This window comes from Strongylocentrotus purpuratus, unplaced genomic scaffold (assembly GCF_000002235.5).
Source record: "Strongylocentrotus purpuratus isolate Spur 01 unplaced genomic scaffold, Spur_5.0 spur5_scaffold_21, whole genome shotgun sequence".
Classification (NCBI taxonomy): domain Eukaryota; kingdom Metazoa; phylum Echinodermata; class Echinoidea; order Camarodonta; family Strongylocentrotidae; genus Strongylocentrotus; species Strongylocentrotus purpuratus.
Genome location: NW_022145607.1, coordinates 12,223,855 through 12,284,802, shown reverse-complemented (window position 1 = coordinate 12,284,802; position 60,948 = coordinate 12,223,855). Strand labels below are relative to the sequence as shown.

At 38.4% G+C, this 60,948-nt stretch overlaps 2 protein-coding genes and 1 pseudogene across 2 annotated transcripts; 2 read left to right on the top strand and 1 right to left on the bottom strand.

Moving 5' to 3' along the window:
• Nucleotides 1-1,212: 1,212 nt before the first annotated feature.
• Nucleotides 1,213-2,725, bottom strand: LOC585188 (annotated as a pseudogene).
• Nucleotides 2,726-7,114: 4,389 nt separating this feature from the next.
• Nucleotides 7,115-10,611, top strand: LOC100892262. The gene is made up of 2 exons (XM_003728780.3): nucleotides 7,115-8,479; nucleotides 10,293-10,611. Exons 1-2 carry the CDS (start codon nucleotides 7,860-7,862, stop codon nucleotides 10,453-10,455), a joined length of 783 nt encoding a protein of 260 aa, XP_003728828.1. The 5' UTR covers nucleotides 7,115-7,859; the 3' UTR covers nucleotides 10,456-10,611.
• A 17,705-nt stretch (nucleotides 10,612-28,316) lies between these two features.
• Nucleotides 28,317-37,467, top strand: LOC100892107. Its single transcript, XM_003728779.3, has 2 exons — nucleotides 28,317-28,630; nucleotides 35,582-37,467. The coding sequence occupies exon 2, from the start codon at nucleotides 35,614-35,616 to the stop codon at nucleotides 37,309-37,311; it is 1,698 nt and encodes a 565-aa protein (XP_003728827.2). The 5' UTR covers nucleotides 28,317-28,630; nucleotides 35,582-35,613; the 3' UTR covers nucleotides 37,312-37,467.
• Nucleotides 37,468-60,948: the final 23,481 nt, after the last annotated feature.

Below are 60,948 nucleotides of genomic sequence, written 5' to 3'. Positions count from 1 at the left end.
TCTGTATTAAGCTTAAGCTGTATCAGTAAATGAGTTCCCTTCATGATTAAATCACTCAATTATTCTAGAATTTGCATTCAAAAGAAATTTTACAAACTAGCATCTTCATTGCTCATCAAATAAATAATTGTATTTTTCTGCATCAGTAAATAATTTTCCCTTCATTGATTAATCACTCAATTGCACAAGAATTGAAAAAAAAAGTATATAAAACATAAATTTAGATTTCCCTACAAATCTATAATTGGCAAGACGATGTTTAAAAGACTACTTTGGTAACAACGTCAACAAGAAAATTTACAATGTCCTTCAAGAATTTTATTACTAGACCTATTTGTACTAGTACCCCGCACATGTACATGTACAATGCCAATTTGTGTGTGTGTGTGTACCAGCAATACATACATGTAGGGCGACAACAAAATATGCTTTCTCCAAAAGAAATGAAGAGCTGTAATCGATAGATTCTTTACCTAAAAGCATATTCATGTATGTTTAAACAGTACTGTAGGCCTACATGTACTTAGGTCTTTATTACCGGTAGTCTTTATGCATTACATGTGCAGCATACACAAATACTTAGAAAAATCAATAATTTGACTTCCCAGCAGCAAATTGATTGGTACAGATTTAATACAAGTGCGCTGCAGAACATTCTTTGTTCATTCATTCTGTCAAACTTTCAGTTTCAGCTATATTAAAATATGTTTTTTTTATGGAGAGAATACCAAGCCATACTTAACAGCAGAGAGATTGATCATGGGAGGGAGGGGGAAGGGGGAGGGGAGGGGAGGGGGAAGGGGGAGGGGGAAGGGGGGGGGGGGCGTGCCCAATGGCCCCATCTGTTGTATCCTACGTATGTATAATGATAGGAAGTAATACAAGCTTTTAATCAATGAATGTCAATCTCTCACAACATCTAAACTCCCATTAAGAAAAGATAAACGTCTCAGTTTTAAAGTATACATCTTCAGGGTAATCTCTGAAATTTTTCTTTTCCCCGAAACTTCATCCATTATGAAGTGGACATTTAATCTAACCCTCTTTGCAACTCTACTTTTTATGGCCCCTACAAAAGAATATCACAAGTTTACAAGGAACTTTCAGTACACTATCCAGCTACAAATATCTGATGGATGTATCATTTTCATTTAACAAACAAGTGAAACAACAGAAGTTTAAAAAAATATCCTTTGATCCACATGATTTTGATCAATCTTGGACATTTAATGACAATTTAATTCCCTCTAAGACAACCAAGAGTCCAATCCACAAACATGGCCTACATAAAATACATTTGCACATAGGCACACACATGGCCGACAGTATGAATGATCTGTATTTGCCCATTACAGTTTTACAGTTGATCTATATACATTCCCTTCCCTCTCCTGGACATAAACTGAAAACTATTCTTTACGTTTCTTTGCTCCAATGGGCTTGACGTAGGCCTCATAAAAGAATTTCATGAAGAAATACAAGAAGCTAAGATAGAGTACTACGGACCAGGCTATATTTGTCCCATGTGTATCACACTGGTTCCCATTAACAAGCTGTATGATGGTGTGTACTGTCACAGCTATCGAGATGAAAAACTGAGATAGCTGAATAAGGGTGATGCCGACCTTCAATTTCTGTGGTATTTTTGTGACTTTAGCGGCACTCAGGGCATAGTAGGCGTACATGGCGGCATGGACGCCAAAGTTGAGGGTCGCAAAGAAGCGTCCTGTGGAGATGTAGTCACGATGGGAGTACCAAGAGTAGATTAGAGTGAAAATGTGGTGATACCAATGAATGAAGATCAGCTTGCGCTTGCGGAGCACGATGAAGAAGGTGTCCCCCAGTTCAACGACCTTGCTCATCGGAAACAGCCACGCCCACATCCCTATCCTCCCATTGTAGAAGCTGGCTTTGCAGATTACATCGTGCCATCCATTCTTCTCGAATAACAAGCTGTGCAACAGACCTGGCGCGGTATTCACCAACCCGAAGAAGCTGAACAGGGCGAATGCAGCTGACCACATCATCAAGGGACGGCGAAGGTCATAAGCGGGGCGGTTCTCCATCCATCGTTGACCCCCAAAGACGAGGACAAGGTAGACAGCAGAGATGGGCAGGGACACCCACCAGTTCTCGCGGAGCCATCGGCCGTGGAAATCTGTGTCAAACGAGGCTCCACTCTCGTGGTACAAACTCAGTGCATTTTTTATATCCATCTTGGATCAGTGACTGAATCTTTGGAAACGGAATGAATTTGAGCTGAAAAGGGAATAAGCTACCTGAGCTTGGTTTAATAATCAGAAATTAATTCCAGACTACAGAGCATGGTGAATCCACCTTGGAAGTAGAACTAGAAAGTTAATGCCAGATGTAACAATGAGAAATGCAGACCAAAGCCACGCCTATCGCGTGGGGCGTGGAATGCGATCGAGAGCGATCACCGAGAGATGAGAGCTTGCAATGTCCTCACCAACCCGTTGTCTGATCCAGTGCAGTAAAAAATAAAATTCCACGGCAAGAAATGCTCATCCACTGAAGACGAACCCAGACAAAATATCACTGCTAACGGAGTCCCAAAATTACAAATCAGGTCCAGTCGTGGCTAAGACGACAAGGGCATCATCCCTCGTCCTTCTAAGATAAAAGCCCAAAATCTTGACATTTATTTTACTCAAGCTAGCTGATTAGCCTCGATAATGTACGTTGGTCCAGCATGCATGCACTGAACGCGTACGTAGTACGTGAAGCCATATAGTACCGGTATATATGTGCTCGTTCCGTAGTTGCACGTGCTGTGCAGTCTGATGATAGTCTATTTTTTCAAAACCAAATTAAATAAAATCTAGCTTTCGATTATTTTTGCGAAAGAAAACAAATTCTGAATTCAAAATTCAAATTAGAAAAAATATTATAGATGCCATAAACTACTTTCTAATCCTAAAAAAGTGGTAAGATATCCACACAAAAAAAAATTCTACGTTTTATTTTCAGATTACAGATCAGATGATAGACTAGCGACATCGCCTCATATTTTTGTATTCAGGGTCATCATGACAGCAAGGTGGGTCATCGATTTCAGGATTTTTAACAAATAAATAATGGTTCGAGCGGGCTTTATCAATATATATATAGCATGCAGTACTATTGCGGGCATATTACATAGCAGGTCCACGAACGGTCCTTGAAATATGTTAGGGTTGGTTACTACACAGACTGTCTCTGCGTTTCTCTGCTAGTATTTTAAAACACCTCCCTGCTAGTATGCACTTGTAGGCTACTAGCTAGAGCTACATCCGCAAAGGGAGGGGGGGGGGGGGGGGGGGGGTGGGGGTCCTGTAAAAACGGTCATTTTTTTGCATGTTTAGGTTTAGGGTTAGGTTTAGGGTTAAGGTTAGAGTTAGGGTTAGAGTTAGGGTAAAATGACAAAAAATGACAATTTTTTTGCAGCTGGGCCGAGTTGTCCCCTGGTCCGAGTAAGCCCGGATCCGACCAGAAGTAGCTGCCTAGAAATAAAAAAAATAGTACAGTGTACTCTGGTTTTTAAGGTGATTTATAAGTAATCTGAGCTAACTATATACCGTACTCCTTGCGGCGTAGCGTCAACCAATATAGGCCTATACGAGGAGGCACCAACTAAAATACCATTTTCGTAATGTAGTCAAAGTTAAAAAATGATGCATCAATCTTTCTTCACCCTGTTACAAATAATTGTATCTCAATGCGAATTGCATACATTAAGGGTATATAATACAAAGTTTTGATAAAATGGTAGGAAACATACAATTTTGAGTGCACAAGCGCGGTTTCAGCCGGCGGCAGGGGAGGCCCAATTCATGAGAAACTAATTTTTGTTTTGACCTCGAAAATTTGAAAATCGTACCCCCCTCTCCCTTGAGCACCAGAGGAGGGGGCCCGTTTCCAAATAAAGGTAACGTGTTTTTACCTGTTTTTTCCCAGGGGAGGGGGCCCCCTGGATCCGCCACTGTGATTACAAACATTATGGCTCGTCCAACCATTATGGTCCAACCTAGCAACAGTGAATGAAATAATAGTGCATTACATTTACATATAATTACATGATGAAAATGGTATATTTTGATAGCACGATTCGTGGACAGGTGGACAGAGGGGGTTCCAAGCATTTTCAAATTAGGGCATCTTTTTATGTCCCTTTTGTCCCCTCCTTTCTCTTTTTTTTTTCTCTCTCTCTCTCTCTCTCTCTCTCTCTCTCTCTCTCTCTAGTTTTTACCTTTCTTTTCTTTTCCTTCTTTAAGACGGGGCACTGTCTCAGATACGTCATGTAGGCCTATTATAGGCCTACCTAAAATATTCCGATGTAGGTAGGCCTTCACTATTGCCTATTATAAAGTTGGAATATTTTTTTCTTTTTGATCTCTTTTCATTAAAATGATTGTGACAATGATTTATTCTTGATAGATAAAGTTTCATGAATCATGTTCTCCGAAATGTAGTGATCAATCTTAAGAGCCATAGAGATCGATCAATGAAGTTCTGTCTTCTGAGAAAATTAATGTTATCCTTTATCTATCAATAATTAATCATATTGTCACAATAATTTTATGAATAGATCAGCATGATCAGGGTTCATAATACTAATAAAACTTTACTTAGCCTAGTTGTCAACTAGTAACTATATAGTTAGGCGACCATTCAGGGGCGGCGGGGCGTCTTCCAAAGTGTGGGGTGGCACCATCAAAAAGGGGCAATTTCTGGAAAATAAATGGGCACCTTCAAAGGAAAATCTCAAAGTAGACAAACACCATTTTTAGACGTTAGTATAAAACCCCTACATCGTCATGACTGTGATTACACTACCAATTAAGGAAGACATCAATATTTGTTTCTCTCCTTTCGTGGTCCAAGATACTGCTTAAGCAACATACTTTGCAGTTGGGTGTGATGGTCTGAATATTAATTTTTCGAGCGAACAAAAAATTAGGTTTTGTGAGGTCGCAGTGCGAAAATTTATCGTATCTCATAAAGAGGTTTAACAAAACAAACCCTGATGAGTTTTAAACACAATCTAATGCAGAAAGACTGAAAAGTACTTTTATAAGTGACATAATTATAACAACTATAAATGCGAGCGAGCTCTAGGGAAAATTAAAGAAAAAGGGGCTTTAAGTCCTCGGAGAGGACTTCAAGCCGTCGGTTATAACATTTATGAAAAAATTATGAAAAATTGTGAAGAACAAACTTCAATTTTATTTGGCGACAAAGAATTTATTTATGTTCATCAAGCCAAAGTCCTCGGAATAATTTTACAATCAAACCTAAAGTGGAAAAGGAAAAATAGGCACTAATTATATCAGAAGGGAAAATGAACACGTGTCAAAGTAAAAAGGGCAATTATCAGAGGTGAAATGGGGCACTTCTTGCACCTGCTAAAGGACACTCAACAGAGATTTAAAAAAATAAAAAAAGAAGGCATTTGCGAGAATGGAAATGGGGCATAGGCTGTTGAAGGAAAATTGCACCTATCAGATTTTAATAGGGGCATTTATCAGATGTGAAAACGGGCATTTTAAAAAGGGGAAGGGGCTCATATTAAAAAAAAGGTAAAGGTGCACTCATCCGAAGGAAACATGGTACTTATTAGAAAGGAAAAGGGGCACATATCGGAGGTGAAAAGTGGCTCTTATTAAGAGAAAGAGAAGGGGTTCTTATTACAAAGGGAAAATGGCACTTATCAGAGGGAAAAAGTGCACTTATCAAAAAGGAAAAGGGGCACTATTTTTTTTCCCAATTCGTGAGAAAATATTTAGCGGCGGATCAGCCAGCCGGTGAATAAGCGGGAACACCCCCAAGCACCCCCCCCCCCCTTCGATACGCCAATGATTAGGGAATATAAAATGCAATGAGAAACCGAAACTGTGATGTCCATTATGCAACTAATATCAGTGTACTGACTGTAGTGGGCGGCAGACGACTAGGCCATGAAGAGCCAAGAGAGTTAGTTTGGCCAAAGATAAGCTCCTTGGTTGGTTTCAGTAGTTGGTCAAAATGGCGTATATTATTTGTTTTGGTGCTTGCCCAACAAAGCAGTAATTGCCATATTGTGCTCAACCCGAACCGAGTTGGCCAAACTCTTCTATGGCTCTGATAGTAAACGGGCAATCTCAATCGTAATTTGTATACATTAATTTCATCATGATGAGAAATAGGTAGAGAATAAACATTATAGGCATGCATGGTAAAAAGCATAACACGTCAAAAGAAAAGGAGAACGTTTGGTAATAATATTGTTAGGTCACATTTTGTTATTGTTAGATGAGAGAGAGAGAGAGAGAGAGAGAGAGAGAGAGAGAGAGAGAGAGAGAGAGAGAGAGAGAAAGAGAGAAAATAAATAGTACAAAATATGTAAGGAAATGAAGCAGATTAATATTCATTATTATAGATTTCGTGGTCGTCATTAATTCCAGGGTCTCTATTTCGTCTTTTATAATTATATACCTATTCTTGTCAAGTCTGTATTTTGCCATCTCGCGCTGTGTATCAAAAAACCTTCCTACGTAGGAAATCAGTCTGAGATAGTAATCCTCTCCATTTCCTCAAAATCATTTTACACAAATCTGCTTTTTGTTACGTAGCATGTTAGAAAAAGCATATTTCATTATGTTTTTTTTTGTTTAAACTTGATAATTATTTTGCCAAGATTTTACATGTCATAAACTAGAAAAGAGCATAACCCCATCGACTGAATCTGGAGGGGGTGGCACAATATAAATATATTAATTTATCAACCTGCTAATCGGCTTATATCGGTAAAGGGAGAAAGATAGTATAGCCACGGCGCAGTTATTGTCATCGAACCCTAGTCTGTTGATGATGTCTAATACATTGACCTCGCCAAAAAAAAAGAGAAAGAAATATAAAACTCATAGACAAAACGAAATCAAAACATGAAACTAGCACAAGCAATGTACAAGGCTACTGCGAGTTTTGTTAATAATTTTTTAAGGAAGTATATGTAACCAAACCTTGAGAAGAGAAATTTAGAGATTGAGAAATATCCGTTGTATTCCTGTTTTTCTCTATTCGTTGTCATTTAGTTTTAAAGGGGACTTCCTCTCTGATACGATCACAATCGTCTGAGGCAGCTAGTAAACATCATGTTGACTTGCTAACTGGCAACATCAGACCCATTTATTATTGAACGCGGAAATTAATTATTCGGGATACATGAAGCAAATATTACATTGTATAGATGCTCCCTCAGCCGTGGCCGGGTAACAATGTAACGTCAAACGTGCAGATTCTCGCAATAATACACCGCAATATCGTTATGATGGTATTTCCGAATAATTCACGGGTGGTATTACTGAGAAGAAAGCGGTGTACGGTTTCTCGTCGACAGTGACTGTAAAGAAAACATAAAATGCTCGTATGTATAATAGAGAGGTGACGACTCTCAAGGCCGCACTTATTTTTGTTGTGTCGACCGGGCAGATTGACTTGACATTGGATTCCTGTAATATCTCTCGTTTTCTCATGGACCAGGACTATATATATTCCCACCTTTCTCTTCACTATAGTCTGTCTGTGTTTTGATAATTATGTGAAGAACCCTGGTACGTTTACTTTACTCTGTCATAGTTTTATAGATATTGGATATACTGCAAGGGCATGGTTGGATTGCGTGGGATGCGAACTCTCGCCAAAGTAATCATCACCATAGCTGCCTTTATTGTTTCACCACAAAAAACAGACGACATTAGCACTGGTGCGGCTTTCCCGCCATGTTGTCCTGAGCCCATGCTATCGCTTTGTACTGAATCAGTGGTATAGAATGGATAATCCTTCAGCGAAATCTTGAAGTTTGTTATACAGGCAAAACAATGTACGCCCCATGTGTCCTCGACGATGAAACTGTCATTGGCATCATCCTTGGCCATGCTGATACAGAAGCATACTTGAATCGACCAAAGCCTGAGAGCCATAGGCCCGCACCAATCACTCCCAAAGAGCCACAGAAGAAGTGCTGTTTGCCTTCACTTCCGTCGATCCTGCCCGAAGTTTCCAAGATGAAGTGCGAAACGCTTCGAGAGCCTTGTCTCAAGAGCTGTGTCATCCTATCTGTCGTTTTCAGTATCGCCGGCATCGCCCTGGTGGTCGTTGGCACGGTCATGCTCACCAGACAGTCGGCGTCGTCATCGTCGTCGGGCGGTAACCACCAGTGGATGCTGATCCTAGGGCTGCTGATTGTCTTCGTCGCCATTACTTCCTACCTGTGCCTTCGGAACTACTGCGCCTATCATCTAGGGGAAGCTCCTGTTAAGGTGCTGTCCATTGAAGGGGAAGAACTGAAGGATTGTCAGTACCAGCTGATGAAGACACCTGATGGTTCCATCGAGAAGGGGTCCACTGTATCTGAGACAGAGCTTCATCTGAAGGCGGATGTCTCAGAGCTAGAATTAGCAGTCACGGATGGAGAGAAGAGTGAAATCTTAGCTTCGAGGTAAGACTATCAATGGTCAAGACAGTGTGACGTCATCAAAAACTATTTTGTAATGTTATGAACAAGAGCAAAATAACAGTGATTTCCTATTGAACTCTATTTATTCGGATGGTCAAATCTCAGCCAATACCTAATTACATATTCAGTTGGTTGTTGACATTTGGACATTATTTGTTATGCTCTTGCGGAAAATGAAGTTCAAATTCTAAAAGTAGATTTTTATGAAGACACAGCTTCGGTACTCTTACGGGACGCATATTGTTCAAGCGATTGTGTGTGTGTTGGAGGCGGGAGGGGGCACGCGCGTAGCCAGGGAGGGGGTGGGGGCGGTCGCCCCCAAAAATACGCCGGCCCAAAAGAGAGAGAGAGAGAGAAAGAAGAAAGGAAGAGGACGTAGGAAGAAAATGGATTAAGAGTCGAGAACGGTACAACGAATTGTCTTCTTTCTCTAATAATTTAATGAAACGTCAAGGCTTCCGCGCTTCGCGCGGGAGGGGCGGGGGAAAACTGCATTCAGATTTGGATTAAGAATCGATAACGGTACAACGAATCGTCTTCTAATAATTTAAAGAAATATATGCTACTAAGGTAAATTCGGGAAATACTAAAGCAGGAGAAAGAAAGTTAAATGTTGCAGATACTATGTCCCTTTTGCAGCCAACATCATTCTGTAGAACTTTGCAGGAATTATGAATATGTCATGTATGTCCTATCTGTGAAATTTAAACGTTAGCGGTGTCCTAATATTCAAATTATGCAAGAAAACCTGTTTACTTGCTAGACTTCACTGTCAGACACTATTGAGTAACCGACTGGCTTTTTTTCTTCTTTGGTAATAACATACATAAAATGAGCTGTAAAGGCTACATGAGCATTTGTCTACATCAAAAACCCACTTCTTGTAATGGCCAAAACTAAACTGATTGAATCTTTGCGCAGCATAAAATGTATTGACCATTCAGTACAATAGTCTCAAAAAAATCAGACTATTACTTACTGGCTCTATAGCTCTTAAGTCGATTTGAGAACTAATAGTCGTTATTTTCCCACTTAAAGACATTTTCAAGCCCCCCTTTTATAGGGAAGTTCTAAAATAGTATTATCTTTCAAATGCCGTTGGAATTTAACTTTTTTATTTTTTGGCCTGCAAATGGGACATAGTACCTTTAAATAGATCCATGCATTTTAAAACAAATAATTGTATCTTGTATTCATTTTAAATTACATTTAAATTACGGTTGAAGCTGTTAATTTTCTCTCTTATACTTTGCCGAGCATATTTGTAGTCGTTTGGAGTGAACAGAAACAGAACCAAGCTGATCATGTTGCTATTAATAAATTGTAGTGAGGAACTAGAATTAACAGTTCATTAAATTTACATCAGAGATGCGGGTGCTTTTAATGCACCTTTTACATGGAAAACTGTAATGGAATACTTTCCTACTTGGAAATAATTACTAGCATTATTGTCGATGTGCTTTGTTTGTTAATTTCTTTGACAAGCGGACGAGTGCTTTAGTTTTCATGAACTAAAAACATGAGCACTGTTTGTTTTTGAATGAAAGTTCAAATTAAATTAGGGGAAATAAATTGACTATATTCCCTACTAGACATGACAATAATAACATTTTGCTGTGCCAGTTTTGTTAATTTCTTTTGGCGAGCGGACAATAATATGCCGTAATTTTCACGAACGAAATGAGTACTGTTTAAATTATTTTCCTGAAATGAAAGTTAACTTTCAGCATGGAAGTTGATGAATTACTCGTCTAACTCGGTAATTTTATTTTTTATTTATTTTTCTTTTGGCAAGTGAGGACCAGCCGACCGACAACGTCACATTCGAAGACGAGCATGGGAGGGAACCCACATCTCAGCACATGCCCTCTGACACCGAATCCGATCTCGACTGTCAACCCGACGTTGAGTTCCGAAGACAGCTACGAAGGATGTCGAAGGCCTTGTCGGAAGTTTAGGGATCAAGTTCCAGTCACACCTGTCATGAGGATGTTGTAATAGCGAACCGCAGTACATTGCTTTGGTGGAGGATCCGGACTTCTCTTGCAGGGGGAGTATTTTTTCTTCTTCCAGGTTCATTTTGTCCACTTTTTGCTGGGGAGGGATACGAGGGGGGGGGGGGGGGGGAGGCAACAAGTTTGTAAACGTCCATTTTGGGTATGTGTGGTATGCCGACGGGGACCGGGCGGGCGGCGGGGGGGGGGGGGGGGGGAGGGGGGTGCACGTACCCCATGGCCTCGGATCTGTCATTATGTTCTGTAATATTGGCATCTTGTTTACTATATTGGAGCTGTATACTATAATCACAACTATCTGGCTTATGATAATTATGTGTGACTCTATTCACGGATTTGCAAAGACAAAGACAAATACGGTCTGCATGCACGATTGGAAATCAGTGGCGTAGCCTGAAACGCTGGGGGGGGGGGGCACCGGTTTCACTCAGAAAATGAAATGCGGATTCCCACTGCTACTGAGAAGGGCGTGCCCAGGCGTCTAATTTCTCTTTCTTTGCCCCTTCTCCCTTTCATTTATCTCCTTTGTCGCTTTTTCATTCACTATTTCTAAAATTATCATCAACCGATATAGGGGCACGTGCCCTTTGTGCTGCCTTGTAGATATGTTGGATAGGAAAGTTGAGAATGTAGGGACGAAAATTAATCGAACGCTTTGCAACTTCATGAGCAAATTTCCTCCATCTTTGTGAGCAAGGAAGCTCCTTGGTCACGAAGGGGGAGCAGGGTGAACAGAACGTGAAAGAGTCAGAAAGATCTTATTTCACCCTCTTCTCTTTCTGACTTCACATCGGATTTTGCAATACATCTTTATGCAATTTTTGTAGGTGTGTGTATACGTTATAAGCTGCAAAGACTGTCGTATTTTGGAAACTATTACAGGGCAAGTCCTAGCTATCGGGGCTATTTTGTCCGAAACGTCGCACATCACATCTGAGATTTTCATTGTCATAACCATGCAAGAACTTTTATCAGACGAAATGTTTTGTGAAAAGACACATTTTGATGTCATTTTTTGTTCGAAACTCCACAATACTAGGACACAAACACAGTAGACTTGCCCAAGCATCAAAATATACATCGATCATGGATAAGGAGTACACCAGTACAACGTCATTGCAGCTCAACATTAAGATAATGTGTTATAGAAATTACCGTTCTTGTGCATAATCTGTACATAGCTAACAAAGATATTTTTAAAGACATATGTATATCACTTGTACATATGATTCGGTTATAGTTTTTTTCTAATACCAAATGAATGTGTTACATTAATTACCGTTCTCCTGAATACTATGTATACATAGCTATATAACAAAGGTATTCTATAAGACAATTGTATATCACGTGTACATAAGATTCGATTATAATTATTTTTAATACCAAAGGATAGTCTGAATGCAATGATCGTGAATGATAGCTTTGGAGTAAACAATACGACGTTGCCTCTATTTGTTTTTAAGATTCTGTTTATTTCTTCCATTTTCAGATAACATATAGTCATGATAAGATGAGATAACATGTAATGTATTGTATTTAGTTAACTTCACTGATGTACATCAATAATATGTTTATAAAGTTTAAATCATATAATCAAATTACAATGCAATGTAACAAATCAATATTCGGTTTGTAAACATAATCATTGTAAATCAATTAACAATGCAGTGTAGGAAAACAGAAGGGAAATTATATACAGCAGAAGAAACAAAAAATTCTTCTTGTAATAACATGACACATAATGTGTAAAGTAAATAATATAATGTACCATAATACATCCGAAGATTTAGATATATAAAACCTAATATTAAAGCAATTTTCTAAATAAATTATAACTGATGCATGCTATACAAAATAGGTATAAAAAGAGGTACATGGAATGCAATAACAATCATAATCATATTATATGCGAACTTCAATAGAAGTTTATACATAACGAATTGAAAAAAGGAGGAAAACCCCTCCCTCATATACCATTGTTATAATATATTCTTACACATGTCAGATTAAATTATTAACGTGTGGGCCGTGGTGGGGCACTACATAGACCTAATTTAGAGAAAGAAAATTGATCCACAAGTTCCAAAGAGCATTGCGAGAATAACAGTTACTGTATACTCCTATAATGTCCATAGTTATAATTTTAGCCGATCAGGAATTCGCCTCTGCGTTTCCCGCACTAGGCGGGAATGCTTCAGACGTTAATTTTGTGCCGGATTCGATTCACATTTACAACAGTGGGGTAAAACGGGGGCAAGTTTTGTAGACATTGTATTTTGTTTTATTGTTTCCCTCCATTCCTAGGCAAGTACTCACATTGTATTGTTGGATGTCACGCCATTGATGTTGTGTTGTTATGATGTTATGTTATTATTATGTTTTATAATCTGTGTAAGTATGTACATTGTTTGTAACACCTGTACCAGTGATCAACGAATTTTCATTTTGTATGGACAATAAATCAATTCAATTTAATTCAATTCAATCACTCAACTACTAGTCATGCGCTACGTCTATGAGCAGACACAGCAGATATACATCACTGTCACTAAGATAAAGAAGTGAGATACAAATTTGAGTTTCGGTTTCTTAAATCACTGACGACAGCGTACCGTGTGAAAACTAATTTTTTTTAACAAAAGGTCCTGAAGTAGGAACTACTTGTAGTAATATCCCAGCTTCGTTTGAAATATCCCATCAAAAGAGCAAACATGTTCGGGGAGATCCTGTTAGTGTGTGAATAACTAGTGGGGCCGGTCCTTATGTTGGCACCAGGCGTGTACGGGGGGGGGGGGGGGGGTTAACCCCCCTTTTTTTCTTTATGTGTGTATTTTGGAGGAACCCCCTCCCCCTTTTTTTTAATAACAAAAAATTTAAAAAATGATGCTAATGGGTGACCTAACAAAGGTGACCTTACCCCCCACCCAAACGGAACGAAATGTCGATTTTCTCGAAAATTTTCAAATTTTAGGACCCCCCTCCCCCCCCCCAAAAAAAATATGTCCTCTTCCCCCCCCCCCCCTCCCCCTCCCGTGCTTATTCAGCGGATGGTTGAGTCGTTGCGAAAATTTCGGCCCGATTTAAAAATGTTAACCCCCCCCCCCCCCCCCCCCCCCCCCCCCCCTTGAAACAATCCTGCGTACTATAGTGGTTGGCACTCACTGACTTCCCACGATGTCCCATGCCATATACAGGTACACAACACGAGTTACAAAGGTCTCCATGTACTTAATCATGCATGCCTTACTGTTGGTTACGTCAATTTTAATTATTCTAGAATGTTGTACATATACTGCTATGCAAGTGCTAACGAAGATTTGTAAACCAGGAAACCGTGAGAGGTTTCCTTTTGACATGTTGGAAATTGATTGTATTCAAGTCGAATAAATCTAAACTTTTCAATGCAGGAATATTCGCATGGTTTTTATTTTAAATACTTGTGCGACTGAAAGGAGGGGAGATGACGGTGAGCGAAAATAAAGTGACGCAGAAGTAAAGAGAGAGAGAGAGGGAGAGAGGGAGAAAGAGAAAAGAAGAAGAAAAAGGAAGAGAGATATGTTAGATCGATAGAGAGAGAGAGAGAGAGAGAGAGAGACCCAGAAAGATACAAGCGAAGGGGATCCAATACACTCCATAAATCAAATTAAGTCAAGTATAATGAGATACTCATTCCATTATTTTGTGTAAATGTTAAATCCTGTTTTCTAGTTTTACCAAAACCACTTTTGTTCTGAAAACTATGGCATCAAAGTATTGTACAAAGGATTCCCGGAGTGTCCTGTATATACGTACAACGTGGCTACAATATCCGTTGACTCTATGATGACATGTTGGGCAAAGAAAATACATTGCAAAGAATGTTTAAAACTGCCCCAACTCACAAATCCCGCACTTGAGGATTTCAGCAAAATCATTCCATTTGGCTCAATAGCAGATCAAAGCATACAAAACAATAACATGCAAGTGTTAGATGCAAGTCATAACTCATTTCAACGATCAGAACAAGCATGAAGATATAATGGAACCTTGCTATTTTGTTTATGGATGATATACATAAATATTATAGCACACATCACTTAATAAGAAAAGTGATATTAAATGGTAGTATTGACTAATAATTTTTTTACTTTTATTGAATTAGCCAATATAGTAGCATAGTTTTGAGTAAACTAGGGCAAACTTTGAACCTGTTAATTTAGGTTATCACAACATTATACCTCAGTCACATCAACAGGAACTGAGTAACACTAGACAACAGGTGGCAATATAATAGATCATACTAAACATATTATATGAAACCTGAATGGCGGCCAAACCTGAATAGCCAAGATAATTGAATCGGTTTCGCAGTCGGCGTGTAACACCATGCATGTCTATTGTCCAGCATGCATGTACTAAGGGAGGGGGTTTCCCCTTTATACAACACTATGAATCTGTAGTATTTTCCTCATTTGATCTTCATTTCTCAATTTCATTTGTTATTTTTGCAAAGTTGATTTAGGATAGGAGGACATAATTGCTCTTTGATATATACCAAGCACTACGTACCACTCTTGTGCTATTTATTAACAAGAGTCAACTTAATGGCGGTAATGGCCCTGAATACTTCTTTCTCATTATCATTCTCATCCTCACTTCTCACTTCAGAAGCACACTTCTCAAAGTGTTCTCGTCAAGTCAACATGTTTATTTGAGAATGTCATATTTACACTTCTGAATTTGTTTCCAATATTCACTGGGAGCAAATTTCTTCTATCTTCATTCCAACCTCCTGCATCTCACGTGGAACATTAAATTTCTCTGCAATTCACTCAGAGAACATCAAAAATAATATCGCTTGTGCTCGCCAAGTACAGTTTTGTGAAAATTATCTGTCGTTACTTTATGTAATACAAATTGAGGATAGTGCAATATTTGGAACATTTATATATATTTGGAGGATTCATGCCTGGGTAGCTATGTGCGCATAAAAACTGGTAAGTGGATATTTCAGCTTCACATCTAATGTAACGGGTATAAAGGCCTTTAATCTTGCCATTCCAATACAGGTCACATAATATGGTAGCATCAATATATTTTTGGTGATAAGATATGGGCAGGATAAATCTAGATCAATTCAGATCATTTTGGATTATTATTATTTTTTAATTCAAGCGTTTTATAAAAGATACCATACAAATATTACTTCACCTTTCAACAATTATTATCATTAAAAAACAATCTAAGTTCTTAAATTCTAAATATATTTCAAAAAACAAGTAGGCCTACTAGTTTTGTAAAATTGTAGCAGTTCATAATCCACGGGTTGAGGGTCCGAAATCCAGCCGGTCATGCAGCAATAAATAAATTGCAGAAACAAAGTCATGTAGGCCTACAAGTTTTGTAAAATAAGCTTTGTAGCAGTTCATTCACTGGACTCTCAATCCAAGGGTAGAGGGGCCGAAATCCAGCCGGTCAAGTAGCACTAAAGCTTGGGTACCTGGTAGGATACGAAAGTCATTGAAGTTTGCCCAGCATTGCGAGCAACTTTAAAATGGCACCTTTCTAGAATGATCCAAAGGGAGTGGAGAATGTGCATACATTGTGTGCGGGCAAGCCTAAATTAAACAACCAGAATATAAATTTAAGTAAAAAGTGCTTATATAGGGACATTGTCAGGTATTAAGCGCCGTATAACCCAATAATATTGTCATTATCATCATCATTACCATTATCCTGTGGAGGGGAAAATATGGACAAAATAAATCATTGCCATTATCATCATTATCCTTTTTATTTAAAATATAGTATATGGACGCTCCTGGATGGATGCTCTCTCCTGTAAGACAAGGACCTATAGTGCTTTATTTACATTATCCGATTTAAATTATGCATGGTCTCAAGAAGCGGCTGGTTCATATTATAGAATATTGTAAACAAAATACAGACTGTGACCTAGTATGAACTTGAGGTCAATGGGGTCAAGTCTGGCACCTAATGGCATCTCAGATACAGGGACCACATACTTGTTTATGCTGTCAATCTATTATAAACAATTTTTCTAACTTAGAGCCCGAGAGTGATTCTTTCTTTTATATAAATATTCAAATCACAATATTAGGCCATATATTTACCATGCATACAAAACTATTGATTTAAAAAAGAAAACTACCATTTAAAGGTAGAAAAGCCCATTAAACATCGTTGGTGTTTGATAATGCTGGTTTTATGGCGAATTGTACGCATGCACAACTTGTTGCTGTTCTGCATGCGATAGCATGGAAGCAAGGAGTCACGACTTTGTGAGCAGAAACCAGAATAATTCACTGGTGCTTTTAGAGCAAGTTTTTTACTCTGCGTACTCCCATCTCGAGTTCCATAAAACCGTACTCCATGCAGAGGTGGGCCTTTCGCTGTGTTTATGGGTAGTTACTAGCAACTTCTGACCAAACTCCAGACCGAGAATAATCGATGGTTTTACTGAGCTAGCAGTGTATATGATCTTATTATGTACATGATTGTTCATGCCACTTTCTTTCTCGGATTATCTCCACTGTACTCTAGCTGTTCCTTGTGGAAATTTCGCTTTGATGATAGTGCCCAGACAAAATATTTATTCATTTGCTTTAGTTTTCCCGTTTTCAGAGATTTCTACGACTTTGTATGTTAATGAATTATAGTTCAATGAAATCAAAATGAAAGAAAAAGCAACAGGGGCCTTGGGATTCTGATGTGTGAGATATTACCGAAACCCATTGAGAAATTCAACGGCAGCAAGGAGTATAATTTAAATTTCAGGGGCGGATCTAGCTTTTTGCTATATAAGGGGGGGGGGGGGGTTTGACCAAAATAATGACGATGCAGAGCATCGTCCACGAGCCGCGTAGCGGCGAGCCGATTTTTTTTTGGGTGTTTATTTGAACCCCGTAAGTGATGTTTTCCTGGCATCTATTAACACAATGGAGACCATAAAAAGCAGTGCATGATAACGTCTTTTTAAATCAAGTAACAGCTTAATACACAGTTATATCCAGCCTTTTTATCATGTGTTTGGTTAAGTTACCAGATGAGTTGAATATCTTCTCACAATATTTGCACTTGAAAGGGTTTCTCTCCAGCGTGCGTTCTTTTTTCTTTTTTTTTTCTTTCTTTCTTTTTTTCTTTTTTCTTTTTTTTTGGGCCGCCCAAGGGGGGGGGGGGGGTTTGAACCCCCTAACCCCCCCCCCGTAGATCCGCGCCTGAATTTAAATTGAATTTAAATGGGGGTAGGGGGATAGGGGCTTCCAAAGGGAGTTCTGGAGAAGGAAAACAAATATGAATCACTGTAAAGAGATATTACTAACTTGTCTTTCCAAAATCTGGAAAAAATAGCCCTAAACTCCTATGAATTGAAAGAAGTTTTAAATTGCCCATAAAAAAAGAAAAGAAAAGAAGTGATTAAAACTTTCATGAATCTCCTATTTATCAAGTTCTCTAAAGCTTTCATTATATTTTACCAAAAATGTTCCGATTTTATAATTTTGATATTCTGAGTAGACTTTCTAAATGAAATCACTTCCACTAATAACAAAGAAAAGCTAGTTGATATATAAAAAAAACAAAAAACACTATTAGCTTCAATACTGAAATAGAGCATAACATTTTCTTGCAATTGTGCCCTGAGACTTCGGTGATCAGCGCTTTGTAAGCACCGGTTTTATTACTTATTATTATGAATTCGTCTATAATAATTATATGACCGAGTAGAACTTTATTCAATCCACGTCTGTTACATTTTGCTATTTCCTTCCTTTTCATTCCTAAACAAACTGAAAAGAATTGTGATTATATTCAAGCAATGGAAACATACCAGTCACCTAATGAAATGATCTCATTTCCTTCAAATGTGTGTATTGTAATCAGTCTATTGTAAGACTTTCAGCCTTTCATGAAATAAAAGTCAGTGTAGCCTAGAACTTGAGTTTGTTAATGGTGCACATAGGCGTCGGAAGTAGGGGGCAGGGGGGGGGGAGGGGCACTCGCCCTCTAACCAAAAAAGGTGGGGGGGGGGCAAAACGCATTTTTGCCCCCTCCCCCAAAAAATAGATACCCCCCCCCTCCAAAAAAGAAGAAGAAGAGAAGCAGTAAAGGAGTGAAGATGGTTTGTATTTTTAACCCCAAAGAAAATAACAATAATGCAAACCTGAATTAAATCATATATCAAATTCCATTCAAAGAAAAGGAAAGTTAACAGGAATCAAATTTCCGAAACATTCCGCATGCCACCTATATTTATCAATGGAGGTTTTTATAATAGCGATACGCGCATGTAATTTGTTACGTCTTCTTGTTTACAGTCATTACGTGTTTTAATAAATGTTCTCTGTTGGCCACTATTCTTCTTTCATTGATTGTATTCAATATTTTGTTCACACTCATTATTATCTGAGGGGTCCACAATTTACAAGCTTTGCTTTTCAGTGGACTTCTCCATTTCCTCAACAAAATATAAATGCAATTAAATTTTAAAATTCATTTTTTTGTCTTCCTAAAATGTATAAATTATTATTAAGATTTGTTTATTACCAATGTAACTATGTTTTGTATACATTTTACATTGTATTCGTTATTATGTATTGTATTTTGTTGGAAATGAAAAAATAAAAATGAAATGAAATGAAATGAAATATCGTGGAAATATTGTGAGAGGATGGGAAAGCGTGTGTGTTTTTTTGTTATAGGGGTGAGAAGACATGAGCCCCTGAACGCTGGCGTACTGATGGGGGGGGGGGGGGTATTTCTTATTCGATACCAGTGATTTACAAATGTTGCTGAAATAATATGATTTTCCGGTATCTTTTCTCAACTTTTCGTAAGTCATACCTTTCTATGCGTTTGTTGGAAAATGAGAAATTCCCAAATTTACAGTCGGGCGAAATATATGCTTATTTAGAAGCCTTCATGTCAGGGCCTGCAGAACGGCTTGGCTCGGGCGCTCGAGCCCCCTTACTGTTTTAAAAAAGTATGTTGCAGAGAAAAAACAAGAAAGAGAGAGAGAAAAAAGTGACCTGCCAATGTCACAAACGAGGTATCAAAATATGCTCATCTGACCGTAATTAAACGCCTAAAACCCCAGAGCGTTTTGGGGCTCAGCCCCTGGACCCCACGCCATTTACGCTCTACCTGATCGTTAATACTCTACTTTGAAAAACGTTCCGCGGGGCCTACATGTAACGTGTAAGAGTGGTGGTGATGCAGATTTTTCTTTCCCCCCCCCCCTCCAAACGTTTTTGCTCATTATGCCACTGCCCCTGGAAGGTGAATCCCCTGGAATGTTTGACCCCCCCCCCATCCCAAACTGCTTCCGGCGCGCCTGATGGTGCACCATTCAGGTTGTGGAGTTTTCTTTCCCCTTTATTAAACGGAAATCGCAACCGAAGACTGGTTCTATTGTTAACCTCACATCAGGAAGTTACAATTGAATAAAGTTAACATCTTTAATCAAGTATCATATTGCATTCATGATTAAAAAAGGTTTAGTTTCACTTCCTGTTTAATGTTTAATGTTTAATGTAGAATGTTAAAGCTTTTCTTGTTCTCTGTCCTGGGCTTTCCCCGTAGCTATTTCCCCTTCGTTTTTTGCTTATTGCTGAACTAATAAGGGCAGAAAATGAACATTGTGTATGAAATATTTATACAAAATTCCATGAGTATAACGTAAAAATGTAAAAAAAATAACATTTCATTCATTTCAGCCATAGCTTTGCAAAAACATGGTTACATACTTTGCTGTTTGTTCTGTCTACTCTCTCTTCTTCTTCTCCTTCTCTTTCCTTCTCTCTCTTTCTCTTCCCTTTCTCTCTCTCTCTCTCTTCCTCACCTTTCTTAGGGAGGGAGGGGCGGGGGGCACAAGGTCAGATATCTTCAATGCTAATGTCAAGTATCATAAATAGATTTGCTTCCAAGGTTAGTCAAAGGAATTTTGCAATTCTTAGGCAAATGTTAATTTCCATTTGCATCAATAATCACAAAAAGGCCCACAAACTTCAAGTATAGCCCTTTGTATGAACTACAGTTTAGTAGGACAATGTGAACAGACTTTGTAGTTTGGCAAATTGGAAGTTAACTTGTGGTTGCTTTCATGTTATTATGCTGAATTCCAGGAATATGGAGGATACATATTGTTACAGGATACAAGGCAATAAATTCATAGTTAAACTTGACCTCTTCACAAAGTAAATTTCAACTGTAAGCCTTCGAGTATCCAGTAATCATGTTTCGCATATTCATCCCGGCCCCCCACTCCGAGGTCGGAGGGACCGCATGCGTGTTCCCAAACTGTCCGGTAAAGGGGTACTTTTCACGCACCAAAGTCCGGCTCGTATAGTACACACAAACCCGGCCCGTATTGACTTTACACCGGACTTAGGGGGGTGTTTTCAAAAGGAGGGTAAATGCATACGCGTACCCTAAACAACACTGAGGGGGGGGGGGGGGGGGGATATACATACATGGAGAGCATGTCGAATTGCAGCTGCTTTTGGCTCCCATACCAGGATATACTTAAGGTGTAAAGCGATAATGAACTGACCAACTTTCTGCCCTAGCATACTATTGCACAGCACCAACTTGCCAATACCTAATCCCCACTTTGTAGACAGAGTGCGAGAACTAACAGGGCAGCTATGGAGGCAGCACGCAACGGGAACCTAATGCTACAGCCAGGCGCAGATCCAGGGGGGGGGGGGGGGCGGGCCTTGTACCCCCTGCCCCCAACAAAATGTGACCCAATTTTTTTTTGTGCGCTCACTATGCCAACCCCCTCCCCGCCCACTGAGCGAAGTATCGGCCGGCGCGATTTTCAAAATTTTCGGGGCCAAAATAAAAAAGAATAAAATTGTGCTCACTTTATTTCACAAACATGGCCCCCCCCCATATTTATTGAAACGTTCTTTAGATGTGGTGGAGCATGACCTGAACATAATCGCAAATTAGAATGCTTTTCGCCCACGCCCAAAGAATGCAGACAATAATTGCTTGGGACTTCCCGATACTTGATCAATTATCCTAGCATGAACATTGCATTCATTGGAATGTTATGGTGCAAATCTCTGTATGTTGCAATCAACCTTAAGTATTACCTCAATCAGGAAAAAGGATTTCGAGATATTTCTGTTCATATATGTTCTGTTAAAGGCCCACTGCACTACTTGTAGCTAATTGCGCCCTCTATATAACAAACAATGCCTAATCGGTGACCATTGGTCCCCCATGATCCTCTTTTTCTTATGTTAACTGAGAGCTGAATTGATGAGATAACCACCTGTCCTCCTGCAAACTACGGCAGATAAGCTTTAAAGGGATAGATGTTCAAATGTTGTATAAAAGAAGACCCCAACATTAGATAACTACTTCATAGTTTACCCATGCCAATTATGTTTTCCTTTGTTTTGATTTGATTCGTTTATTTTGCATATGTTTATGTTTTTGTTACTAGTTTTTGTTTGTAATATAATTTGTATATTTTTCTTTCAGTTAACACGGACTTTCTGAAAAACAGCCGTTTGCGCTGAGAGAGTTACCGTGCTAAATTAATTAAATGAAATTAATTGAAACTAGTTATTTACAGGGGTATCTCTGTTATGTTAATATGTCTATAAACATTTAGGTATCTCAGGTGTGGATCTATGTTGAGTCAATATTGTTTTTCTATATTGCCTTCTTTCAAAGACAAGATATCCTGATGAGCCACATCATTGACCTTATGGCCCGGTCCCACTGGCCGATGGACACAAAACCTATGCATAAAGGACACAGCGGACGAGCAAAATTTCGGGGGTGGTTCCATCCGTTTTCATCCGCTCCAGAAATGGACAAAATTTGCGAAAATTTGCGAAAACAGAACGGAAAATAACGGACGTGGGTAGTATGTAGCGGGAATGTTAAACGGATGTTCATCGGAAGCCTAGCGGATGAAAGTGGATGACAGCTTTGAATACTTTATATACGAGATGCATACGCTTACATCCTTTCTATTTCCGTGCTACTAACGATGTTTAAACGTTCCATGTACCTTATCTTTCCTCCCTCTTTCCGTTTTCAGTTGCAGCGGATGTGAGTTGCGAGGATGCCCAGAGGATGCAGAGAGGATACAGCGGACGTTTAACGGATGATAACGGACATAGAACGTCTGTTGCTCGTATGTGTCGCGGATTTACATCGTACACGGCGGAAGTTCATCCGTTCTAAAAGTTTTGTGCAGCTCAAAACTTTTTGCGCGGATGAAATCACAGTGGACGGATGCTCGATGGATAGAGCGTATGAAACACGTATGTAATGAGTACACAACGGATGCATAGCGTTTTCCAACGGATGGCAAGATTTTACATCCTCTTTGCATCCGTAAGTGCAGTGGGACCGGGCCTTTAGTTTGAGAAAGCGTCTCGTGAAGTCTCTAGTATGGAGTGTACTGTTGTATGGGGCTAAGACGTGGACACTCACTAAAAAGGACATGCAGCGATTGGAGGCGGTCGAAATGTGGTGCTGGCGCAAATTACTAGGTGTGTCTTGGAGGGACAGAAAAAGGCGGGTGCTGATTCAAACGATTAGAGAGAGACAGAAGAAATGGCTTGGACACATAATGCGGCATGATGAGGGCTTGATGCTCAGAGTCATAGAAGGTCGTATTCATGGAAACAAGGAGAGTGGAAGACCTCGTAAAGGCTTTCTAGACGATGTAATCACACAATGTGGAGCAACAGGGTATGAAACGATGAAACGGTTGGCTCAAGACCGAGGAACTTGGAGAGAAACTTGGAGAGAAACTTGGAGAGACACTAGTCTTGATATAGAATTTTGAATGGGTCACTGAACCTGTCATAAACTGACAGATCACTATTAATGATGATATTGTTTAAGAGCTTCCGAAACTATATGGGGCTATTTTCCCGGGCTATTTTCAAAACATAAAGATGTCTGAAAATTAATATTATAATTTCACCTGATATATTAACAGATTACCGTCTAATATACGTTAACGATGTTACAAATAACAAAAGGAAAATGTTGAAAAAGGCCACATGTTTATTACGAGGATACCAAATAATCTGTGAACATGAATATACATATTTTCTTCTTTGTTTTGTTCTGTTACTGTTATGAGCTTATGTTCCTGATTATTATTGCATTTTGTCAGAGAATATAAACATAGATGAATAAGTAAGATAATTTTTCCATTAGCAGCTGGAATTATGACACGATAGTTAGCTGCTCTGTTAGTCCATCCTGAAAGACTAACGAGTAATGCAAGGGGCTGGACTGTTAAACCCGCTGATGTAGCACACAACTGTATATTGTGTACGGGGTACGTGACGTGAACAATATAAATGTTCATCCTATATTCTATATTTAAACTCATTGAATTCATTGATCTTTTGATATATTTATGCTAAATTTAGTATCCAAATTCTTCAAGTAATCCTTCAATGAGGAAAGGAATTTTAGAGATTTCTGTACTGACCTTTGGTGAAAATTGTAACAAAATCTGCCAAACCGAGACAACCAATTGTTATGTACATTTAAAGGAATTTATAGACGGATGGACTTTCATTATCATGATTTGTCAGCAACCAGTCCTAAAAATAATTATAACCCACAACAGGTTGGGTTCTTATTTATATTTTTCTATTTTTTCCCTTTTTATTTGTCTTCTGTTTGATATTTAATTTGCCGGAAGCTTTTGATACTTTGCTAACGAAATGAAGAGTTGGGACTTGGGAGACGTGACATCTTTATTTGCGATATCAAACACAATTTGGGAATTTTAAGCGCCTCCGCAAAACACCACCAATTTTGTCATTTGATTATATACAAATGGAATCAAGCGAGGCACATGAAGAGAAAATGAATGCCAGAATCCACAATCCTCCAAACCTCACACCCCAAAATATCAAACTTAAAAAACCTCTCGTACGCAGAAACTTAATTTTTTTTCTGTCAATCAGTTTCAATGAGGACTGAAAAAATAGTATACTTGTGTACATCCTTATCACAGAGGGACTAATTTTCCTCCTACATGTAACTCAACAAAAGAGGGTGCTCTTAATAAACAGCAAAAGCAGCATATATAGAGATCGAACATAGGCGTAATTTATTATTCATCATTACAGCGATCCTTGAAATATTAATTATTACCATATTATTCATCACGCTGAAATTTAGTATTGTAAAAGGCATTATGAGAATAGTTTATTTATCGTCGTCCCATGCTTACTCTCTCCAACAGGGTTAGATTTTGTTCTAATTCTCTCTTTTACTATGGTGGTTGCACGTGACTGTGTGATGTGTTGGTGGTGGATGATTTTGTTGTCCCAGGTAAAAAAAACACAACACAGTTGAAACCAGTTGGATTTTCAACTGGTATCAACTGGAATATGTGCCAGTTTATTCTACTTGTTTTAACTGGATTTAACTGGTACCAGTTGAAACCAGTTGATACAACTGGTAAACTTCAAACGCACCAGTATATCCCAGTTGAATCCCATCGACTCTACTGGCACATGCTGAAAACAATCCAGTTGATTACAGTTGAAACCAATTATGCATTCTGGAATTAAATTGGCCAGTTTGATACCAGTTAAAAACAATGGGCCTTACTGGTACTTCTGCCAGTTGATTCCAGTTGAAAACCAATAAAACCAAAGTGGACCATTTAATTTCAGTTGGAACCAGGCGCGTACACAGGGGGGAGGGGGGTTAAACCCCCCTTTGGTATTTTTTTTTTGTGTAAACCCCCCCCCCCCCATAACCCCCTAAACCCCCCTTTGGTTTTTTTAATAATTTTTTTAACTTTTTTTATTTATTAAAAAAAAAAAAAAATTCTCATGGATGACCTAAAAAAGCTGACCTTACCCCCCCCCCCCCCAACGGAGCAAAATGTTAAATTTTCAAATTTCGAGACCAAAAAAAAAAAAGTGTCCTCTTATTCCCCCCCCCCCCCCCGCTTATTCAGCGGTCGGATGAATCTTTGGGACCAAAAAAAAAAAAAAAAAAAAGTGACCTCTTACCTTACCCCCCCCCCCCCCCCCCCCCCCGCTTATTCAGCGGCTGGCTGAGTCGTTGCGAAATTTTCGGCCCGATTTATAAATGTTACAACCCCCCCCTTGAAAAAATCCTGCGTACGCGCCTGGTTGGAACATATTGAAACACAATGGGTGTAGTTCACCAGTTGGTTCCATTTTAAAGCCATAAACTTTAGGCGCATATTGGTAAATTATTAGACCAGTTGATACAAGTTAAAACCGATGGGCCTTACTGGTAAATCTACTAGTTCATTCCAGTTGCAGCACAGTGGCCAAACTCGACCATTTGATACTAGCTGATTCCAGTTGGAAACCAATAGATGATTACCAGTTGAAAACAAGTAGATGGTTGCTAGTTGATTTACCAGTTGAAACCAGTAGAATACCAGTTGAAAAACCAGTTCAATGTATCCAATGCATATTCATGATTAATTTGCATGTTTTCACAGTCTTGGTAAAGTTACAAGCACTGTACACAGAAAGATGAATATGGGACTACGCGATATCTATCCAGTCCGGATAGATTTGTATCATCACGTATTAGTTAAAACATATTCTTTCACATGAATGGTAATAAGAGCTTTCATTTCATTTTTTTTTAGAGGGGGGCGTTTCCAAAACTGGTCCATACCTTTGAAGCCAATCGTATCATTAGCCCTCTCCCCTTAGGATTAAAACACCACAGGCAACAAACAATATTTGTTAGTCAGATTTCTTTTATTTGTTAAGGATACATGCCGTTCTTAACTTCTTATTATATTATTTTGTAGCTCATGTCATTATAGAGGATATTCACGAACATTTTCATTTTTGTTCAAGTACACACTATAATACTGATGCAATTGGGGCGCAGAGTTGCATCCACCTACGTGTATTTGGCAGGGGTGTTTCTTTGTGTGTCTTTGAAACCATTCAGCCATCGCCTATGCGGTACTGCGGTACGTGGTACCGCTGCTCAATAATAAATGACTCAAAGCTAATAATATTTGTGAACACTTGGTACATTTTTTCTTCTTGCCACTTTACAATATGGCATTTAAGGAGAAAATGACACCCCCACACCCCCACGAAACAAAATAATTAGAAACAAAGGACGAACAAACAAAAACAAGCCAAAAAGGAACCGGTGGGGGGGGGGGGGGGATAAAGGAAAGAAAAATGAATAGAGAAAGAATGAAAGCAAGATAGAAAGGAGGAAAAAAAGAAAGGATTTGTCCCATTTGAAAATCATGATAACAACAATAACAACATTACGAGGATAATTATAGAACCTATTTGTTCATAGATTCCAAAGGTCATAGGTCAACAAGAGACTCCAGACCACGATTCCAAACCAACCCGTCAGTCTAGCTCGGCCATCCATGGGTGTAGTTCACCAGTTGGTTCCATTTTAAAGCCATAAACTTTAGGCGCATATTGGTAAATTATTAGACCAGTTGATACAAGTTAAAACCGATGGGCCTTACTGGTAAATCTACTAGTTCATTCCAGTTGCAGCACAGTGGCCAAACTCGACCATTTGATACTAGCTGATTCCAGTTGGAAACCAATAGATGATTACCAGTTGAAAACAAGTAGATGGTTGCTAGTTGATTTACCAGTTGAAACCAGTAGAATACCAGTTGAAAAACCAGTTCAATGTATCCAATGCATATTCATGATTAATTTGCATGTTTTCACAGTCTTGGTAAAGTTACAAGCACTGTACACAGAAAGATGAATATGGGACTACGCGATATCTATCCAGTCCGGATAGATTTGTATCATCACGTATTAGTTAAAACATATTCTTTCACATGAATGGTAATAAGAGCTTTCATTTCATTTTTTTTTAGAGGGGGGCGTTTCCAAAACTGGTCCATACCTTTGAAGCCAATCGTATCATTAGCCCTCTCCCCTTAGGATTAAAACACCACAGGCAACAAACAATATTTGTTAGTCAGATTTCTTTTATTTGTTAAGGATACATGCCGTTCTTAACTTCTTATTATATTATTTTGTAGCTCATGTCATTATAGAGGATATTCACGAACATTTTCATTTTTGTTCAAGTACACACTATAATACTGATGCAATTGGGGCGCAGAGTTGCATCCACCTACGTGTATTTGGCAGGGGTGTTTCTTTGTGTGTCTTTGAAACCATTCAGCCATCGCCTATGCGGTACTGCGGTACGTGGTACCGCTGCTCAATAATAAATGACTCAAAGCTAATAATATTTGTGAACACTTGGTACATTTTTTCTTCTTGCCACTTTACAATATGGCATTTAAGGAGAAAATGACACCCCCACACCCCCACGAAACAAAATAATTAGAAACAAAGGACGAACAAACAAAAACAAGCCAAAAAGGAACCGGTGGGGGGGGGGGGGGGATAAAGGAAAGAAAAATGAATAGAGAAAGAATGAAAGCAAGATAGAAAGGAGGAAAAAAAGAAAGGATTTGTCCCATTTGAAAATCATGATAACAACAATAACAACATTACGAGGATAATTATAGAACCTATTTGTTCATAGATTCCAAAGGTCATAGGTCAACAAGAGACTCCAGACCACGATTCCAAACCAACCCGTCAGTCTAGCTCGGCCATCCATAATTTATTGTCAGACTGGTTTCGGTTACAGCGGTGCGACTGGGGTAGAAATGGGAATCCCCCTAAAGAAAATGTTACGTCATTAAAGCCTCGGTCACAAGACAATGGAAATTCGGGAAGACAATGGAAAAACAGAGAGATTCGTACAAAATTATCGTTCGTACGAACCTTTGTGACCGTAGCATAACAAAAAATTGAAAAACAAACAAACATTTATTGGATTCAGATGAGTGCAGAGTCATCACGCGTAACCATGTTATATTCACAAACACGTTTGGCGTCCGTATAGACAGACCAGTGCAATATTGCAATGTAGGCCTGTATCACGTTCAACAAATAGCACGACTATTACATGCAGGGAGATCTCCCTGGTACATGCATACAAATTCTGAGGATTACGAACTGCAGCTGACTGGAAGTTGGAAGTTCTGGATTGTCATCAAGGAACAAGGAGATTTCTAACAAAGTCTAAGAAACTGTGTGAGGTAAGGGAGTAAAGTATTAACATTGAAGTAGGGCCTTATACTATACTAGTCCAGGTAATGGCGGGCTTGCCATGCCGCCGCCTTTTAACGCCTTCATTGGCGACCTTGTGACTCAAGTGAAATATGTGTAGGGTGGTGGTGTTTCACAAAAATTCGAACTTAAGCCCCACTGCATTACTTATAGCTACTTGCGCCCTCTATACAGCCAACAATGCCTAAGTGGTACCTGTTGATCCCCATGATGCCCCTTTTCGTATGTTAATTGAGAGCTGATTTGATGAGATAACCACCTGCCAGTGACCTCGCAGGTAGGTCTAATCCCTCCATGCCAAACTAGTGCAGAGGGATTTTAACACTAAGTTAACTGGACTTAAACATTATGGTGAGCCTTTTGTAGCCATATATTCAAAAGCCAAATTCCAAGTATTTTAGACTTTTCATAAATTCCACATCAAGAGCATGAAATCTTCTTGATAATGGAAAGTATTAATGATTTGAATCAACATTGTGTGTCTTATAAAACAACCTTTATAATATTTTCAAAGACGCTAAACGGCTTTCCATAATTGTCAAGTCCAACTTAGAGTTAAGTTTGACTTAGGATCTTTGTGAAACACCCCCTGGTGGGTGTTTCAATCTAAAACAGTCTTATACGTTTGGAAAGATAACATTACATAGAAAAGCGACTTTCTCAAACTAAAAATTAGAAGAAGGCGTTATGCCAAATTGTGACATGGTGGTAAAGCTCTGTCGCCCCACCTGTTGATTTTACAGGGCAGGAACAATTTGAAAATATGGAGCTATATTGATGCTACGTCACGATCTACACAGATTTGTATATTCTAAACTGACCTAATAACAGAATTGTAATCTGAAAGCTTCGTATGGGTAGTGTTATATATATCACTGATAGGAATGTAGACTGATGAAATTAAGATCAGATTGCTCATGTACATAGCCCTACAGTCAAACTTGTCACCAATATCAATATGATACATGTGTTAAAGAACCAATCTAGAAATAAAGGCCACCCTATTACAATGGCCACTTGTTGTCTTTCCCTCGGGTGGCCTTGACAGACGAGTTTGGATGTATGATATAAAATACATGGTATAAAAACCATAGACAACGAATGGTTTAATGCGGGCGTTGCATGTAAATTGTAATCATCTTGTGCCACCTCACAAAATGTAACTTAATTTCCTTTGCTCCTTTTCTCTGTCTTTTTCCTTTGTGTCTGTTATTGCCCTAGTCATGTTGGTCATTAATTTTGTTATATATATTATACTTTGTACAAATAGCATCTAGCTCATATCAGAGTTGATTCGTTTTTTAAACCATATTTGTACGTATGATTGCCAATTATAATTCAGGCATTTGGCTGCAAAATGCAATCATAATAAAACCTTTTCAATCAATCAGCTCCTTGTTGATAATGTTCCAATAGAAGAAAAGTCATCAACCAAATTCTTAGGTGTATTTATAAATGGAAAAATGTAACTGGAATGATCATGTGAACTATATCTCTACCCCTATTTCTCGCAATATTGGTATACTATTTGAGCTAAAATATTTTTTTGCCAACGCATGTGCTTAGTATGCTATATAAAGCACTAGTTTTACCATATATTTCTTACTGCAATATCATATGGGCTACTCATATTAAGTGCAATACTAATCGTATATTAATGTTAAAAAAAAAAAGCAATTCGAGTTTGTACCGATGCAGGTTATCGCGACCACACTGACCCTTTAATTGCCACGTTAAAAACTCTAAAAAATAAGTGATACCCACTACATGCAAAAATCTCTGTTCATGTTTCGACTTAAATCCGGCATTCTCCCCCATTACTAGTTATTTTATTCCAACATAATGCTAATTTTCATTCCTACCTAACTAGGCATTCCAATGACTATCACCTATTTAACGCCAAACCAGCCTTAGCTCAAAACTCAATTAGACATTCTGGCCCTGATACCTGGGGCGTTTCATGAAACAATTAGTCGGTGGTTATCACCGACTAATATCATGTTTTCCGACAATTCTTTTGTCACCGACTATTTTCCAGGACTGTGATTGGTCAAATTTAGTCAGCGCTGACTAAATTGTCGGTGAACATGATATTAGTCTAATATTAGACTTAATTGTTTCATGAAACGCCCCCCTGGAATGCATACCCCCTGAAAGAAAATCGATTTATACAATGCTATCTTTTAAAAGAGCGGTGAAAACGTTTCTTATTGCGCATTATCTTTAAATCCACCATCAAAATTAGCTCATCTTCAATCTTCACAAGTTCCCCTCGTATACCCGTCGTTACAAAACTCGATAATTTTCAGTACTCTTACATTTTTGCTTCCATCCATTGAAACGTTGATTATAACCTTCCAATAAATGTATGAATAAAGTATGACAATAAACCGTGGCCTATTTGGGATACTGAATAAACACTTTTCTGTGTACACACAAAGGTTCACAGTCTATATAAACCAGCTCGCTGATCTCACATTCTTATTTATATTGTCCTGAAACCTCGTGAGTCTTCACATACTATAATATATCCCAAGTTGACCACCCAATATTCAAATGTGCATCTTCTTTTTTATCTTCAAATATCAAATTGGAATCCAACTACATGGTACCAAATACATCTGTGAATATACACCCCTCTTTTCTCTCTCTCTCTTTCTCTCTCTCTGTCTCTCTGTCTCTCTGTCTCTCTCTCTTCCCCCTTTTACTAATATTTGTTCCTCCATATTCGCCGTATTATTATGTATCCATTGAATGTAGTCCTGCTATCAAGCTTTGCTTACTTTGTCAACCCTCCTGTTTGATGTTTTCGATATACAGCCAGCCTTACTTTATTCGACATTATATTCTTTTGACATGTGTAACATTTGCAATGTTTTGTTTGTTATATATTTTAAAAAATGCAAAAGAAAGAGAAAATCAAACATAAGTAAATAAATCAAATCAAACCAAATATACTGACTAAGAGGCTCCAAAGGATGATAAGATTATTGTAAAGATGAAGGGACTAAAGTTCACTGTCCTAGTAGGTATGAAGAGAATGTATAGATTCGACAGGCGCGTACGTAGGCGAAGATTATGGTTCTTTGTGTAAACTAGAGATTCAAAGATACAAGATTTATAAAAACAGAATTATCTTTGCAGCAGGATGGCTAAACGATAGCTTATAGATTAAAAAAACAACTAAAATTACAAAATACAAATGATGATGATGACGATTATTATTGTTGTTAATATAATTGTTACTAATATTATTATTATCATTACTTTTATTTTATTATTATTATCACAATTGTTGTTATTATTATAATAGTTATTAATTTATTATAACTATTATTATCATTATAATTATCAGTATTATAGAGAATTTAGTGAATTTACGCATTGAGCCATCAACTATTATTGTCTGAATTGTTTTATAAACACACTGTTCATCATTGGGGGCACCATACCACCAAACATAATACGTACCAAACACAAACCAGACATCTGCCACATTAAACACAAATAAGGACATCATCATCATCGAACTCACAGTCCCCTTCGAAACAAACATTGACAAAGCACATCAACGAAAACAAGACAAATACACAAGCCTCACACACGACATAACATCAACAGGGTGGAAGAGCAAACTAATCTGTATTGAAATCGGTTCACGTGGACTCATAACCCCACAAAATAAATACCGCCTAAAGGAAATCCTCAAAATCACTCACTCAACTATAGGTACCCGGAATCCAGGGACGAAATAGTGAAGGCCGTTCTTTCTAGTTCTTATGTTATATTCCAAGGAAGACGTGAGCCAGCATGGCAATTTGATCAATACCTTTAATTTATCAATCTATATATATTAATTTTTCATCATTTCCTGTTTATCAATGAACTTGTAACCATTCTGTACCAAAATGACAATATTTAGTTACCGTAATATGTAACTTATCTCGATTCAATTATACACTATACATTTATGTACTATGTATGGGGGAATATTTCCCTCCTCATCATAATGTTTTCTACTTTTCTCCTTTTCTCCTTTTCTCCTTTTCTCCTTTTCTCCTTTTCACATCTTCCTTTTCCCTTTCTCTCTATCTCTGTGCTCCTTGTTATCACATACACTATTACACTGTAACTTGTATTGTTATTGTTAACGTACTTTGCTATTGTATATATTGTTCATTATAACCTGCCGCCTAACCCACTGGGTTGACGGGCCTGGTTTTTGTGTGTACATGATCTCTAATAAAGACTTGATTTACCACAAAAAAAAAAAACTAAAATTACAAAATACAAATGATGATGATGACGATTATTATTGTTGTTAATATAATTGTTACTTTTATTATTATTATCATTACTTTTATTTTATTATTATTATCACAATTGTTGTTATTATTATAATAGTTATTAATTTATTATAACTATTATTATCATAATAATTATCAGTATTATAGAGAATTTAGTGAATTTACGCATTGAGCCATCAACTATTATTGTCTGAATTGTTTTATAAACACACTGCTCTACTAGTTCACATACGAAGATGTTTCCTGACTTAATTTATTGCACATGATATTTCGTTATAATCAAAGATTTTGTCCCTGTACTTTATCCTTATTAACATGTACTTTTGATAAAGGGTAGATATCTAAACGAAACATACTGTAAATACTATAAAATATAACGGAAGCCTCACCCCAATGAGAGATTTATTGTATTATTGCCCATTAATCTACAAGATTCCCTACTAAAGTGTATGAGATTAGGCATAGAGCAAGAACATAAAAAGTTTCCCAGCACGACATGGGCATCGCCATTTTCTTGCTAACGTGATGTCCTATATGCGAAGTCATTTATCAAGTAAATGTATTTAAAGTTATGGATGCTCCCTTCCCATTTTGTCAACTGCTTTATTAAAGAATTTTTATAATGAGTTGCAAGTGTTCCCCTGTTTTATATTTTTCACCAAATGATAATGTTTACCTTATCAGCTATGATTTACGCTCATTGAAAAGTAACGATTTTGTTATTGAATTAAAAAGTCTTTTCAACTAAAGCTTGGTGCATAATACACGTAAAAATTCGCCTTGTACGTCACACTTTCAAGAAAATGGCTGCGCCCATGTCATGCTTAAAGGTAAAGGTGACCAGTTTTGGAAACGCACCCCCCCCTCTCAAAAAATTAAATGGAAGCTCTTATTACCAATCATGTGAAAGAATATGTTTTGACTAATACGTGATGATACAAATTTTGCCGGGAAAATATTATATCTATCCGGACTGGATAGATATAAGGTAGTCCCATATCCACCTTTCTGTGTAAGACTGGGCCACATTTCTTATCATTTTGATGATTCCAGAACCTTAACCCCGAAGAACACCAATACTTATATGCTAGATAATCAACCTTTTCTGATCAATTCCACAATATTTCTTTCACAATGCAATCGCATGACTAGAACTGGTCTATATCTTTAAAAGGCATTACCTCATGCCTAGGATATCTTAATTCATAAATCTCTTGTGCACTTTCGTAAAGAATATTGTACATCAAAAGGCAAGAACACATCTCATCTTAGTATTCCTACAGTCCTACACTTGTTCTTCGGGGTTAAGGTTTCCTTTAAAGCTTAAAGCCCCTCTAAAATGTTGGGAGCCCTAAATTTCACTTAAATTGTTTCATAAAGTGAAAGAGAATGTAATTTAAGACACACTTCTGCAAAGATTCCACCCCCCAAAAAAATAAAAATGTGATTGAAGTCGGATATTGATGAGAGAATACACAATTTAGGTTTTCTGCGTACAACAGAAAACCCAAATTATGCTTATTTTTACTTCAATATTTGTCCTTTAACACATTTTCTTGGGGGAAATGTTTGCAGAGTTGTGTCTTTTATGACATCCTTTTTCACATTATTATAAAATTGAAGTGATATTTTGCCATCAAATGTTTGGCGAACTTGGGGTTCCCAACACTAAGAGGGGCTTTAAATTGTTAAGAACATCACCCAATTTAGATAGAAAGTACAGTTGCAAACAGAACTGGGTACACACATGTGGTATTACTGTATGGTACTATACCACTTCAGCTATTTCTTGTAACATTTGGAATTAAAGTATGAGGGAACTTGACGAATAATCCTTCGGCAGTGCCATATAACTTTTCACTAATAACAACACTTTTGTTACAGAAATACATCTCGGGAGTTATATGGTTTCGTAAATTGGAGAGTGTATGTGAACATCTTAAACCTAAATGTGTGCCTTCGGGCTGTGCGGTGCGTTTAGTTGAGACGATGTATAATAATAATATATATATATATATTTTTTTTTTTTACAAATCTTTAATAATAATAATAATAATATTCTGCTTTTATAGCGCTTAAAGTACATCTACGATGTCTCTAAACGCTTTACAGATATACTATTACCCCGGTCTATGGATTCAATACTTGTCTGCACACACTGTGTGCACAATCTCCACTCCCGGGGAGCATTCCAGCCAGGCGTTACTTGATGTCAATAACTGACCAACAATGACGGTCGCATTTAACACCTGAGTGGAGAGTAGAAAATGTAGGTTAATATCGATCTGGCGCTGCTCAGTGGCTGCCGGGCTCACGATCAATTGGGCAGAAAGAATTTCCGTTTCGGTTTAATAGAATTTGGAGTGGACTATTAGGCTATTATTATTATTATTATTATTATTATTATTATTATTATCATTTTAGATGATGTTACGTTACTTATTAATTGTAATGGGACATTTCGGTTTTGATTTTCTTCTAAAATAACATAACATAAAGAAAGCACCCAATTAATGTTTTAACTTGATATGAGATGGATATCCAGGTGAGCTTTAAAAAGAAATGGCTGGTGATATATTTATAGGACTGTTTGCTCTTAATTATCTTCAACAGATAACCCAATCCATATTGGCCACGCTGACAAGATGGCTCACTTTTCGGTGGAGACATGCCAGGGTTGTCACCAAGACAAGGAGCAAAAGACTTACTGCGTGGTGATGAGGTTATGTGATGACTGCGCTCGGGAGAAGGAGCATTTTATCCGGAAGTTGACCCGTGATAAGAAGGTGGTTTTTAACTGCCGTCGGCATCCTGAACTGAAGGCACTGGCCTTTTGCGGGGACCACGAAGAGACGATATGCCTGGAGTGCCTTTCGTCACACATTGGCCGTTGCAGTTTGATCGACTTAAACGCCGAGGTGGCAGAGCGAAGAAGTCAACTCGGCAATCTTGTGGAACGATGCAAGAGTAAAGCGGGGGAATTCAAACAATTTAATATCGAGGTCGACATGAGATCAAATCGAATCGAGAAACACTTTGCCACAATCGAAGATGCAATCCGCAACTCAACGTCTCAAGAGAAAAGAGAGGTGGAAGAAAATCGGGACCGAGAGGCCGAATGCATCACCAGGAATGCTGAAGAAGAACTTGAGAGGATCAGGCAAAAACGATATGAGGATTTGATGGAAAATCAACGGGACGCCGAAAAACAATTAGACAAAATTAAAGAGAACGAGAAAGGACTATTTGATAAGCTCGATCAAATTAAAAAAATGTTCGCTGATAAAATTATCTTGATGAAATCCTATCTTCGGCAAACTTTGAACAACGTAGAGAAGGCCGAGTCCTTCGACGACGAGGGAATGCTTCAGCCGGATTTTCAAAAGACAGTTGTGTCTTTGACCAATGTCCTCCATAGGCAAGTTGACACCTGTGGCGTTGACAAGCTAGTAGATGCTGCAGAATCAGTCGAGGGATATGATGAGAGAATAAACGTTCCTGCAGAGAGGTGGGAGGAGCAACATGGACTGACATGGACGACAGGACTCGGTAAGGATTCGTACATGATGGGCGCCATCAACGAGGACGAAGTAGTACTCAAGAAGAAAGATGATGGCTCGGTTCATATTTTGAACATTCACAGCGGTGACACCAGGGTGGGGATCTCGGGAAAGAAACCGTATGACATTTACAGTTGCGCTGCTCTTCTTGACGGTAGGGTCGTTTGCGGAACCCGTTTCGGCGAGATCGTCGTTTACGACGCTGTCTGGAACCCCTTGACGACGATTCATCTCGATAAATTAGGCAAGTTAAGGCCTGTTTCCCTCTGCACCGATGGGAACGATATGATCCTGGCGTCTAATGGCGAGCCCATAATCCATGTCTTCAACCCCAATAATGGAGAGTTCATCAGATCAATCGACGTCAACGTCAGGTCAATCTGCGAACTTCATCTTCTCCCATCAGCTGACATCGCTCTCCGCATCAGGCCGGCTGACAAGGACTGTAGCGATGTGCGCGTCTTGGACAAAACGGGATGCCTTCGGTCAAAATATCATCTGCATAACAAAAACCTGATGAGTATGGCTGTGGATGTATCACGTGACCGTATCTTCATTATGCTCCTGGATAACGATGACGAGAGCGATGACTTCGACATGGCGGTGCTCTCATCAAGTGGTCTGGCAGAAATAGACGTCGAGCTACCTTTTTACCGGAGGACGCTTGCCGAAATGTGCTTCATGCCCAATACGAATGCTCTGGTTGTTCACTACGAAGGAATGACTACAGTATTCCAGCAAACAGAACCGGGCCTTGAGGAAATCATTAGTAACATTGATTAGATCAGGAACTAATAGGTCAGGGGGTGATTCACAAAGACTAAGATCGACTTTAAGTTGGACTTAACTATGGCGGGCCATTCGTGCCACTACACTGTTAGAACGGTGTTTAAAATATCACTGTTTAAAAGAATGTTGTTTAAAAAAGTAAACAACGTTGTTCAAAATCGAAAAATCAGTGCTCGATTGACTTAAACAACTATGTATTAAAAGACAAAAGTATTTAATTAAACAGAGTTGTTTAAAAAGTCCCGGGGGCGTCGTTGATATTTTCTCGATACGTGATTGCAATTTGCGCACACACATGCGATATGCACAAAGTACGTACATAATACATGCATGCAAGCATAATGCTAGTGTGCGGTGCAAGTGCATACGAAAATGGCGGAACAAGGGCAAGGCGACGACTTGGTTCTTCTCGGCTTCGCCGATGGGGTTTAGGTGAAGTTATAGAGACAAATAATAATGTTGTTTGTCACTACCATGAATATGATGAACAAATGTTGAAGTAAATTGGCAACAAGCTCTGCATGTTACAGTGTATAAATCGTTGTGATTATTGCAGGAGTGCATGGTTCCAGTAGGTCATTTCACAAATTCAAACAACCAGATAATAACCATTAAACAGTTCTGTTTAAAATTTAAGCAACTCCTTTTAAACAACCCAGTTGTGCAGTAATACTGAATAAACAACAGTTGCTTAGTAATTTAAACATTATTGTTTAACATTTAAACAACTTGCTTTAAACAACCGAGTTGTGCAATTTTATTACTAAACAACTGTTGTTCAAAAGGTTTCCTAATTTTTACACAACTAAGTGTTCAAAATGTAAACAACCTTAATTTGTTTAATTTTTAAACAACGTTGAGCGATTCACCGGTTAACTCGGGGTTGTTTAAAATTTTAAACAACTTGTTTAATTTTTTTCTAACAGTGTAGTTGCTCTCACCATTGATCTCTCAATTATGATTTTTAGATTATATTTTTCCTTCAATAATAAACCATCAAAAAAGGTAAAAACTGTAGATTTGTGACCACGATGTTAACGTCCATGAGAGACCAATATCAGTAAACTATGAGAGCAAATGATGGCATGAATAGCCTGTGATATTTAAGTCCAACTTAAAGTCGATCTTAGTAGCGGGAATTTGACGACATTCCACTCTCTCAAGGGCTACGCCTGGTCGCGTTCAAATTGATTACACGGGCCTTGCGGGGCTTTTCCCGATCTTATTTTCCAGAACTCGAACTTTTCATACGGTCTGAGTTGGTTATTACATCTGGTTTCGGAGAGATCGGTTTTTACCCGCATTTGAGTTTATAGTGGACAATGACATCAAATTCCTGCCTTCATATATTTGTTTCTTCAAAAAGAATTTTGTGATGTACATCACGTTCAATAATTCATTTTGTTGTTACTTACGTATGGTGAAATCACACCTTACAGCCTTTTCACACACAGCTAAAATTCTATAAACATGACTAGTATAAACGTGTTTCGAACGTGTTTAAACTAATCACGAGCCTTTCACACACAGAAATTTCGGTGCGATCGTTAATCGTTTCGTGAATAACTACTGCTCGTAAAATGCGCAGTAGTGCCATTGCGCATTGAAGGTCATGTCACATCAATCAAAGCGCACGCTCCACCCAGTTTAAACACGTATGAAACACGTTTAAACACGAATAACCTTTCACACACAAAATCTCAAGCTCACTAGATACGAACTTCGTATCTGCAGCCTGCTTTTAGGCAGCCTTTTCACACACAGCTAAAATTCATCGTATCTAGAGATGATTAGAATCACTCAACAGTTTTAAACATGTTTATAGACAAAATTTCCCAGTGTGAACATCGTTTATACGATGTTGGGATAGATACGAAGTCGCGATCCATACGCCCCTAAAAGCAGGCTGCAGATACGAAGTTCGTATCTAGAGAGCTTGACATTTTGTGTGTGAAAGGAAATTCGTGTTAAACGTGTTTAAACTGGATGGAGCGTGCGCTTTGATTGATATGACATGACCTTCAATGCGCAATGGCACTACTGCGCATTTTACGAGCAGTAGTTAATCACGAAACTATTAACGATCGCAACGAAATTTCTGTGTGTGAAAGGCTCGTGATTAGTTTAAACACGTTCGAAACACGTTTATACTAATCATGTTTATAGAATTTTAGCTGTGTGTGAAAAGGCTGTTAGTGGGTGCTTCTGTGACAGTACTTTATGAAAGTATTGAATCCTGTCCTAAGGCAGAAAATTTTACAATTTTGACCGCCCCACCGCGGAATTGTCTTTTATTTGCACATGTCGAACATACCAGTTTGCAAGAGAACAGTCTTCGAGCCAATGATGGGAAATTTTAATGCAATTAGTATTGTTTTCACCTCGTTTACACATGGTTTTTCGGCTGAGGATGACCAATAAGGCCTATGCTTTAGTTATTCTCAGTTTTAGGCAAGAAAGTGTTTATGTGAACGCTACGTGTCTCAGGCCAGAGAACTGCTGTTTATTTTGAGGTTAACAGACTATTTTCATTTGAATTATTTGTTATACCACAAGTCTAATGACGATGGAAAGTTTCTATATTTTAGAACTAATAAATACCATGGCCAATTGCAAAACAAGTTTTCTATGTCCTTATTCTTTGTCCAAGGTAGATAAAACAATAAAGCTTGTTTATACCACTAGTGATAAAGAGTAATTTAAAATCATTAAAAACACAAATTGCATTCTTTCGTTGCATTGCCAAAATCTGCCTCCTCCTCCTCCTCCCCCGATTTAAAACAAACAAAGAAAGAAAGAAATATAAATATCCCTACAATATAATAATGGTTTTTGTGTACATGGTGGCCTAGAAAGAACGTAACACCTGCAATCTAAAATAATAACTTCATCATTGACAAAACGTTAACTCCATGAAGTAGATCATTCTCTTTCGAGATGATCAAAAATGACATCAAGATCATCAGCTTCGAGTCATTATGTCGATGTAATTGGAAAATATCAATGTTACTTACTTTATGAGCAACACAGTATAGTCTGACAATAAATAGGCAATCTCTTTTATTTATTTTGATATTGATAAATAAATATCCTTGAAATATGATAATGTTATTTGTGTAGATGGTGGCCTAGCTACAAAGACGAAACACCTGCAATCTACAATAATAACTTCATCATTGACAAAACGTTAACTCCATGAAGTAGATCATTCTCTTTCGAGATGATCAAAAATGACATCAAGATCATCAGCTTCGAGTCATTATGTCAATGTAATTGGAAAATATCAATGTTACTTACTTTATGAGCAACACAGTATAGTCTGACAATAAATAGGCAATCTCTTTTATTTATTTTGATATTGATAAATAAATATCCTTGAAATATGATAATGTTATTTGTGTAGATGGTGGCCTACAAAGACGAAACACCTGCAATCTACAATAATAACTTCATCATTGACAAAACGTTAACTGCATGAAGTAGATCATTCTCTTTAGAGATGATCAAAAATGACATCAAGATCATCAGCTTCGAGTCATTATGTCAATGTAATTGGAAAATATCAAATGTTCCTTACTTTATGAGCAACACAGTATAGTCTGACAATAAATAGGCAATCTCTTTTATTTACCTTGATATTGATGAAAGCTTAGCCAAATTTCTTTTATGAACTATGAATAAGTGGAACTGATGTTGGGATTTCTGGGATTACATTTGTAATGGCTTCCACGCAGTAAATCAAGATTATATATATCAAGACTTTTTAGAAGACGAACGCCAGTCAAATGTCGTAACCTAAACTATTATTTCTATGATGTATATTATTTATTATGACCAAAAAAAAATGGACCTAAAAATATCCCTTTTTTGCAAGAGTTAATTCAAAGTTTAGATGGGAAAGTAAACAAATCTACAAACTCCACGATTGCAATTTATTATGCCTACCTCCCCGCTTGACAATTATTAGATGTATCACCACACTTTCATAGCCCAAATTTAGACGAATCATGTCTAAGAAAAATTTAACGTTTGTATATATCTTTTGCAATTGGAGTGGGCTTTTTGTGATTTTCTTTCACCAAATTTGATAAAGTCTTGTTAATAAACCATAAACCCAAGATACATGTTTTAATGCCGTTAAGGGAACAAAGTTACATTCACAGAAACAAACAATGATATTAATCAAACAACTCCATTTGTGGATCAGGGGGGGGGGGGGGGGGAGGGGGTGGGGTTCCCGATATGTGAGGACTTTTGTTTTGCTTGTCATCGCTAAGTGTAGATTTTATAACATGCAAAAGATATATGTGGGATTTTTAAAATTTATTTATTCATTATTATTATTATTATTATTATTATTATTATTATTATTGTTATTATTATTTTATTTTTTATTTTCATTTATTTATTTATTTATTATTATTATTATTATTATTATTATTATTATTATTATTATTATTATTATCATTATTATTATTATTATCTTTTTTTTTTTTTTGGGGGGGGGGGGTTGAAGATCTCCACCCTATTTTTGCCCCTCCCCCACTGGCCCTAAAATCCTAGATCCACCTTTCACATTGGTTGTCATTTGAAAAAAGTATTCATACATCATAAAAGAAACATAACTGGATCAGTGTAATGAAAAAAGAAACATTACTTGCTCGTTGTTATGGAGCTTATAATCTGAAGAATTAATATTCTGTATTAAAGCTTGTTTATACCATTAGTGATAAAGAGTAATTAAAAACATTAACAAACATAAATCCTGTTCTTTCTCTGCAAACAAACGAACAAAGAAAGAAATATAAATATCCTTAAAATATGATAATGTTATTTGTGTAGATGGTGGCCTACAAAGACGAAACACCTGCAATCTAAAATAATAACTTCATCATTGACAGAACGTTAACTCCATGAAGTAGATCATTCTCTTTAGAGATGATCAAAAATGACATCAAGATCATCAGCTTCGAGTCATTATGTCAATGTAATTGGAAAATATCAATGTTACTTACTTTATGAGCAACACAGTATAGTCTGACAATAAATAGGCAATCTCTTTTATTTATTTTGGTATTGATAAATAAATATCCTTGAAATATGATAATGTTTTTGTGTACATGGTGGCCTAGAAAGAACGTACACTTGCAATCTAAAATAATAACTTCATCATTGACAGAACGTTAACTCCATGAAGTAGATCATTCTCTTTCGAGATGATCAAAAATGACATCAAGATCATCAGCTTCGAGTCATTATGTCAATGTAATTGGAAAATATCAATGTTCCTTACTTTATGAGCAACATATTATAGTCTGACAATAAATAGGCAATCTCTTTTATTTACCTTGATATTGATGAAAGCTTAGCCAAATTTCTGTTATGAACTATGAATAAGTGGAACTGATGTTGGGATTTCTGGGATTACATTTGTAATGGCTTCCACGCAGTAAATCAAGATTATATATATATATATATCAAGACTTTTTAGAAGGCGAACACCAGTCAACTGTCGTAACCTAACTCTTATTTCTATTATGTATATTATATATTATGACATTTCAGATTTGAAAGAACGTCTCGCCCTGATTTTTGTGTGTGTGCCTCTAATGAGGTGTTTATTTACATTCAAACATCAAAATAAAATTGTGAGAACAAATACAATTGACGCACAATGTTATCAATAGAAATCACATATTTTTCTCAACTATACAATATTTTGCTACTTTTCATCTAAAGTGCTTGTAACAGTTTCTTTGGCAACCTCTTGTCTTGCTTTTTAAGCTCCTGATTTACAACAATTCTGTTTTTGATTTCTCTTTCAAATACGTATCTTAGTTTGAAACGGTTTTCATTAAATCCATTCTTATTCCGGATGACTAACATTTTATATATACACCATAATGCGATCGTTGTTACAACGTCTATCTCTCTGTCAATATTAATCTTAAGTAAACAAGAGATATCCATGACAAAATCAATATTAAAAGTGTACTTCACTTGTGAAATAATCAAAGAAATTGTTATTCTGTTCACATTCGATAAACACATGCACGATGTCCTCTATGACATGGCAATGGGGACAGTATCTGTCGTCTGCTAATCCCCATTTGTAAAGATGGCTTCTAACAGGTAGTATATTGTACAGCAATTTAAAATTGAACTCCCTTATGTGATGTTCTCTTGTATAAGTTAAATTCCTTTTGAACACGGAAGACCAGTCAATATTTCTTTGTAGTATAGTTTCCCCAAAAAGACAGCATCTGTTTTTGTTGAATGTATATTTAAAAGATATCAGGTTGTAGAAACGTTTGCTGCTCACGTCACTGATAGGTAAAGACACTCTTCCAAATTTAAATTAAGGAATTCCAAGATGGTGAGTGTTATATACTGGTTCACTTTCTTCCTTGGTAAGATCATTGAACCATATCTTTGGAAAAGCTTTTTTTCAATTTAGTATAATCGAATAAAAGATTTTGCTTGCTTTTTTTTGTTTCAAGGCGTACTGACATGTTTTAAATAGACAAAAAGTGCCTTTCTTCAAAGAGGTCCTTTAGATAAATCATTTCACAACCAAACCAATCTGCGTAAGACAAAGACTTCGTATTAAAAACAATATCCTTGTTATGCCATACTATCTGCCTATGAAAAATATATTTTGTACAGAATAATTTTCACTACAAGTAAAACCTTTCACATAATTCCAGGCTTGTAATATTTCTACATAGAAATCAGGGATTTGCAATTTAAAAGAAGATTTACGCCACCGAGCAAATCAAACCAATAATTACACATATCCTTCCATGGACCTTTACTGTCATCCAATAATCTACCAAGCCATCTTAAACGAAAACTCGGTATCTGTTTCTCGGTATTAACCATACGTTACCCCCTTGGCTATAATCTTGAGTAAGGATGGATCTTTTTACCTTGTCGATTTTGGATTTCCAAATAAAATTGAAAACTAATTTATTCAATTTCTGCAGACACATTGGTGGAATCGTGTCTACCATCATTGAATGAACTATTAGACTTAAAGCCAGTGATTTGACCACAGTGATTCTTCCGAATATTGTGAGGTTTCTGCTTCTCCAGTTATCCAGGAGTTTCTGTAGTTTGGTCAATTTATTTTCCCAACTCAATTTTGTAGCATAATATAAGTCTGCAGATATAAAATATCCTAAGTACTTTACAGGTTCTGTTGACCAACAAAGATCAAGGTCGGAGAGAGACCACCTTCTCTTGTCATCTCCAATCCAAAAAAGAACTGTTTTATCTTTATTTAATTTCGGGCCTGCGACTTTTCCAAATAAGTCCAATTCATATATTATATTTTCTAGAGAATTTTTATTTCTAACAAAGAATAAGGTGTCGTCAGCTATTGTAAAAGTTTAAGCGTAGAGTGGCACCCTTTAAAATCAAATTTCTGAATATTATTTTCCCTAACTCTATTAGCCATGAATTCAGCTGCCAAAATGAACAGTAATGCTGAAAGGGGGCAGCCTTGACGAATCTCTCTCTTGACCGGGAACATCTTTGATATCTATCCATTTACAATGATTGTTCTTGAAATGTTTGTGTAAAGACCCTTATTGTTTAAAAAAAAATGGACCTAATAATATCCTTTTTGCATGACTTAGTTCAAAGTTTAGATGGGAAAGTAAACAAAAAACTACAATCTCCACGATTGCAATGTCTTATGCCTACCTCCCCGCTTGACAATAAGTACATGTAGATACCACACTTTGATAGCTCAAATTTAGAGAATCATGTGTATTAAAGAAAGAAGTAAACGTTTGTATATATATTATGAGTTGGGATGGGCTTTTTGTGATTTTCTTTAACCTAATTTGAGAAAGTCTTGTTTATGAACCCAAAATGTATTTGTTAATGACGGTAAGAAAAAAAAAAGGTGACTATCACAGAAACAAACAATGATATAACTAATTGTTAGATCGGGGGGGGGGGGGGCGGGGCTGAGGCACCCGATATGTGAGGATTTTTTGTGCTTGTCATCACCAAATGTAGAATTAATAACATGCACAAAATATATGTGAGATTTGTAGGATTTTTTGGCGGGGGGGGGGGGGGGGGGGGGGGGGGGGGGGGGGCTGGGGGAATGGAGATCTCCACACTATTTGTGTCACCCATCCCCCCATTACGTAACGGCCCTAAAATCCTAGACCTACCTGTGAACATCATAACAGAAATATAGCCGGGTGAGTGTAATGAAAAAAAAAATAACTGCTTGTTTTTTATAGAGCTAATGACCCGAAAAAATAATATTTTGTAAAGCTTGTTTATTCCTCAAGTGATAAAGATTAATTCAAAAACACTTACAAATATAATTGTATTCTTTCTTTGTATTGCCAAAATATGTCTCCTCCCCGTCCCACGATTAAAAACAAACGAACAAAGACAAAAATATAAATACCCTTCCAATATAATAATGCTTTTTTTGTACACGGTTGCCTAGTAATAACGTAACATTGAAGGTATTTGATTGATTCCATTGTTCAACCCTAAGTTCTGAATGGTACGTTTGCCACTCTCTTAAACAATAACACCCATTTTTTTTTTTAAGGGAGGCAGTGTTTTTTTAATTTTTTTATAACCTTGTTTCGACTGAGTATTGGTATTTTGTTAAATGTTGGCATACATACGGGGTGGGGGGGGGGGGGGGGGGTTGCATTTACACATTATTAAACTTCGCCTAATCTATATGAACTTGCCAATTTGAGTGTACTTTTTTTAATTGTAAAGCCTGAAATAAATATGGTATGTTGGTTCTTGGATGCGCTCCCTTGATCATTTTGCTAGCCTATTATCAAGTTTTACCAGTCTATCTAAAAGTCCATCTGACCAGTTTGACAAAGTCGAATAATGGCGTTACGAGGAAGTACATAGTATCAACTTAACATACAATTTGAAGATCTTCTAAGAAAATCAATGCTCTTTGATTAAGTCATCATGGTACATATTTGACAAATTGTCGTCCGGAAAGACACCTAAATATTTAAATTCTTTTATCCTTTCAATTTCCTCGTCATTTCTAGTTAGGTGCATGTTAGTGAAGGCACCAATACGTGATTTGTACTAAATATCATGAACTCAGTTTTCTTTACATTGAGTGTAAAATAAATGTCTTTCAACCATAACTAGATATCATTGATAACACATTGCATGTTTCCCAACAGATCTTAGATGTTCCTTCAAATAACATAATTGCATCATCAGCGTACATGTTTATTTTCGGGTGGGTTGGGTTATTGATAGCGGTTATGTATACATGATAGACATCATTGTTACTTCTCAAATTGATAGAAATCGGTAACTATTTCGTTTATCTATTCTCAATACTATAATGAAATTGCTAAGATGCACAATTAGAAAGATTATTCAAGAAAAATGGATGAGAGTATTTCATAGTCATTAACACGGTTATCAATTGCCAGTATAATTAAGTTGTTTGTTCCAGGTTATTAGATTTGTTCCGATTTACTTCAATGCAGTTTTAATTAAGACCTGCCTTTTCAACAGCGCAATGTTGAATTATTCCTATTTAATAGAATTATAAGAATGTATGAAGATATCTAAATTATATAGCAAGTCAAAACAAGCCATGGAACAAAATGAAAATCAATATAATGTAAATTATAACTTTTGTCATATTTTGTATTATATTTCTGATGTTTGTAAACTATGTCGGAGCATTTTATTAACGTGTGAGCATCAAAAATATCCATGTCAAACTTACATTGTACAAATAAATACACGAGATGTAATGAAATAAACAACATGTTTCCTCTCTTTTTATTCTGTTCTTTCCCTGCTTGTACGAGGATATTGGGATACTGTATTCTCATGTTATCCTACACCAGTTTCTTTCTATCTTTCTCACCCTCTCCATCTTCATCTATCCATTATGCTCTCCTTTTCAGCCCTTCCCTCTTTCTTTCTCCTCCCCATACATCCATATTATCCTCTGAACATACAACGTACGGTCACATGCCATATATAGTTTTATTAGTTTTTTTATATTTCTAGAACACAATTTCTTTTACTCACGGATAGTTGTATAGTTTTATGTTGTTCTGTAGTACACGATTAATTCCCTTTACATTTGATGATTTGATATCACGCGAAATTCCGAAGCATTTTCAATTAAACTGAATTCATAGAGTCAAAATGAATCGTTTTGTAATTTACGATATTTTCTGTAATTATTACTAGGACTTAAACAATTGAACAAATTCTCCTCGAAACTTCTTATTAGTAATGAGATAGATGAAAATATTGATGAACTGGTTGATGAAGCGCAGGTTGTAAAGAACAGTAATGATGGCAACTCCTTTAGGGAGGGTCTGAGCCAAGCGGGACTTCTGATCGGTTGTCATGATCTGAATGGCCAACGCTGGGAACCACAAGACGAAAAAGATAATAGTCATGATGACGAGCATCTTGGTTGTCTTGTGATCCGCCTGTTGCTTCTTTCGCGTTGTACGCTTCTTGCACGGCTCTTCAGAACCACTGCATCGAGGTTTCTTGAGGTCGATTGAAACGTTGACGTCACCCAACCCAGAGGCTTCATTTGCTTTTTTATCAGCATTACTGCTGATATCTTCGCCAGGGGTTGGGACACTTGATAGTTGAACTGAGGGCTGGCAGCCAGTAGGGGTAGAAATGTTGGAGGTGGACTTAGTCTTCAAGACGGTAGCTGATATCGTGGAAATGCGCCCTTCAGCATCACTGGCTCCTAGGCCTTTTGTCATCATCTCTCGAAGAACCTGGTGGTGACGAATCACGCGGTAGATCTTCACGTACAGCACTATGATGATAGACAATGAAGCGCAAGTCAGGACCAAAGGAAGCACAACGTATATCTTACGAAGCAGATGATCATCCCCGAAGGTGCACCTAGCGAAGCCTTGCGAAGTTGTCACTGGTCTAGTATGAAATACAGCCGGCAAGTTAATCAAGATCGAGAGCACAACAGATGCCGCTGACACTGTCCAAGCTAGTGGCAACGAAAACCGGCTTGAAAACGGATGGCAGACCGCGAAATAACGACACACAGCTATGAATAAAGTTACCAACAGACCTGCACAAGAGAAGCCGTTCATTAAGATGTTTTCGACAATGCACAGCCAACGAAGAGTCTTGGATGTCGCACTGTTTTCAATCAAAAGCAAGCATAGAAAGAGATCGAGGAGGGCAAGGGCGATCACCGCAACATCAGTTGGGTTCTTGTTTTTTCTCCGACTGAAGACAAATACAATGAAAATGTTACCCGGAATGCCGATTACACCAGCCAAAGAGGCGACCGCGATATTCGTCAGACGGAAATCATTCATTTTGAATTATTGAGGCCGGGGTAGAAATAGGAGACTTGGGAATTCCTTTTGTTAAGAAATAGTTATATCAGAAACCGGTAGGGCCTACTGTCGGTGACGAAACGTTTTACTCTTTCTTTCACTTTTGGTTAGACAATATTCTATGTCAAATTGATTATCCCTGCCTAGCGGCCCTTAAATATTGTGAGAAGTTAGAGATCAACAACCTGTCGTTGGGAGTGCCCTATGAAGTACTAATAACTGACTAATAATCGCGCGCCCGAGCAAAAAATTAAAGCACGCGCGTGCAAAACATGTTTGCATGATTGTGTGCACGCGTAGAGATCTATCATAGTATATGCTTTGACAGGAAGGTCTCGAATATCAAAGCAGTCGATATCCCTTTTATATGCCGAATTGAAACAAAAACCTACAAAGAATTCTTACCTTTTCTTTTTATTGAGTAAAGATTGGTTAACACATTACGGAAATCTGAGATACTGTCTGTTTATCTTCGCTTGAAAATGACTGAAAGTTTCAATCATTTGGGAATCGCAGATAAAGAGCACTGTATGGAGTTCGCGCTCGCACAAAGAATGGGGATCCGGAGCACAATTTATCTATGCGGCCTGCGTAAATTTAAGAACAGCTTTATGAAACACCCCCTGGCCTGTTACCGGGGCACATTAATCTCACAAAAACTGTATGGTAGGCGCGCAAACTTAGTTAGCCGCGCACAAACTTACTTATAGCCACGTACAAACTTAAAAGTGTGGGTCATTGTGTGAGTGTGGGAGGGGGAAACCCGGTCATCCTATGCCCCATTCCCGCATATCGCAATGCAAAAGTGTGGGTCAGTGTGTGAGTGTGGGAGGGGGGGGGAAATCTCGGTCATTCTATACCCCATTCCCGCATATCACAATGTAACAGTGTGGGTCCGTGTGTGAGTGTGGGAGGGGGGGAATCCCGGTCATTCTATACCCCATTCCTGCATATCACAATACTTTTTATAAAAGTGTGGGTCAGTATGTGAGTGTAGGAGAGGGGGGGGGGGGGGGATCCCGGACATACTATGCCGCATTCCACATATCGCAATGTAAAAGTGTGGGTCAGTGTGTAAGTGTGGAAGGGGGGATCCCAGTCATTCTATTAGTAGTAGTAGTAGTGTGTTTGGTTGGATGGGGTTTTTTGTTTTATGATACAACTGATTTCATTTTTGTTTTCATCAATTGTACAATGTATGTAATGAAAATGGTTTGAATTATGTCAAGGAAAAAAAAAAGTATTTTATTTCTAAAAATTAATTCGTATTTGGAATCAATACAAAAAAAAAAACTATTAAAAAAAAAAGAAGAAGAAAAAAAAATTCTATGCCGCATTTCACATATCACAATGTAAAAGTGTGGGTCAGTATGTGACTGTCAGAGGGGGGGGGGGGGATTCCGGACATACTATGCCGCATTCCACATATCGCAACGTAAAATTGTGGGTCAGTGTGTAAGTGTGGAAGGGGGGGGGGGGGGAATCCCAGTCATTCTATGACGCATTCCACATATAACAATGTAAAAGTGTGGGTCAGTATGTGAGTGTCGGAGGGGGGGGGGGGATCCCGGACATACTATGCCGCATTCCACATATCGCAATGTAAAACTGTGGGTCAGGAAAGTGTGGGAGGGGGGGGGGGTCGTTCTATGCCCCATTCTGCACATCACAATTTAAAAGTGTTGTGTGAGTGTGAGTGTGGGTGGGGCATATTGCTCCGATTGTCTCATTTTCGCTCGCTGGAACATTGCCAGCACAAACTATTGACCTCTACCTTCTGGACGGATCATCGCCCATTCCCCTTCACTATACGTTACGTACTAACAGGCTGTATTGTCTGACCGTTCATGAATATTCATGTTTTTGCTTACTTTGGCAAAATGTTTGCTTTTACTAAATGGAAAAATTACGTGGGGGTTGGATGAAATGGACATAATGAACCAAGCAGAAGTAATCTATGATTATTCACGCTTCTTATCCTTCGTGTGCTTGACCTATAATCTAAAAATCGCTTGGCAAACTGAGTCCAAAGTTCGACTTGTTTCACATGTGTATTATAGGCAATGACGAGATTGCAACCTATTTTGATCAAATTACGGTGGGTGAACTTTCAAAAGTCAATGGGACATGAGGGTTCCAATGAAAGAGCTAGTGATAACGTAAGTCGGGGTGGATGTGCTTTTCGTTTAAACAAAAAAAATGAATTCTTAGCGATTTTTTTCCTACAATTTCGTAGGCTAAGATGTATGGCTGCTGACTCTGACGATAGGGGGCGTTGTGAAATGAGACTAAACGGAGCTATATGGGTGGGGGGGGGGGGATCTCGGACATTCTATGCCCCACTATACATTTCACAATGTAAAAGTGTGTGTTTTGTGTGTGTGTGTGTGTGTGGGGGGGGGGGTTCCCGGATATTCTATAAGTTGCACAAATCACAATGTAAAAATGTGTGTGTCTGTGTCTGTGTGCGTGGGTGTTGGATTTTTAAAATATTTATTTATTTATTTCACTTTAAAAAGACGTAGGCCTACATACATGATTCAGGTAACCCGACACATGCTCCGGCGACAATTGCTTCGGTGATAAATGCTCCGCAAAAAGCGACAATTGCTCCACGACATTTGCTCCGACGTCAAATGCTCCGCCGACATTTGCTCCGCCGACAATATGATCCGCCGACAATTGCTCCGCCGACATTTGCTCCGCCGACAATATTTCTTTCATGGATTTTTTGTTGTTTTTGTTTTGTTGATGTTATTTAGGGCCGTATCCAGCATTCTGAGAAGGGGGATGCGTTTTAATTTCCCGATCAGAAGATACTGATGGAAAAGTGATAAACCTTTGCGAAAGACGCAATCCTTTTTTTGAGGGGAGGGGGGAGCACGTGCAGAAACTTAGTAACAGATAAACTTTTTTTCAACCTTGAGTCGACCTTCTTTCAACAAATAGTTTTTTTTCTTCTTTGGGCACAATATCATTTAAGGTAATATTTATTCCCTTTTGGTAAGCGAGGGTATATAGCGAGAGAGAGAGAGAGAAAGAAAGAGCTAAAAATGTAGACTTATCATTAATATTAAATAGCATCTTCTTGCTTAATTTACCTCCTTGATTAAAATAATGAGCATGTTTATACCATAAACTGGAGAGCGAGCGTTAAACCAAATAATTATTGTCAACAATAATGAGTATCAAACAGAGTTTTCTTGCTGTGGGACGGGTCGGGCACATTCATAGTTAAGGCGATGCTAATTTCATTTTTAGCGAGCGGGCGGTTTTAAGCTTATTTTATATTGAATAGCATCTACCCGCCTTCCGCCCTTCTTCGTCTGACGTTTAGGAGCTGCACATTAGTCAAATAAATATGTTAAAAATTATAATCGCGAGTTAGCGTAGCAAGTGAGCGTTTTTTGTTTTGCACTTCTCTTTTGATAATAATTATAGGCATATTTTTTTTTACATAAGTAACTGTGTTTTCTTTAAGGGTACGTTTTTTAAAATTTTTAAATTTGTTAATTTGGCGAACAAGGAAGGTAAAAATCATAAGTCATAATCTTGAATAGAATTGTTTTACATTACGCCCCTTCATTTGAATCAAATGGGCAAGTATTATTTCAGGATTCATTGTTTATTCCTTGTTAGCCAGCGAGGTTAGCGAATGGTCGAAATTCTTTGGCTTGCCATTTCATATTGAAAAGCATCTGCGTGCCCAGCATCGCTTATTAATCACTGATGTACACAATGTATTACGAACATAAGCTATAGCGTAGCGAGCAAGCGAATGTAATCCTTTTCATATCATAACTGAAAACCATCTGCCTGCCTACAATCCCTTTTCTTAACCAATGATTATTTCACGAGCATGTAGTATATTTCATACTCCATTTTATTTCTCACTTTCCCTGACGTGTCCCGACGCCGCGCCGGCAGGATTTACCGTCATTAATCATACCGACACCGTCCCGACACAAAGTTATAGGCCAACGCAAAAATATGGAAATTAAATCTTCCATTATTCTATTTTGTTTCCCTTTTCCCTTGTTTTTAGCATTTTCTTTTCTCTTTTCATTTACATTTTTTTCTTGTCCTTTTCTTTTCCTTTCTTCCTATCTTATTTTTCGCTGCAAAAGGGACATTTTTTCTTCTTCAACGGGGTACTTTGGGGGCAGAGCAAATGTCGGCAGAGCAACTGTCGGGGGAGCAGGCGCGCCGGAAGCAGTTTGGGGTTTGGGGGGGGGGGGCAAACATTTTAGGGGGCTCACCTTCCAGGGGCAGTGACGTATTGAGCAAAAACGTTTGAAGGGGGGGGGGGCAGAGGAAAAATCTGCATCATCACCACTCTTACACGTTAAATGCAGGCCCCGCGGAACGTTTTTCAAAGTGGAGTATTAACTATTAACGATCAGGTAGAGCGTAAATATGCCTAGAGAGCATCTTCAAAACATTAGACTTGTCATCAAAGGGAATCAACATAAATGGTGAAAACATGAGTCACTTAAGATTTGCAGACGATATTGTCATCACATCTCACAACTTAAACGACCTCGAAATAATGCTGCAAGAACTGGACGATGCAAGCCGACTAACAGGCCTCAGAATGAACATGACGAAGACTAAAGTCATGGCAGGATCAGCCAAAGATCCAAAACAAATCCAAGTGAACGGTACCAAAATGGAGCAAGTATAGGAGTATATTTATTTAGGGCAACGTTTCAAGACAAAAATCAAGACAACGAAATAAGAAGAAGAATCAAAGCCGGATGGCGAGCCTTTGGCAGATACAGCATCATCATGAAAGGCAAACTTCCATTATGCCTGAAAAAGAAAGTACATAACCAGTGCATCATCCCAGCAATTTCATACGCTGCAGAAACGTGGACGCTTACTTCAAAAATGGAAAGAAAGCTAGCAGCCTCGCAACACAACATGGAAAGAAGTATTCTAAGCATCACACACAAAGACAGAAAAACTTACAAATGGATCAGGGATAACAGACAAATAGTCCAGGACATCCTTGAAACAGTGAAAAAAAGGAAATGTAATTGGGCGGCCACATCAGCCGTAGGAATGACAATCGCTGGAGCTCAGCAATCACTCACTGGACACCATATGATTATGAGGGAAAACGAAACAGGGGACGTCAAAGAAAAAGATGGCGAGACGAGCTGCAACAGTTCTGGGGACAGACAAATTGGCACGTACAACAGGCGCTGAACAGAGGCATTTGGAAACATCATGCTGAGGCCTTCATCCTGCATTGGATTGACAACGGCTGATACTAAAGTAAAATAAAGTAAAGTAAAGTAAGTAAAGAGCGTAATTAGCGTGGGGTCCAGGGCCTGAGCCTCGGCAAGGGGCAGAGCCCCCGGAAGCTCAGGGTTTTTAGGCATTAAATTACGGTCAGATAAGCATATTTAGATACCTTATTTGTGACACTGGCAGGTCACTAATTAGCGGAGAATCCAGGGAGCAGAGCCCCCCGGAAGCTCAATGGTTTTAGGTGTTTAATTACGGTTAGATGAGCATCCAGGGGCCATCTTTAAGGCCATTGATGTGGTCCAGGGGGCAGAGCCCCTGGAAGCTTAGAGGTTTTAGTATTTAACTACGGTCAGATGAGCATCCAGGGGCCGCCTTAGGGCCCTTGGTGGGGTCCAGGGGACAGAGCTAGCCCCGGAAGCTCGGGGTTTTTAGGTATTTAATTACGGTCAGATGAGCATCCAGGGGACCGCCTAAGGGCCCTTGGTGGGGCGGGGCAGAGCCCCGTAAGCTCTGGGGTTTGGGCATTTAATTACGGCCGGATGAGCATATTTTGTTAATAATAATAATAATAATAATCCGTTTTTTTATATAGCGCTCAATACACCGATCTAACGAGGTGCCTATAAGCGCTTTACAGGTATTACCCCGGTCATCGGATTCAGGCTAACCCGCACACACATTTGCGTCTTCATTAGACCGAAGTAGCAAATTAGCTGGATAGTTGGTCGGGATAATATCCCAAGATATCTCGGTCTAGTTTGCAAAATATCCCACTATTTCCGAACTAGCGGGATAGTTTGCGACCGTCCTCATTAGACCGAAGTCCGGAGTCAAATATCCCGATCCCATCATGCACAACGATTTCCGGTTCGCACATGCGATCTAGCTATAGCGCTCAGCGCGCTAGTACAACCACTCAGGCGCGGATCCAGGGCGGATCCCTAAGCTTCCAGGGGCTTTGCCCCCTGGATTCCATCTAGGGCCCTACGGCGGGTCCTTAGATGATCATCTGACGGTAATTTCTTATTCTCTTATCTGATAGTAATGTATTGCCTTAAACCCCTGAGCTTGCGGGGTCGGACAAGGTATCAAGATGTGTTTATCTGACCGCAGGCGCGTAGCCGGGGGGGGGGGGGGGGCGGGGCGTTCCCCCCCCCCCGAATCGGAAGAGGACGTACAGTGTAGGAAGAAAAAGGAGCAGACAAAGAACATCTTTGAAATTCAGACAAGGATTAAGAGTATAGAGAACGGTACAACGCATCGTTTTCTTTTTCTAATAATAAAACGTCAAAGCCTCGCGCATGAGGGGAGGGGGACTGAATTCAGACGAGGATTCAAAGTCGAGAATTCTACAACGAATCGTCTTCTTTCTCTAATAATTTAATAAATCGTAACATTTTCCGAGCTTCGCGCAGGAGGGGGAGGAGGGGGAGGGGGGAAACCTGATTTTAGACAAGGATTAAGAGTCGAGAACTGCACAACGAATCGTCTTCTTTCTCTAATAGTAAAATAAAACGTCAAAGCTTCCGCGCTTCGCGCCGGAATGGGGGGGGGGGGGGGGGGGGAATGAATTTAGACAAGGACTAAGAGTCTAGATTACTGTACAACGAATTGTCTTCTTTATCTAATTATTGAATAAATCGTAAAAAACTTCCGCGCTTCGCGCAGGAGGGGGGGGGGGGGGGGGGGACTGAATTCAGACGAGGATTAAGAGTCGAGAACTGTACAACGAATCGTCTTCTTTCTCTAATGATTTAATGAAACGTAGAAGCTTCCGCGCTTCGCGCAGGAGGGGGAGAGGGGGTGACTGATTTTAGACAAGGATTAAGAGTCGAAAACTGTACAACGAATCGTTTTCTTCATCTAATGATTTAATGAAACGTAAAAGCTTCCGCGCTTTGCGCGGGAGGGGGGGGGGGAAAACTGAATTCAAATGAGGATTAAGAGTCGAGAACGGTACAACGAATCGTCCTCTTTCTCTAATAATTTAATGAAACGTAGAAGCTTCCGCGCTTCGCGCAGGAGGGGGAGAGGGGGTGACTGATTTTAGACGAGGATTAAGAGTAGAGCACTTTACAACAAATCGTCTTCTTTCTCTAATAATTTAATAAATCGTAAAAGCTTGTGAGGGGGAAATCGCCCCCCCCCCCCTGCACCGACCCCCCCCCCAGCATTACGTCACTGTTGGTCACCATTACGTACCAATATTTGGCTCGCATAATTTCAAATTTGGGCCCCCCCCCCTAAGGAATCCTGGATCCGCGCCTGCAACCACTGACCTCGAGTAAGCACGGAAAACCGCAAACTAGACTGAGATATCTTGGGATATTATCCCGACCAACTATCCAGCTAATTTGCTACTTCGGTCTAATAAAGACGCAAATTAGCTGGATAGTTTGCGATCGGGATAGTTCAAATAGCTGGATATTTGGCAATCTCGAGATAGTGCAGACACGCCTAATGTGTGCATATTTTCCACCCCCTGGGGAGCATTCCAGCCAGTCGCCATTTTATAAGCGCACACTTCATTTGTGACATTGGCAGGTCACTTATTCGTTCTCTCTCTCTCTCTTTCTTTCTTTTTCTCTGTGCCATACTTTATCAAAAATTGAGGGGGGCTCGAGCCCCCGAGGCCAGCCGTTTTGCAGACATGACATAAAGGTTTCTAAATAAGCATATTTTTCGCCCGACTGTACATTTGGGATTTTCTAATTTTCCAACAAACGCATTAAAAGGTATGACTTACACAAATATTGAGAAAAAAATACCGGAAAATTATGTCATTTCAGCAACATTTGTAAATCACTGGTATCGAATAAGAAATACCCCCCCCCCCCATCAGTACGCCAGCGTTCAGGGGCTCATGTCTTCTTACCGGCCTATAACAAAAAACAGACACGCTTTCCCATTCTCCCACAATAATGTCCACGATATGCGAGTATCGCTATTATAAAACCTCCATTGATAAATAGGTGGCATGCGCAATGTTTAGGAAATTTAATTTCCTTTTCTTTGAATGGAATTTCATATGTGATTTAATTCAGGTTTTTATTATTGTTATGTTCTTTTGGTTGAAAATACAGACCATCTTTACTCCTTTACTGCCCCCTGCCCCCCACCCAACTTCCGGCGCCTATGCGGGGTAGCAAATGTCGCTTTTTGCGAAGCATTTGTCGGCGGAGCAATCGTCGGCGGAGCATGTGTCATGGATTCGATTCAAAGGCCCAATTAAGGACCAAAAACTGATCAGGTTTACAAGTAATGATAGATACTGTAAAAACTGCTTCGTGCGATATACGTACACCCAGCCTCAACTCGACGAACTAATGCGAATGCATTTATAATAATAATACACTATACATGCATATAACACAGTAGCTTACATCTTCAAACCTATATACTTTTAGAGGAAATAATGTTAGAAGGGGAAGTTTTGATGGTCATTATATAGGCCTACATCTAATTTGAATTTTAAGATTAAGTTTGATGTGCCTGTCAGCTTGAAGTATTGATCACCATATTCTTGTTGTCCAAATTACCATCCAACAGGGTAACAATGGTAACAATGTAATTCGATGAAATTATCATAGTGTTACCCTTGTTACCATGGTGGATGGTAATTTGGACTTAAAAAACATGATTACCATGGGTTTTTTTTACAATTGAATTATAACACTTGAATAAAATCAAACATCAGATGAAATGTTAAATAAACATCCTAGATATATAGTTTTCAGCTTGTCTATGAAGCTCCAATTTGTGATGGGAAGGCTGTAAACTTGATCCACGACTTCAAGGCAAACGTACTTTAATTCGCATGTAATGTATTGGCAAATTTTGAAAAAGACATGGATCAACGTGGACGAAATATCCCCGATGGCCACCAAGCAGAAGCTAGCAGCTTCTTTAGCAGCCAAACTGATATCGATATCGCATACGGACGCTGTGTTCAACAATATGAACGCACTCCGTTTGGCTGCTAACCGTAGTCTCTGCAAGGAGACACGGATAGGAATAGTCCTCGGTCTAGTCATTGTTTTTCTCTTTAAATTTTAAGTGATAACAATTTATTATTTTGAGAATTAAGATGGATGAAATGATTATTTTAAACCATTAAATCAAAACTATGCAAATTATCACAACATTAAAGTGAGAAAAAAAGCATAAGAAAGGTCCAAATTAACAAAAATTAAAAAATATATTACCCTTCTGCTTATTATTATCATTATAATTATGTTTATCATTAGAATTAAAATTTATATTTTATTGGAGGGTCAACCCCTCCTAGCCACACACATACACACACACACACACACACGCACACCCACACACACATATGCACACCAAATAGCCTAACCTACGAAGTATGCGTTATGCTCAGTTTTCTTCTTGACAATGGCCCAGAATTCGCTCAAATTAGACCTTTTTAATGTCGGCTGCTTCCATTATTTTGTGCACCCCGCATTCGATGAGGTATATAATAATCTACATTTTATGTGAGTTTCAGCTCATTTAAAGCAAATGGGAATTGGCGGCGAATGTATTACCCCCCCCCTATATACTCTGAAAGATAAATGCGCTATTCGTTAAGATTAGTTCTGGACATTGGTTGATATTCGCTCACATTAGACCTTTTTAATGTCGGCTGCTACAATTTGTGCACCCCGCATTCGATGAGGTATATAATAATCTACATTTCATGTGAGCTTCAGCTCATTTAAAGCAAATGGGAATTCCCGGCGAATGTATTACCACCCCCCCCCCCCCCATACTCTGAAAGGTGTATGCGCTATTTGTTAAGGTTTGGTCTGGACATTGGTTGATATTTGCTCATATTAGACCTTTTTAATGTCGGCTGCTACAATTTGTGCACCCCGCATTCGATGAGGTATATAATAATCTACATTTTATGTGAGTTTCAGCATTTTTAAAGCAAATGGGAATTGCCGGCGAATGTATTAACCACCCCCCCCCCCTTATATACTTTGAAAGATATATGTGCGCTTTTCGTTAAGGTTTGTTCTGGACATGGGTTGATATTTGCTCATATTAGACCTTTTTAATATCGGCTGCTACAATTTGTGCACCCCGCATTCGATGAGGTATATAATAATCTACATTTCATGTGAGTTTCAGCTCATTTAAAGCAAATGGGAATTGCCGGCGAATTTATTACCCCCCCCCCCCTATACTCTGAAAGGTGTATGCGCTATTCGTTAAGGTTTGTTCTGGACATTGGTTGATATTCGCTCAAATTAGACCTTTTTAATGTCGGCTGCTACAATTTATGCACCCCGCATTCGATGAGGTATCTAATAATCTACATTTCATGTGAGTTTCAGCTCATTTAAAGCAAATGGGAATTGCCGGCGAAAGTATTACCACCCCCCCCCCTATACTCTGAAAGGTGTATGCGCTATTCGTCCAGGTTTTTTCTGGACATTGGTTGATATTCGCTCAAATTAGACCTTTTTAATGTCGGCTGCTACAATTTGTGCACCCCGCATTCGATGAGGTATAAAATAATCTACATTTCATGTGAGTTCAGCTCATTTAAAGCAAATGGGAATTGCCGGCGAATTTATTACCCCCCCCTATACTCTGAAAGGTGTATGCGCTATTCGTTAAGGTTTGTTCTGGACATTGGTTGATATTCGCTCAAATTAGACCTTTTTAATGTCGGCTGCTACAATTTATGCACCCCGCATTCGATGAGGTATCTAATAATCTACATTTCATGTGAGTTTCAGCTCATTTAAAGCAAATGGGAATTGGCGGCGAATGTATTACCACCCCCTATACTCTGAAAGGTGTATGCGCTATTCGTTAAGGTTTGTTCTGGACATTGGTTGATATTCGCTCAAATTAGACGTTTTTAATGTCGGCTGCTACAATTTGTGCACCCCGCATTCGATGAGGTATATAATTATCTACATTTCATGTGAGTTTCAGCTCATTTAAAGCAAATGGGAATTGCTGGCGAATGTATTACCACCCCCCCTATACTATAAAAGGTGTATGCGCTATTCGTTGAGGTTTGTTCTGGACATTGGTGATATTTGCTTTATTTAGACCTTTTTAATATCGGCTGCTACAATTTGTGCACCCCGCATTCGATGAGGTATATAATAATCTACATTTTATGTGAGTTTCAGCTCTTTTAAAGCAAAAGGGAATTGCCGGCGAATGTATTACCACCCCCCCCCCTATACTCTGAAAGGTGTATGCGCCATTCGTTAAGGTTTGTTCTGGACATTGGTTGATATTCGCTCAAATTAGACCTTTTTAATATCGGCTGCTACAATTTGTGCACCCCGCATTCGATGAGGTATATAATAATCTACATTTCATGTGAGTTTCAGCTCATTTAAAGCAAATGGGAATTGCCGGCGAATGTATCGCTCCCCCCCCCCCCCCAAAAAAAAAAAAAAAAAAAAAAACGCCGGCCAAAAAAAAGAAAGAAAGAGAGTGAGAAAGAAGAAAGGAAGAGGACGTAGGAAGAAAAAATAGGAAGAGTCGAGAATGGTACAACGAATGGTCTTCTCTAATAATTTAATGACACGTCAAGGGTTTCGCACTTCGCGCGGGAGAGGCGGGGGGGGGGGAACTGAATTCAAGCAATGATTAATACTCGAGAATATGGTACAACGAATCTTCTTCTTTCTTTAATAATTTAATGTAACGTCAAGGGTTCCGCGCTTTGCGCGGGAAGGGGCGGGGGGGGGGGGGGGACTGAATTCAGATAAGGATTAAGAGTCGAGAACGGCACAACGAATCGTCTTCTTTCTCGAATAATTTAGTGAAACGTCAAAGCTTCCGCGCAAACTGAATTTAAACAATAATTAAGAGTCGAGAATGGTACAAGGAATATCGTCTTCATTCTTTAATAATTTAATGAAACGTCAGAGAAAGAGGAACTTGATTCAAACAAGGATTAAGAGTCGAGAACGGTACAACGAATCGTCTAATAATTTAATGAAACGTCAACAGAAACTGAATT

Bases quoted from the DNA above. Each gene is read 5' to 3' on its own strand.
- LOC100892262 (XM_003728780.3), top strand. From the start codon at position 7,860: ATGTACGCCCCATGTGTCCTCGACGATGAAACTGTCATTGGCATCATC. The intron at 8,480-10,292 runs GTAAGACTATCA...TCTTTTGGCAAG, and splicing joins AGTGAAATCTTAGCTTCGAG to TGAGGACCAGCCGACCGACA.
- LOC100892107 (XM_003728779.3), top strand. From the start codon at position 35,614: ATGGCTCACTTTTCGGTGGAGACATGCCAGGGTTGTCACCAAGACAAG.